At 40.9% G+C, this 72,089-nt stretch overlaps 3 protein-coding genes across 3 annotated transcripts; all 3 read right to left on the bottom strand.

Annotated features, from left to right (window-relative positions):
- Positions 1-149: 149 nt before the first annotated feature.
- On the bottom strand, positions 150-905 carry LOC307050775 (malignant T-cell-amplified sequence 1-like). Its single transcript, XM_079701028.1, has one exon. The coding sequence runs from the start codon at positions 837-839 to the stop codon at positions 294-296; it is 546 nt and encodes a 181-aa protein (XP_079557154.1). The 5' UTR covers positions 840-905; the 3' UTR covers positions 150-293.
- An 11,474-nt stretch (positions 906-12,379) lies between these two features.
- Positions 12,380-31,463, bottom strand: LOC307049483 (aldo-keto reductase family 1 member C15-like; the record flags this gene model as incomplete). Its single annotated transcript, XM_079699059.1, has 9 exons — positions 12,380-12,449; positions 18,397-18,479; positions 19,069-19,234; positions 20,177-20,286; positions 25,485-25,607; positions 26,598-26,675; positions 27,366-27,482; positions 29,545-29,712; positions 31,377-31,463. The coding sequence occupies 9 exons, from the start codon at positions 31,461-31,463 to the stop codon at positions 12,380-12,382; spliced, it is 1,002 nt and encodes a 333-aa protein (XP_079555185.1).
- Positions 31,464-40,691: 9,228 nt separating this feature from the next.
- On the bottom strand, positions 40,692-55,321 carry LOC307049482 (dihydrodiol dehydrogenase 3; the record flags this gene model as incomplete). Its single annotated transcript, XM_079699058.1, has 9 exons — positions 40,692-40,833; positions 43,033-43,115; positions 45,508-45,673; positions 46,598-46,707; positions 49,696-49,818; positions 50,544-50,621; positions 51,780-51,896; positions 52,746-52,913; positions 55,238-55,321. 9 exons carry the CDS (start codon positions 55,319-55,321, stop codon positions 40,791-40,793), a joined length of 972 nt encoding a protein of 323 aa, XP_079555184.1. The 3' UTR covers positions 40,692-40,790.
- Positions 55,322-72,089: the final 16,768 nt, after the last annotated feature.

The following is a 72,089-nucleotide window of genomic DNA, read 5'->3' as shown; positions in this document are numbered from 1 at the left end:
AACTGATATCTGCTTAAACAGACAAGACAGCAAATCTAATCACTCCCCCTGTAAACACACAAATGCACACACACACCCTCACATATCCACAGGCATACACACTCACACAGACACACACACATACAATGACACACGCACAGACACATGGATTCTTTCCAAAGCTTTACTTCGTCTATTTCCGGTTTTTAGCGTCTGTTGAATTGCTATCCACAGAGGTGCCGTCTTCATGCCGTCACACACAAACAGATACTGCACGAGGTCCATGTTTAGCCCAGGCGCATTTCTTCTGAGGCTTATTTATACGTCTTCATGTGCCACAGCCCGTCATTTAAATAATGGATATTTTCGATCCCGATTCCTTTGTTGACTTTCTCGATTTCCTCGGCAGACATCTTCATGACTCCCACACACAGGGCGTGCTGTTTTCCTTCTGCCATGATTGCAACCACCGTGTCCACCGCGGCGGGGTAGAGCTTAGCTCCGGGAGAGGTCAGGCCCGGACACATGATATTGGCTCCACTGAGCACAAACTTGATGGCTCCTTTATCAACCTGCTGGCGGGGCAGGATGAAAGGGTATTTGTGAAGCAGCCTTAGCGTTGGATAAAAAGGCCCTTCTCTTTGTCTAAAAAATAGTAACTCCCCGTTTACCGTGAGGATTTCTATGTGTTCGTGGCATCGCACTATTTTGACCGGATCCTTTTTAGGCATGATTTGATTCAGCCACGGATCGATACCAGGAAATTGCTCTATCAACTGGTTCTTAATACCCTTAATAACGGAGGTTTTCAACTGGATGCAGTTGGACACATTTTCTTTTTCATCAAATTTCTTGAACATGATCCAAGGTGAAGAGGGCGACGACAAGGAAGCGCCCGGAATCGAAGGGAAAATTGAATTACAGAGAGCCCGGCGGAGGCGCTTACCGGAGGACTGCCGGCGTGGACGGTTGGTACGGCTGTCGTTAACCGGAAGAGAGGCGCACTTTACGGGTTTCCGGGAAATCTACTTCCGCTCCTTGGACTGTGGCGTTGCACTTTCCGGCAGTATTTGGTCTTCCGATTACTCTCCGGGGCGGGCATGTAAAAGGGCGGGACTTGAAAAGGAAGGGTGGTAGAGCAATCATTTTTGTTACAGGAAAAGAAGATTGGAGGGGGCCTGTCTTCTATTTTTTTTATTGGGAAATGGCTCCCATCTGTACAATTACCCACGCCAGAAACCGGGGGACGAATCCTGAACGATAAGACCTCCTGTTCCGCACGGTCACGGCAAGGAGTCGAGTCCTGTGCGTTATTCCTCCTCCACAATCTCTCATGCTCTCACAATCTCTCGCCGGTTTAGCGCAGCTCCGAATACTTGCAAACAGTCGCTGTCTGTCACCTTCCCAGTTCTCTCTACTTGCACCCGGAGAGGAGAGGCTTTGCGGCCAGGAGGAAGGCGAATGTTGTACGATTTCAGTCCTTTTAAACACACCCAGACTCATTTTATGGGCCGGCATACGGTCTCTTTTGGTGAATGTAACGGTGCTTCTGAAAATAATGGGCTTTCTGCTTTGTTTGGGTGCAGCGCTTCTCTATTCTTACTGATCTTCTGTACTCATTCTGTCCGTTACTGAGCAGCATATTGAAATCTCCATGGTTGTGGAGCTCTTTCCCTTTTCAGTTCTATCAGCTTTGGATTTATAGATTTTGAAGCTGCGTTATTAGGTCCATACCCATTTCAGATTAATGTGGAAGTCACCCTGTTAATTAGGATTTTATCCGCTTAGGTTTTACTTGTCATCCAAAGAAGTGTGAGGCCCGTGAGGGCAGTAATTGTATATTTTATCTCTGTATTTTTTCACCCAGCACAAGATAGATCTGTTTCATACTACATACACAATAAGTGACTGATGAATAAATGAAAGAATGCTTCCTCTCCCCCAAGTTTTGGTCCCTTTGTTTCCCAGACAGTGTTTTGTGAAGAGAGTAAGAGCAAATCCTTGCTCTGTGGGCACTTCTCTCCAATAACACATGCTTAATTTGGGAAGCCTGCACTGCACCAGAATTGTAACAGGTGCTGAATGTATAGTGGAAAAATAACATACATTTCCTCATTTTTGGGAGCTTATAGCACATGAGGGTTTTATATATGTGTGTTTTATACATATACATATATAATCATTATTATAAGGAATTGGCTCGCACGATTATGGAGGCTGAGGAGTTCCAAAATCAACAGTCAACAAGCCAGACACTCAGGAGAGCCGATGGTGTAATTCAGTTTGAATCTAAAGGCCTGAGGACCAAGATGGTATAAATTCCAGTCTGAGTCCAAGTCTGAAGGTAGATGAAGACCATTGTCCCAGCTCAAAGGCCATCTGGCAGGAGGATGGCCTTTTCAGGGGAGAGTCAACCTTTTTGTTTTATTCAGGCTTCCAAACTGTTTGGATAAGGCCTGTCCACATTAGGGAGGACAATCTGCTTTACTCTACAATTAAAATGTTAATCTCATCCAGAAACACCCAGGATAATATTTGATCAAATATCTGTGCACCCTGTGGACCAGTCAAGTTGACACATAAATGAACCATCACAGGAGTAGACCATCTTAGATGAGGCAGTATAATGGGGTATTTATGTGTGCTGACCCTAGAGCCCAGAAATGACTCCTTCTCCATCAGTTACTAGATTGAAATCCTGGAAGTTACTTAACTTCATCTGTGCCTCAGTTTATTCATCATGAATGTGTGGTTAACAAGAATACCCATCTCCTGGGGGTTGGGGTGAGAATTGCTTGAATTAATACTTATAACAAATGGGTTTTTAATATTTGACATAGCTATTATTATTAAATTAACATCAAAACAGTTACATAAATATTTTAAACACTCTTCACACAGGACACAGTACAACTAGCCCCACATTTGCGCTTTCCTATTTATAGCTGAGTCTGTTCTGCTTCCCTAAAACTTCACTCCAGTCACTTTGATCCTGTGAAGCCACACACATCCAGATGCATCTCTGGTTATTTTATAAGCTGCTAACCTAATTCATTATATGTGGATTTTATGGGTTAACTCTTATTATAGGGTGATTGTCTTTCTTTTGTTCTTAAGGATTGTCCCATTTTTCCAATCTGTGAAGTCATATGTATGAGCAGCATTAACGAGATGTAGAAATTCAGGGGAGAGAAAGTCATTACTGGCTAGAATGACTAGGGTGACCTGTCTAGATGCCAAATGGCTTAATCAGAAATGATCTGATCTAGACCTGGCTATCAGAGGCATGCCCAAGGGATTTTGTAGTGAAGCTATCTTAAGCAAAGGCCTTAAAATTTTTTAGTCTGGAGTTCCACAGCAATGAAAAATCTTTTTGAAGTTAATTATCCTTCTTATCTGAAATCATACTCTTAATTCCGTACCACGTAACTCTTCCCCAGGGTGCACCTTCTTAGCCCACAAGCATCTGTTTGCTATCTACCACGAAAAGGGACACGAAGGTCTAGTTTTTGCTTCTAAATTCTTCAGTTAAAATGGAAAACCTCTTTTTAGACTTTCTAAAAACTCACCTTCTCTAAAATCATGGGGCCTGGTTCTTAAACTTTATAGAAGAACCTAGGTCTTTGAGGCTGGCATACATTAGCATATTAAAGAATGTGATACACAAATGTTGCTTTAAACATACTAATATGTTAAAACATGACCAACTTATTCTGGTTAAATAATTTTAAATCAATTCAAAATTAACTATATGGATTTTTAGAAGAAAGAAAGTCATGGCACAAAATTCAGTCTTTCAGGCCCAGGAGGTACCACTTCCTCAGTCTTATCAGCCCCCCTCAGTATCACTTTATTTCCTCATGAAATCAGAATAATATAGCGTGTACTTCACAAAGTGTATGGGGTAGTTATGAGGAATAAAAAATACAGTATATAACAGACTTACCTAATAGTAGGAAACAGTGTAAGTACATTTTAAAGTGTTTATTTACTTGCAAAACAACCTTTATGCAATAGCGATAAGATCTAAGATTATACCATATATGTAAAAAAATTACAGAAAATAACTGTAGCTTTGGATAATTTACTAAGTCAAATAGTCAAGAGATGCCAGAATTGAATTTTATATCAGTAATCTCAAGGGAATATGTAATAGACACATGGTGTTTATGTGGCAGAGATGAGGAAATCAAGTCAGAAAATTTCTCAGGTTCCTCTAATTTCCAAAATTCGGAACCTGATCCCCACACCTGGGTTGTATAATTTCAGGGGGTTCACCTAATACAAGTTTCTCTGCATTTTGATAAATGACCACTAGAGGGCAGGAGAACCAAACGAAGTCCTCATACCGTTCACCAAGATTGAAGTTCTGTATTAGAAGGAATACTAATAGGTAACTCAAATAATACGTAACTATACTAATACGTAACTATTCTCAATTAAAAGGTAACTATTTTTTTATCATACAGTTGTTTTTCCTCAGTTATATTTCCGAAATAAACCCATCTCTACAGAGTCACAAAATATTTCCCAAGCTCAAGTGAAGCACATTCTAAATAGTAATCTACTTAATTTACAGTTTGTGAATTTTTCTCTGCAACTATAGACAATCAGCAATAAAATAATTACTTCTAAAATGATGTCTTTTAAAACAAAAAATTAGCCCTACATTTTTTGCCTGTTGAAAGAAACATTAAAAGTGCCTTTTCTCACATTGCTTCAATGTATAAACTATTTTTGAAAATTAAAAAAGCTATGTGTATTATAAAAATAATCTCACAACATCCGGAATGTTTTAAATTATGTCATCTACCTCATTACTCCATTCCACAGGTAACACTGCTAAGTTTCTCATATACTGTACTACAAAAATGTACTCTGCATACCAAGCATAATAGATGGATGGGGAGAAAGCATGAGGTCGCGCATGCGCCACACCTGTGCCCAAGTGGGGATGCACAGAGGAAAGGGCCCCACGTGGGAGAGGTGTGCAGGGGGTCCCTCAGGATCCTAGGGGCTCTCATTCCCAAAGCAAACCCTGGCCTCGGGGTACTGAACCCTCCCTCCTCCTCTGGACTCGGCCCACCTCTCGGGCCCTGGACCAGTCCCCAACTCTCCTGGTCTCAGATTCCCCCGATTGTCCCAGGAGGACAAGTGTCCTCGCCACTTCCCGTAGCTTGTCCCACTGAGTCCTGGCAGTAACCCTATGAGTTTGGTCCTTGTCATACCCCAGCTGTCACATGAGCAAACCCAGGAACAGAGAGTTGAAGCGACATTCCCAAGACACACAGCTGTGCTGTAGAGGGGAGAAACACCCACCTTTTCACCAGCAGGCCGGGGACCTGCTGGGTGCCAGTGACGTTTCAGCAGGTGGAGGGGAGGTGGGACACAGGAGCTCTGCTCCAGTGGGCAGGCACCAGATTCTCCACGTTCAGGGCTGACTTGTTTTCATGCTGGGGTGGACAGAAGGGGGACACTTCAAACAATGTAGTAAACAGTAGGAAAATGCAAAAATACAGCCATAACAAGAAGCCAAAGCAACATATAAATAATTTTCTCAGATATTCCCCCAAATATATGAAAAGTAATTTTGCAGCTGACCAAGGAGGGGGCTGACTGGTGGAGGTAGAGGAAGGGAGGAGCCCAGACTCCTTGGGACCCTGGCCACTCAGGTGCAAAGCCCCTGGGCCTGTAACCCCCAACACACACACACACACACACACACACACACACACTGGGCCTTCCAGTGGGGATCATTTTAGCATCTCCTTCCGGAGGTCATCAGGCCTATAGGAGATAAGACCAATGAAGCCCCAGGGGTGATATCACACGAGGCTAATGCACAGACTCAGAGATGGATGATTACAGAAAGGGGTGGGATGTAGCTGGAATACAACTCAAAACTGGCGTGGGTTCTGATCCGCAGTCTTTCCCCCCTTTTGGCCTTATGCCCTAGTCTCTCCCATGGAGGGGTTAAAATGAAATTCAGATACTCCCCTTCTCTGGCATGAAACTTTCCAAGGACCTCCCACATTTAGAATCAGGCCCCCAAGTGCCTCATCTCGGCCTGTGTGTCCCTGTCCTCTGGTACACAGGCTTACGTGATCCCTGGTGTCCTTCCCTGCGCCAGTTGCTCCGTTAACCACAGTGGGCACAACTGCCCCCTGGTGGCCACCGGCAGCACTGCAGCGCCAGACAGGAAACCAGAAATTAAAACAGACCTTTGTTTGGGGTCATCAAGGCAAGCCCCGGGACTCCCAGGCCCCAGGGGGCAAAGAAGCAGGACCTGCGGGATCCAGGGGTGGATCAGAGGCACCTTGGATCCTCCATGTCTCCCAGTTTCCCTCCACTGTCCTGGGACATCCATGAGGACAGGAGGCCTCACCCCAGGCAATGACTCCGCCCCCTTGCACCTCAGGACTGGAGGCTCCTGCAGGGAGGGTCTGTTCCCTGGCTCCAGGAGGAGCGGTCCAGGGCTCTACCACGTTGTGCACTACCCAGGTCCCCAGGCTGTCCTCTGCTCCCAAGGGCCCCACGAGGTAGAAAACATTTACAGGACTCAGCACAGCGGGTCGCCAACAGAGAACCAAGGCCAACACACTCTTCTATGAAATCGTGGAACCCTCGGGGTCCCGCCCAAGCACATCAATTTGTAGAGGATGAAGCAGGTCTTCTCTCCCGTATCCTGGTGCCCCCTGGCACAGGAGTGGGAGTCTCGGGAGCCTACCCTCGTCCCACGCGCTCAGAGCGGTGGACACAAGGCCTCAGGCCCTGTCCTCTCCCCGCTGCCCTGGGGATGGCCCAACCCAGACGACCCTGGGAACCTCGGGATCCCCGCCCAGCAGCCCAGCATCTCTCCGCTCCGGATGCTGTGCGCCGCCAGCGTGTTGCTAGGAGACTGGGTGCTGGGCCTCTTCCCTCCTGGACCGCAAAGCCCACCCGGCGCATGCGCACATGCTCTCCCCAGTGCCCTACCTTCGGTCTCCGCCCATGTGGGCGTGTCCACTGCCCGCAAGCGCTTCTGGCTAACCGGCCGCGTCGCTAGCCAATCAGGGTGTCCACCACTGGCGCCTCCAGCCAATCAGGTGTCCACCACCTTGCCGCCAGCGAATCCGGGCACCCATTATGGTGGCGTCCCTCGGAGCCGCGCGGCAGCTGTAGAGGTGATCTGAAGCATGGAGAAGATACCTATCCTGGGCCTGGGCATCTGGAAGATGAGGCCGCCCCGTGGTCGGGGAGGGCGGCGCCTTTCCTCGGCGCTCCCTGACGTGGAGGGGCCACCTACCTGGACACTCGCGGGGACACCCCCGGGACACATGCCGCAGCCTCCGCAGGCCCAGCTGATCGCCCGCACCTGCCGTGGGGCTCCTCCTGTGTTTGAAAGATGGAATATTTAGATATCAGATTTTCTGAAAATAGAGGTTGTCCTTATTCATATTGAGTCCCAATCATAATTATTCAGAAATAACGTCTGGGAAAGCCCAGAAGAAAAGGTGGTCATGCTTGGATAAGGGCGGGAAGATTGGCAGTCACCTCACAGATCAGAGCAGCAGCCAACCGGAAGATGGGGAAATGTCTGTATCAAAGAGACAAGGAAATGCTGCCATTGCCAACTTGGTTTTAAAAAGAAACATTGAGGGCTTCCCTGGTGGCGCAGTGGTTGAGAGTCCGCCTGCCGATGCAGGGGACACGAGTTCATGCCCCGGTTTGGGAAGAACCCACATGCCGCGGAGCGGCTAGGCCCGTGAGCCATAGCCGCTGGGCCTGCGCGTCCGGAGCCTGTGCTCCGCAACGGGAGAGTCCACAACGGTAAGAGGCCCACGTACCGCAAAAAAAAAAAAAAAAAAAGAAAGAAACATTGAAACTTTGTCTTCTTCCCCGTGTAAAAACCTGGTAGTGGAAGTACTTTGGACCTTTCTCTACTTCGGACTTTCTAATTCCTGTCAGTGATTTAGACATAGCACTAACTAAAAAGCCTTTCAAATGTGCTTTCTTTTAACACTTAGTCTTTGGTAAAAAGATATTCATTTAAGAAGTCACATAGGAAGTTATTGGATGAGTAGGAATTCGAATGATCCACCCTTGCTCATCAAAATATTATTTAAATTATTTCTTCTATCCACTTAACTCGCAGAGGCCAGGGATGTAGTTTAATTCATTGTGGTTTGGTAGAATGAGTTGGAATTACTTCCTCTTTACCTCTTGTCAGAAAGATTTTGTTTTAAAGTGGGATGAATTCTGACTTGAAAATTTTGTAGAACTATGTGTGTGTTGTGTTTAATTGCTTCATTTTAAAAATAACTATGGGACAGTTGAGTTTTATTTCTTCTTGAGTTAAGTTTTTCTAGGAAATTTTCCATTTTATTTCATTTTTCCAAATTGTCGGCTTCTAGTCATTGATAATAGTCTCTTAGATTTTAAATCTCTATTTTTATCTATATGTACTGCTTTCCTTTCATGTCATTTTTTAAAAAATTGTTCTCCTCAGTCTTGTCAAAAGTTTGTCTACTTTAGGGAATTCCCTGGTGGCCCAGTGGTTAGGACTCCACGCTCCCACTGCTGGGGGCCTGGGTTCGATCCCTGGTTGGGGAACTAAGATCCCACATGCTGTGCAGCACAGCCGAAAAAAAAAAAAAAAAGGCCAACAACAAAAAAGTTTGTCTACTTTATTAAGATTTTTCAAAGAACTAACCACTGGCTTTGTTGATCTTCTTTATCAATTTTTGATATTCATTCTTATTTTCATAAGTGGTTCTTCTAACTTTGAGGTGGACACTTAGTTCATTAGCTCCCAGCCACTCTGAATGTGTTCTCGTTAAATGAAGATCATTATACTGATGCATCTCGTGGGGTGATGTCAAGTTCAAGTGAGAAAGCACCTTGTGAGCTGTGAAGCCCTTTGGGAACATTGGGTTTAATGATCCTGTGAGCCGTCCCGGGCCTCTTCCCCGGGTTCCCGGCCCCTTGCCTGCTAGAACAACCCCATTCACAGTGAGCGTTTTCTTTTCCGAACTTCCACATTCTGATAGAGTCCATCTCGTTCCTTTGGGTCTGGCAGATGCTCTGTGTGATGGATTATCTTTGTGTGCACATGTCTACCTTCACACTTGTGCTGATAGTCTTTGTGGGTAGAGGGTGAGCCTGTACCTCTTTGCAGCTCACCTATCATCTTTATTCATCCTAAATTTATTTATTCCTGTGTTCCATTCTGGAAGCACGGCCTCTAGCTCAGTTATTTGCAAGCACTAAAAATACCTAAAGTGTTTTCCCCAAATAAGTAAAGGAATTTGAACTTAGATTAACTATAAATCCTTTCTGACTCTGACATTCCCTAATTTTAGGACAAAGGGATAGGTGTACCAATTCAGTAACTTCCTTTTTTACGGATCATTGGCTGTGCATTCTAGAGTGCAAAGGGGGAATTAGGGTTGGCCTCTCCTGAATGTGGGTGGCTTACTTCTGTTCCTCGTTTTGCAGGCGGCCCCAGGGGAAGTGACGGAGACAGTAAAAGTGGCAGTAGACGCGGGCTTGTACCACAACAAGAATGAAGTTGGAGTGGGGATCCAGTGCAAAGTCAGGGAGGGCATGCTGAGGCGGAAGGACCTGTTTATTGTCAGCAAGGTGGGCCTTCCCTGCCAGAGAGAGCTGGGTGCAGACCGCTCAGGGCTGGGCCACGAGATGGGGGGAGCAGCACAGGGAGGGGTTTCCGGTCTCCTCACGGGAGCTGATGGCTCCACCTGTGCTTGAACAGACGGGACAGGACTTCTGCAGCTTCGTGCAGGTGCTGGGATTGGTGCGGTCAAGGGGTTGGGGACAGCGTGACAGGCAGAGGGGACCTCTTGAGCAAAGGCACGGGGTATGGGACAGCGCGGGGTACAGGGGCCTATAAGAAGCTTGACGTTCCTACATCGAAAAATGTTAGGCAGCAGAGAAACGTGAGGCTGGGGAAGCGGATGGGCCAGGCGGTGGAAGTCCAGATGCCAGTCTGGATGCCGTTTGAGGAGCTTATTCTTTTCCCCTTAGACAAAGGACCACCGCTGAAGGCTTTGAAGTAGGGAGCTTGTATTCTATGTAAGAGAGACTTGTGTTGTGTCGAGGTGACTGTAGCCACTGAAAGAAGCACGTGTTTGAACAGGAGGCAGGAGACAGGCAGCAGTAACAGCCATAGAGGCGGGGATGTTGATGGCCTGAACTAGGACGCAGGCCAGGATGGGACAGAGAAAGGCTTGTGAAGGACAGTTAGGAGGCAGGCCCTGTGGGAAGTGCTGGGGGTAGCCCTGGATGATGGAGAATTAAAGAACTCCCTTGCTTTTGACTTTGAAGCAGGACGTTAAGACCAGTAGGCCAGGAGTCAAGGGTTCAGGTCCAGCTGTAGTGCATGAACCATGAGGGACCGACTCAGTGTGGATGGCTCGGGACCACCGCTTCATCGTGTAAAGGTGAGTCTCTGGATTCGGTCATCTCCTGAGTGATTTCCAAGCCTCAGTTTCCATAATTGCAAGACGCAGCATTGCCTCTGTAGTGGATTTGCTTTTCTGTTTTACTCTAAGATAATCCCTGTTATTCTAAAGCTAGTGCAGAGGGCTGGTCAGGGAGAAGCGTAGGTGTGAACATGGCTGAGGAACAGACATCCCTTCTGATAATTAGTGGGGAGATGGGTGGCGGGTATTTCTGAAGTAGCCCCTAATTTGGCAACAAGTTGCTTCTGAGTAGATCATAGCCAGCGGTGGAAGTGTCATCACTGTTCTTGAAATTTGGAAGTCATGGGAATATAATTTAAGCAAATAAATTACTATATGCTCACCATCTAGAGAGTACTGTTGTTAACAGTGTGATATATTTACTGCTAGTCTTCTGTGGGTTTTTTGTTAATACACTATAGTTTATATAGTCTATGAACAAAAACATTTTAATCCTTCCTTTTACTTATGTATTTTTGTTTTTTCTCTTGCTGTGATGGAACCTTCAGATTAGCTTCTGTCAAAATTAATTCTAAATAGTATAATGAGGGAAATAATGTGAAGGAAAGCAAATTACAGATTTTCTACTTAGCAGAGGGTATGGATGGAAATATCTAAATAAGTACAAGGCAGTGTATATTAACTTACTTAGTTTAACCTGCATGTTTATGAGGTCCCAGTAACAGAGAACCTTTAATATGGAGTCTATTTAAGTGGAAAATACAATATAGAAATTCTTCTTATTCTTCCTCATATCCTTTCTGCCTGCGGGCAGGTTTTTTGTGTTTGTTTGTGGTCCCCATGCATCCAAATAACCAGACGGCCCTCCCATAAAATATTTCACGGTATCCCCAACTCCCCTTTAGCAGGAATCAGGCAGAAGCGGCCCAGCTCTGGAGTTCTCTCCTGGGGCGTCCTGGACCCGTCTGAGGATAACGTCACTGCCCTGTTGTATTTATTGCCATCCGATCTTGGACTTTGTGCCTCTTCCAGGTACTGGATTTGTGGGCCCAGGGGCAGATGTACATTAACACGGGCTCTGTGCTTCCTTCCTCTCCTTGTAGCTCTGGTGCACCTGCCATAAGAAGTCCCTGGTGAAAGTGGCCTGCACCAGGAGTCTGAAGGCCTTGAAGCTGGAGTACTTGGACCTGTACCTCATACACTGGCCCATGGGCTTCAAGGTACCATGTAAGATGGGGGAGATACCCATAGGCAGCACCTTCCTCCCTGGCCGTACCCCGTTAGGTGGTGGAAAGAGCCAGAGCATGAGGGTCCTGGTTCCCTCTGGGCTCAGCTCAAGGGAGGCGTGGGCTGGAGGACCTCTGAGACCCCCGTGACTCTAACGCCCTGTGGGTCCTGCTTCCAAGCCCATCATTTCTCCTCCAAACCAGAAGGGTATCCGTTCTTCCCGTAGGTCTTTCGGTGAAAGCAGGTATCAGACAGAGGAGACACTGCGGCTCAAAGCTGCTACTGGTATCACTTCCCAGTGCCCAGTGACCCCCTTGGCCCTGTTCTGTCCGGGTAGATGACTGCTGCTCTTCCACACGTTCTCCTGCAGCAGGTCCACTCGATTACGGCGGGAGATCGTGTCTCCACCCAGCTCCACTCTCTTCACTTGATTGCATCTCACCCCCCTACTTAAGCCCCACTCAGCAGCTTCCCAGCCTCAGTCTCATGTTAGCCACTGGCCAGGGCATCCCTGCACACCTGTCCCAGACCCAGATGACACTTCCTGACCAAGGACTCAGGTATACAGGTGGCCCCGGGAGTACAGACATCCTGGAAACGATTCCTCCTACATTAGGCTGGATGATCGCTGCTTGGGCGTCTCCCATGAGAGCACCTTTTCTGAGAATCTCATGGTGTAAGCTGAGCTGTCGGTCATCTTTTTAGACTAAACAACAAAAACTGCTTCATTCCTAGTGCAGCTCTACTTTAAGTCATTGTATTAGTTTCAGTAAAGGATGTAGCATCTGTGCATCAATCACAGTAACAGAGAACAGAAGATGCCTAGAAAGCGAAACGAGAGAATGATTCAGAAATGACTTATGTATGTTTGGAATCCAACGTTCAGAGAATAATACTTAAAATAACGATAGTAGCTGTCTTGCACTTACTGTCAGCTAATAGTATGATTTTAATGATGTACCAGGCACAGTTTTACACTTACTTTCTCATTTAATCCTCACAAGCCTGTGAGGTGGGTACTGTTGTTAACACTCCATTGTACAGGTGGTGAAACTGAGGCACAGAAAGTCTTAGTAAGATTATTGGTCCCAGAAGCAGGTACTCAGGTCAGACCCTCTTACCCTGCCTGGGGAACTGCCTCATTTTCTAGGGGTCCCTGCAGTTGGCTGCCTAGGTGGTAGAAAAGTAAAAGGTCTCAGATCACTCAACAAATTGCAGAGTAGAATTCTATTTATGAGTAATTAAGAGCCAACAAAATAAAACAGAGGGCTTCCCTGGTGGCGCAGTGGTTGAGAGTCCGCCTGCCAATGCAGGGGACACGGGTTCATGCCCCGGTCTGGGAAGATCCCACATGCCGCAGAGCGGCTGGGCCCATGAGCCGTGGCCTCTGAGCCTGCACGTCTGGAGCCTGTGCTTCGCAACGGGAGAGGCCACAACAGTGAGAGGCCCACGTACTGCAAAAAAAAAAAAAAAGAAAAAAGAAAGGAATCCAAAAGGGAGGAGCAGGTGTGGAGCTGGTGACAGTTTTCTAGTTGCTCTTTTTACAGTAAACTTTTATTTTGTGAGAACTGTAAATTCACATGCGATTGAAAGAAATAATACAGAGAAATCTCGTGTCCCCTCTGCTCAGCTGCCCACAACGTTACCATCTTGCAAGATGACAGCCCATGTCACGACCAGAATATCGACAATGGTACAACCCACTGAGCTTATTCAGATTTTCCCAAATTTGTGCTGGGCGTGCATTTAGTTTTGTGCAATTGTTTCACCTATGTGTTTCATGAATCGTGGCCACAGATAGGACACAGAACTCCTCCATCACCATGGGCATCGCTTTTCTAACTGTTCCCCCCTCTCTTCTGCCCCACTCCCTCCTTTAATTTTCCAGCTTTCTTGAGGCGTAATTGACAAATAAATTATGTGTTTTAAGTGTGCAGCGTGATGATCTGACACACGTGCACATTGTGAAATGATTCCCACAATCCAGTTAACTCCCATCACATCACATAGCTCCCTTTTTGGTGTGTGGTGAGAAGGCTTAAGATTTACTCTAACAGAGTAAGTAGTAGATACTAGTGCCATAAATATAAAAATCAACTTTTTAAATTAGAATAGTTATAAACTAAAAGTACTATCCTCATTGTCAATTCCACGAAAGGACATTGGATGAGATTCATCACCCTTTCTTTTTTTTTCCCCAGCTTTAATGTTGTATAATTGACAATTAAAATTATAGATAGTGATGATCTGATATGCATATATATGGTGAAATTATCCCTACATGCAATCAAGGTAATTAACACATCCATCAACTGTCAGATTCCTTTTTTTGTTTTTCTTTTGGTGGGAACCCTTAAGATCTATTCTCTAAGCAAATTCAATTATACACTACAGTATTATTAACTACAGTCAGCATTCTGTACATGAGAACCTCAGAACTTACTCATCTCATAACTGAAATTTGGTACCCTTTGACAAACATCTCCCTATTTTCCCCACTCCGATCACATGCATGTTAGATCTTTTGTTATTATTCCACAGGTCCCCAAGGCCCTGTTCCTATTTTTTTAAAAAACCTACTTTCTCTCTCTTGTTCCCACTGGGTAATTGATAATCGCTTTATCTTCCAGCACACTGATTATTTCCTCTGTTCCTTCAAATCTACTGAGGTTATCCACTGAGTTTTCCATTTTTATTATTGTATTTTTCAGTTCTAAAGTTACCATTTGGTTTTTCTTTATGTCTTCTATTTCTTTGCTAGGACACTCTATTTCCATGTTGAAACTTTTTACTTTTTCATTTGTCCCCAGTATGTTTGTAATGGCTTGTTGAAACATTTTCATGATGGCTGCTTTAAAATCTTGGTCAGATAATCCTAATATCTCAGTCATCTTGGTGTGGGTATCTGTAGCTTGTCTTTTTTAATTCAGTTTTATGCCTTCCTTGTTTTAGGTATAATGAGTAATTTTTAATTGAAATCTGGACATTTGGGGTATTGTGTATTCATTAAGTTTTAGATCCCTTTAAAAGGTCTTATAAAATTATATAGTGCGGCAAATTCACAGAACAAAAGGGGAAAAAACACACAAGAACTACAGACAGGTGAAAAGCCAGACTTCGAAAATTTGGAAAATATACTATGGTTAGCTTTTTCTGGGGGATCCATATCTCCTATGATCACTTCCAGAGATGACAGCATTTCAACCTCAGTTACACAGGGAAACAAAACAAAACAAAACAGATAAACCAAAAAAGCCAAAGCAGCAGTAGGTTGGATTGTTTGAAATGTATCTTTATTTACTTTGGGGGAAAAAGACTGGGTTTAGAGATTTTTATTTCCTGTTCCAGGGACTCCAGCCATATCGTGACTGATCAGGCTAAGTGACATGGAATGAAGCAGGTAAGTTCTCATCCTTGAGATGTCCTCCAATCATCAACCCAAAACCAAGAACTCTGGAGCAACCACAGACACTGCTGTTAATATTCATCATGAAATGGATAATTTGGATGATGAGACAGTCTAAAAGATAAAGGGAGAGTCTTAGTCAAGTAACTGTTTCTGGGCTGGGTAAAGAGAGGTTTCTTTTAAACTGGCTTAAGCATGAGAATTAATGTAGTTTTCTTTTTTGGACAAGTACAAACCCAACGAGTTTTATAACAACCATATACAATTGTATTACAGTGTAATGAACACACTGTAGAAAATAAATATGCTTACATGCACTTGGGCACACACACAAAAATAAACCAATATATTCCATTTTTTAGGTATATTATTCTACAACTTAAGGAGATAAACTCTTTGCGTTGATATTATAAACTCCCAAGAGGGCAGAAATAAGTTCTTCCTCTTTTAAAACAGTGCCAATCTGGTTTAATACCTAAAGTTAACAAATATTTCAAGGTGATGATGAGGAAGGTGACAAGAATATCACTGTTGTTCAATTTCTTTCAAGCACTCAGAAATAATTTACCTATGACTTTGCTGGGTGAAAAGTTATATATTAGATGTAGAGATAGAGTGATTATAATATAAGCCACTTCAACAGGGGTTTCCATTTTTAGCAAAGGAAGTGAACTGTCTTTGTATATATAAAGTACAGTAAGTCCCCTATATGCGAACCTTCAAGTTGCAAACTATCAAAGTTGTGAACGTGCGTTCCATCAACATCAGGCGTGAGTGAAATTATAGCTTGCCCGCCGTCTCCTACTGCTGACGATCCTTCAGCTGTAACATCTCCCATCTCCTCTCCCTCCTGCAGGCAGTAACTCTTCTTGCCCATTCACTCGATGCCAGCCCCTGGATGCCAGGTGTTGTACTGTACTACTGTACTTTTCAAGGTACTGTACTGTAAGACTAAAAATGTTTTCTATATTTTTTGTGTTTATTTGTTATGTATGTTTGTGTGAAAAGTATTATAAACCTATTACAGTGCAGTACTATATAGCCGATTGTGTTAATTGGGTACCTAGGCTAACCTTGTTGGACTTAACGAATGCGCTCTCGGGAGGGGACTCATTTGTATGTAGGGGACTTACTGTAATCATTTTCAAGGCAGGCAGTGCTAAACCACTGGATAATTGTTGATTCAAATGACTGATATTAATTGTTAAAAATTACTACCTGCTTCTTCACTGTCCCTTACTTTTCCCTGTCTATCATTTTCTTATATTCTTCATTCAACAAACATTTTCTAATTACTCAGAGAGAGGGCAGTTTTTAAAAAATCCTCCCCTACGAATCTAACATTCTGTGGTAAACAAAGTAAACAGAAAAGGTTAGCAAACCACACGGTATGTTAATTAGGGAGATGGGCCAAGAGAAAAAGGGAGCAGGATGGAGGGGAAAGAAGGGCTATACAGGGCTGCGTTTTTAGATAAAGTGACAGAGAAGGTGTCATAGAGGTGCCATCTGAGTTAAGACTGACAGTGGTGAAGGAGTGACCATCCAGATATTTGGAGGAAGAGCATTCTGGGCAGAGGGAACAGACAGTGCAAAGGCCCCAAGATGGGCCTGACGCATGTGGGGGACAGCAAGGAGGCCACTGGGCTGCACTGGAGCCAGAAGGGGCAGAACAGCAGGACTTGGAGGCAGAGGCGTGGGGAGACCATGTCCTGCTGGACTTTGTAGGTTTTGTGAGGACTCTGGCCTTTACTCCGAGTGAGAAGGCAGGCCACCAGATACCGAGAAGAGGATTTCCCCATCAGACCTACTATTTTTTTGGTCTGTTTTTTGTGGGGGGGGGGGGTTCAGAAAATAGTAGTGTTTTTATTTTCTTTATTTAGTTTAATTTTTATTTTATATTGTAATATAGTTTATTTACAATGTTGTGTTAGTTTCAGGTGCGCAGCAAAGTGAATTAGTTATACATATACATATATCCATTCTTTTCCCATATAGGTTATTACAGAATATTGAATAGAGTTCCCTGTACTATATATTTTATATGTAGTAGCGTGTATATGTCAAATAAGTCAGACAGAGAAAGATAAATATCATATGATATCACTTATATGTGGAATCTAAAAAGAATGATACAAATGAACTTATTTACAAAACAGAAACAGACTCACAGACATAGAAAACAAACTTACGGTTACCAAAGGGCAAAGGTGTTGGGGGAGGGATATTAGGAGTTTGGGATTAACATATACAGACCTACATTTTTACCTCATTCACTCTGGTGAGTACGGGCAGAGACGAAGTACAGAAGCAGAGAGAGCAAATAGCAGCCAGTTAGTTGATCAGGAAGATTCTGATACAAGCACGTGAGGTATGTGGGGTTTGGGGGAGTGGGGTGGCTGCAGGTACCATCATGAGCTCAAGTGTAGACTTGATACGTTTGAGTGGGGTAGAGCAAATGGATATACAAGTCTTGGTCCAGGGCCTAAGTCTGGGCTGGATATAACCTGGGGGAGCGTATATTTACCCAGTGTTTAGAGCACGGGACTAGATGGAGTACCAAGGATGAGGATGTGTATAGAAAAGAGAAGACGTCCAAGGATTGAGCCTTAGGTCACTCCAAAGTTAAGAGGTCAGGTTGATGAGGAGACACCTGCAAAGACCAGGAGAAGGAATGGCATGGGGGATAAGGGGAAACCAGATCTGCAGTGAAGAAAGCAAAGCTGAGAAAGTGTTTCTAGGAGGAGTGACCCACTAGGTAAAATAAGATGGATGAGAATCACTGCGGGGTTAAGCAAAGAGGAGGTCATGGCTGACCTTGACAAGAGGAGATTTTGCAGAGAGGAGGGCAAATGCCTGGTTTGTGTGGGTTCAGAAGAGAACGGGGAGAGAGACAGGAGAGGAAGAAAGCATGGACTTCTTCAAGAAGTTTTGCTGTAAAAGGAGAAACGGTGATGGTGGGGTGAGCTGCAGATGAAGTCAGTTTGAGAGAGAGCTTTTTTGAAGATGAGGGAATGTTCCAATGCCTCTAGGAGTAATCTCATGGGGAGGGGAAATCTGATGAAGTAGAGAGACAGAGAGCAGGATGTAACCAGGTTTTAGACCAATGAGTAAGACAAAGAAGAGAGAGGAGACTTGAAAATATGTGCAAAGGATGTCATCGTATTGATTGATCCTGGAATTTAAGCAGAGGAAGGACAGAGGGGCATGGAGTAACAGGGGTATGAAGGCTTGAAGGAAAAATGTTTTCCATCCACTTCCCTAAAAGAAGAGGCAAGAGAAGACCCTGCCCTTTGTGGGTTAGAATAAACGGAATTCCTTCATCACCCTGCTCCCCCAGCATCTACAATGGAACAGGGTACTTACGAATCTTCTTCAAAATAGCGCATGTTTCTGTTTAGGCCATCTAGACTTTGCATATCCTCTGGGGTCAACTGGAATTCAAAAGCCTATCAGAAATGTGAGAAGATCAATTCAATTTCCTGGAGGCAATTACTGCAGCCCCTACATGCCCCCCACATGCAGATACACACACACAAATTTATGTAGGAACTTATGTAGGTTTCATGAGACAGTTGTTATGAACTTGGGGTTCATCCCCTGACAAAAGTCATGGGCATTTGTCCATTCAAAGAGTTGGGATTAGCAACTCAGGTCACCCTCAGAGACTTGTATTGAATAGCTGTGTTGGTAGCCAAGGAATCCTTGAGATTTTTGAGCCCAGGTCTCACTTCAGCTAACTCTTTCATTTTTTCAGCTGAGGAAATCAAGGGATGATTTACTCAGGGCCATGCTGTTGAGTGAAAACCAGGACTGAGACTCAAACCTGACGCTCTGTCGACTGTTCTTTACAACCACCATGCCTCCTCCCTTGTAGGAAATGGAGGACAGGACAGTTAAATATAGCACATACACGCATAGAATATACAGGGAGATAAGCTTTGCCCAAATACACATTGGGAGCCTCCCAAATAACCCATCCCAGGGAAAACGATGTGCTTCTGTCAACCCCCTGCTGCCCCAAACCCTACCAGGTACCTGGAAGTTCTCCTTGAGCCTCTTCTCATTGAAGCTTTTGGCCAGAGCAGCCACCCCTCTCTGCAGCTGATAGCGCAGGGTGACCTGGGCTGGAGTTCGCCTGTGCTTTTCAGCAATGGTGTTGAGTACTGGATCCTGCAGGAGAACTGGATTGTCCTTTTTCACCCTGGGAGGGAGGCAGAGGTGCTATGTGTCTGAGGTTGTGTATCCGTTCTACTTGGGGATAGTTCATTCAGGCTAGGGGTGGTTGATCCTCTAGAATCTTCCTCATTACCTTCTGGCTGTCTCAATATTTCTTTGGCTTCTTTTGGTAAATCCAAAGAAGAAGGACAAGGGAAAGAAAGGGAAAATTGGGTATTTTTTTAATCTTTTAAACATTTCTGAGAAACTTCGTAAAAGATTGAATAAGTCAAGAAGACAAAATTGTTGTCCACAGTAAGACCCAATGACCACCATCATAACAAATAATCAAGAATTTTATAAGAATTTGCTATTTCAAAAAATGCTCTCAACTAATTATCTCCATTTTGTCCTCAAGTGTTAAAAGGTACACATCTATATTCCTCTTGAAGAGATAAAGAAACTAAAACTTACAGAAGTTGTAACTTGTCTCATATCCCTCAACTGCTAAGTGTCAGAATCATGGCTTGGAATTACCTTGTCACTTTTTTTTTTTTTTTTTTTTTTGCGGTACGCGGGCCTCTTACTATTGTGGCCTCGCCCGTTGCGGAGCATAGGCTCCGGATGCGCAGGCTCAGCGGCCATGGCTCACGGGCCCAGCCGCTCCGCGGCATATGGGATCTTCCCAGACCGGGGCACGAACCCGTGTCCCCTGCATCGGCAGGCGGACTTTCAACCACTGCGCCACCAGGGAACCCCCCTTGTCACTCTTTAAAGCCACAGCTTTTGAATTGGATGAACATTTTAATCAGTAATAATTACTTTATTATTCAATAATGTTTTATTGAGTCCTCACAATGTAGGCTAGGTAAAGGGTTTGCAAAGATGGATGATTCCTCTTGACTATACTTAATTTCCCCCAGACGTTGAGAGATGTCTCCAGAAGGCACAGCATCTAGGGTTGGAATACCTTTATAGAGATCATTACCATTTCTTCCTTAAGTCAGACCCCAAGGTAGCATATGCAACAAGGAGAATGTCCTTGGACTTGCAGAACTCCAGCAGTTTGCTCTGGTTGAGGTAAGGGTGACATTCCACCTGTAAATTGCCAAGCAGAAGTATTGGAGTGTAGGACCAGCAGGATTGCCAGCACCAAATTTACAAGGAACATACAGTGAATACAGATTCACAGTATCAGAAATACTTAGAAATACCAGCAACGTGGGCCAGCAAGTGACCGTCATCCACAGCTGTACCCATGGTGCACCAAACACAATAGTTTTACTGCCTAAAAATGTCTTGTGCTTTACCTGTTCATCCCTCCTCCCCTCCCCATGAGCCCTTTGCAACCACTGATCTTTTCTTTCTTTCTTTCTTCCCTTCTCTTCCTTCTCTTCCTTCCTTTCTCTTTCTCTCTTTCTTTCTTTTTTTTTTTTTTAGAACACATTTGGGTTTACAGAAAAAATCGAACAAAAAATACAGTTTCCATATTTCCCTTCATTCCCTCGACAATTTCCCCTATTATTAGCCTCTTACATTAGTATGGTACATTTATTAAAATTGATGAGTCAATATTGGCAGATTATTATTAAGTAAAGCCCATAGTTTACATTAAGGTGCATTCTTTGTGATGTAAATTCTATGGGTTTTGACAAATGGATGATCTGTATCTTTCATTACAATATCCAACAGAATAATAATTATACTGTCCTAAGATTTCCCCTGTGTACCACCCATTCATCCACCCTTCTGTTCCTTTGTACCCCTGGCAAGCACTGATCATTTTACTGTCTCCATAGTTGGGCCTTTTCCAGAATGTCATAGAGGTGGAATCATACAGTAGGCAGAATTTTCAGATTGGCTTCTTTCACTTAACAATATGCCTTTAGGTTTCCTCCATGTCTTTTTCTCGTTTGATAGCTCACTTTTAAATTGCTAAATAATATTACATTGTAAGGCTGTCCCAGAGTTTGTTTATCCTTTCACCTCTGGAGGGATGGAGGGACATCTTGGTTGCTTCCAAGTTTTGGCACTTATGAATAAAACTGCTATAAAACTCTGTGTTCAGGTTTGTGTGTTTTCAGCTCCTTAGGGTAAATACCAAGGACTACAATGCTGGATCATATGGTAAGAGTATGTTTAGTTTTGCAAGAAACTGCCAAACTGTCTTGCAAAGTGGCTGCACCATGTTGCACTCCCATCAGCCATGAATGAGAGTCCCTGTTGCTCCTCCTCCTCACCAGCATTTGGTGTTGTCAGTGTTCTGGATTTGGGTACTTTTAACAGGTGCATGGCAGGAGGGTGGCCCCACCCCATCTGTGGTTTTTCTCTCTGTGGTCTCAGCTACCCACAGTCAACCATGGTCTGAAAATATTAAATGGAAAATTCCAGAAATAAACAATTCATAAGTTTTACATTTCACACTGTTCTAAATGGTGTGATGAAGTCTTGTGCTGTCCTGCCCCATCCCACGCAAGACAGGAATCATGCCTTTGTTCAATGTACCCACACTCTATATGCTACCAGCCTGTTGGTCACTTAGTACCCATCAGATCATCTGTTGTGGTGTCGCAGTGCTGGTGTTCAAGTGACCCTTATTTTACTTAGTAATGTCCCCAAAACACAAAATTAGTGATGCTGGCAATTCAAATATTCTTTCTCTCTCTCTCTCTCTCTCTCTCTCTCTTTTTATTGGAGTATAGTTGCTTTACAATGTTGTGTTAGTTTCTACTGTACAACAAAGTGAATCAGCTATATGTATACATATATCTCCTCCCTCTTGGACCTCCCCGCCCCCCATCCCACCTATCTAGGTCATCACAGAGCACTGAGCTGAGCTCCCTGTACTATACAGCAGGTTCCCACTAGCTACCTATTTTACACATGGTAGTGTATCTATGTCAATCCTAATCTCCCAGTTCATCCCACCATCCCCTTCCCCACCCCACATGTCCACATGTCTGTTCTCTACATCTGTGTCTCTATTCTTGCCCTGCAAATAGGTTCATCTGTACCATTTTTCTAGATTCCACATATTTGCATTAACATACAATGTTTGTTTTTCTTTTTCTGACTTACTTCACTCTGTATGACAGACTCTAGGTCCATCCACATCTCTACAAATGACCCAGTTGTGTTCCTTTTTATGACTGAGTAATATTCCATTGTATATACGTACCACATCTTCTTTATTCATTCATCTGTCGATGGACATTTAGGTTGTTTCCATGTCCTGTCTATTGTAAATAGTGCTGCAATGAAAATTGGGGTGCATGTGTCTTTTTGAATTATGGTTTTATCAGGGTATATGCCCAGTAGTGGGATTACTAGTCATATGGTAGTTCTATTTTTAGTATTTTAAGAAACCTCCATACTGTTCTCCATAGTGGCTGTATCAATTTACATTCCCACCAACAGTGCAAGAGGGTTCCCTTTTCTCCACACCCTCTCTAGCATTTATTGTTTGTAGATTTTTTGAGGATGGCCATTCTGACGGGTGTGAGATGATACCTCATTGTAGCTTTGATTTGCATTTCTCTAATAATTAGTGATGTTGAACATTTTTCACGTGCCTCTTGGCCATCTGTATGTCTTCTCTGGAGAAATGTCTATTTAGGTCTCCAGCCCTTTTTTTTTTCCTGCCCATTTTTTGATTGGGTTGTTTGTTTTTTTGATATTGAGCTGCATGAGCTGTTTGTATATTTTGGAGATTAATCCTTTGTCAGTTGCTTTGTTTGCAAATATTTTCTCCCATTCTGAGGGATGTCTTTTCGTCTTGTTTATGGTTTCCTTTGCTGTGTAAAAGCTTTTAAGTTTCACTAGATGCCATTTGTTTATCTTTGCTTTTATTTTCATTACTCTAGGAAGTGGATCAAAAAAGATCTTGCTGTGATTTATATCAAACAGTATTTTCCCTATGTTTTCCTCTAAGAGTTTCATAGTGTCTGATCTTACATTTAGGTCTTTAAACCATTTTGAGTTTATTTTTTGTGTATGGTGTTAGGGAGTGTTCTGATTTCCTTCTTTTACATGTAGCTGTCCAGTTTTTCGAGCACCACTTATTGAAGAGACTGTCTTTTCTCCATTGTATACTCTTGCCTCCTTTGTCATAGATTAAGTGACCATAGGTGTGTGAGTTTATCTCTGTGCTTTCTATCCTGTTCCATTGATCTATATTTCTGTTTTTGTGCCAGTACCATACTGTCTTGATTACTGTAGCTTTGTAGTATAGTCTGAAGCCAGGGAGCCTGATTCCTCCAGCTCCATTTTTCTTTCTCAATATTGCTTTGGCTATTCAGGGTCTTCTGTATTTCCATACAAATTGTAAAATTTTTTGTTCTAATTCTGTGAATAACACCATTGGTAATCTGATAGGGATTGCATTGAATCTGTAGATTGCTTTGGATAATGTAGTCATTTTCACATTATTGATTCTTCCAGTGTTCCAAGAACATTGTATATCTCTCCATCTGTTTGTGTCATCTTTGATTTCTTTCATCAGTGTTTTGTACTTTTCTGAGTTCAGGTCTTCTGCCCCTTAGGTAAGTTTATTCCTAGGTATTTTATTCTTTTTGTTGTGATGGTAAATGGGATTGTTTCCTTAATTTCTCTTTCTAATCTTTCATTGTTAATGTATAGGAATGTAAGAGATTTCTGTGCATTAATTTTGTATCCTACTACTTTACCAAATTCATTGATTAGCTGTAGTAATTTTCTGGTAGCATCTTTAGGATTTTTTCTGTACAGTATATTGTCATCTGCAAACAGTGACAGTTTTACTTCTTCTTTTCCAATTTGTATTCCTTTTATTTCTTTTTCTTCTCTGATTGCCTTGGCTAGGACTTCCAAAACTATGTTGAATAATAGTGGCAAGAATGGACATCCTTGACTTGTTCCTGATCTTAGAGGAAATGCTTTCAGGTTTTCCACCATTGAGAATAATGTTTGCTGTGGGTTTGTTGCATATGGCCTTTATTATGTTGAGGTAGGTTCCCTCTATGCCCACTTTCTGGAGAGTTTTTATCATAAATCAGTGTTGAATTTTGTCAAAAGCTTTTTCTGCATCTACTGAGATGACCATATGGTTTGTACAAATTTCCAAGACTGAACCAAGAAGAATTAGAAAATATAAACAGACCAATCACAAGTAACGAAATTGAAACTGTAATTAGAAATCTTCCAGCAAACAAAAGTCCAGGACCAGATGGCTTCACAGGAGAATTATATCAAACATTTAGAGGAGAGCTAACACCTATCCTTCTCAAACTCTTCCAAAAAACTGCAGAGGAAAGAACACTCCCAGACTAGTTCTATGAGGCCACAATCGCCCTAATACCAAAACCAGACAAAGATATCACAAAAGAAGAAAATTACAGACCAATATCACTGACGAACATAAATGCGAAAATCCTCAGCAAAATTCTAACAAACGGAATCCAACAATACATTAAAAAGTTCATACACTATGATCAAGTGGGATTTATCCCAAGGATTCAAGGATTCTTCAATATATGCAAATCAATCACTGTGATACACCATAATTAACAAATCAAATATTCTCTTACTGTGCTTAATTGTATATATATATATTGGCCATACCACATGGCATGTGAGATCTTAGTTCCCTGACCAGGGATGGAACCTGCACCCCCTGCATTGGAAGCACAGAGTCAACCACTGGACTTCCAGGGAAGTCCCATTACTGTGCTTAATTAAAATTAAACTTTATCATAGGCATGTACGTATAGGAAAAAACATAGTCTATATAGTGTTCAGTAATATCCATGGTATGGTTTGGGTCATCCACTGTGGTGGTGGTAGGGGGGGAGGTGTCTTATCCCGCAGATTAGAGGGAACTATTGTATCTCACTTTTGTCTTAATTTGCAAATCTCTAATGATATGTGATGTTTAACAATTTTTCATATGCTTATTTGCTACCTGTTCAGGCAAACCTTGGAGATATTGCAGGTTCAGTTCCAAGCCATCACAATAAAGCAAATATTGCAATAAAGGAGCCACATATTTTTCAGTTTCCCAGTAAACATAAAAAGTGATGTTTACACTACACTGTGGTCTATTAAGTGTGCAATAGCATATGTCTAAAAACTACATACCTTAGTTTAAAACGACTCAATTGCTAAAAAGTGCCAAAACAGTTACAATAGTAACATCAGCAGCTAGTGTCCAAAGGTACAGTACATGAGAGGGGAGCGCCATTGGTGACTTTGTTGAAGTGAGGAAAGAGTAAGCTGATGGGGAGGGATAAGAGGTTGGGGGGCCAATTGGTGGGGCTCACCTGGTTGCAGACGGGCTTGTACTTGAGCCCTGGCTTGTTCAGGATCATCTCCAGCTGCTTACAGTTAAAGTTGGACACCCCAATGGACTTGGCCAGTCCTGCGTCCTTACACTTCTCCAGGGCCTGGGGAGGAAGAGGTGGTGAGGAGTAACTGGCTAGAGAAGCATAACAAATGGTAGCATGCTGTGGATGAGAGACAATACGTGATGCAGATGTCAGTAAATAAGACAAGAATTGGCCAATAGGAGGAGAATGAGAAATAAAATAGTTTTTGAAATGGGTAAGGAGACAGAGTAAGAATGCAAGCAGCCAAGGCAGGGCTAAGAGATCCCGTGCGATCTTTAGCTAGCACCTAAAATAATATGATAGAACAATATCAGAACAAGCGTCAGGAGAATGGAGGTTGAGTCAGGTGCAGCCTGGGAAACAGGAAGTGGCCATGCCATCTCCCAGACCACCAGCTCCCTGTTTTCTCTTTGACCTCATTTCCTATTATTGTCCACCAAATTCACTCTGTTCCAGCCACACATGCCCCTTTGCTGGTTTTTCAACATGGTAAGCTCTCTCCTACCTTAAAATCTTTGCCTTGATTTTCTTTATGCCTGCATCACTCTTCCTCCAGATACCCACTTAATCTACTTAATCCATTAGTCAATTAATCAATTTCGTTATCCATTTAATCAATTTCCTCATTTCCTGCAAGTCTTTGGTCAAATGCCACCTTCTCAAAGAGGCCTGCCCTATCCATCTGTTTTTAATTGCCTATCTGTGCCCCAAACCCAGCCTGGCACACTCAGTTCCCTTACTCTTTCTTATACCACTGCATCCTTCCCCCCCACCAGTAGCGCCTACCACTCTGTGGGGTCAGAGACCTTGATTTTGTTCATGGATGTAGCTTGAGTACTTAGAAGTACTCAGTAATCATAAGCACTCAATAACCACTTATTGAATTACTAAATAGAAGAAATGTGAAACTGAGGCAGAGGGACATCCAGGGACTTGCCCAAGTCTACACAGGGGGCAGAATTGGACTACATCCTCCTCTCCTCAATTCCTTTTCTGTCCTCTCCGCCCCAAGGTGCAGAGACATGGCCTCTTTGGAGCTGCACTCACCTCCCATGTGGTACAGAGATCCACTGTGTCAAAAATGATGTTTCCATGTGTGTCCTTTGGGAAAAAGTCCTCCCCAGGCTGGAACATAGGAAAGAAAAAGAGATTGGATCAAGCTATGTCTGGCCTCAGCCAATATGTTTGGAGCCTTTAGACCTTGAGGCTAATGGGACCATCTGTCCTTATTCTTGAAAGGAATGGTAGTACATTGAGAAAGTACACTTCCTAGAAATGTTTTTAACCCCTAAAGGTTTAATAAATACTGTTTGTGTCAAGGACAACTTGAGATACCCAAGACCCCATCCTAGTGAGAGCCCAGAGTGGTGCCATAGCTGAATGGGCTCCTTTGTCCCAGATCCTTGTGGGATAAGGCTCTTCCATCCCTGCTTTCCACCTGGAGGTGGTCTTTTGAGAGAGGGACTTGTCACCATCTCAAGGGCTGAGTCTCATCCTCATTAAATTTTCTGTGCCTTCACAGGTCTCCACACTGGCACATTCCCCAGACACCAGTGGGCATGCGGTTGAAATTCAAGAGTACAGGGACTTGAAAATATAGATAGTTGTCCACAAGATCAAGGCAAATACATTGAAAACAGTAAACCCACCAGTCTGGGGCTGGAATAGTGAACTGGGATAGTGATAGTTGCAGAAAAAAGAAAAAAAGAGAATATTAAAGTATTATATATGATTCTTGTCATTTTCACGAACTATATCCTCTTTTTATTTAGCTACTAATGATGTTGATAACCAAAGTAAAATAACTTCGCTAACCTTCATAGCTATTGGGAAATGAGTAAGATAAAGATCCACATAGCTCAGTTGAAGTTTCCTCAGTGAGCTTTCCAAGCAAGTTTGGACCAATTCTGGACGGAAAAAGGTGCTCCACAACTGCAGTGGTGGAAAGAGAAGCGGAGTGGGATTATTTAAGAATATTTAGGAGAGATTAATACAATGGCAAATAAACAACAACAACCAAAAACCCGCTCGTGGTCGTTGGGAAGTGACAAGTCATCCTGTGAAGCTCAGGATTCTTTATCATCATAGCTTATTTTCACATTGAATTAAGAAAACATGGTAGAAAGTTAAAATATGGTCTTACACAGATGCTCTCAAAACTGAAAATACAAAAAAGAATTATTTGGTTTGTTTGTGCAAAATATATCCCTGGGTTCTCCCTCAAACATCATAAATTATAATATCTGGAGACTGGGCTGGGAAACTGCATTTTATTTTTCATTTTTTAAAGAATTTTTGATGTGGACCATATTTAAAGTCTTTATCAATTTTGTTACAATATTGCTTCTGTTTTTTTTTTTTTTTTTTTTTTTTTTTTTTTTTGTTGCTGTACGTGGGCCTCTCACTGTTGTGGCATCTCCCGTTGCGGAGCACAGGCTCCGGACGCGCAGGCTCAGCGGCCATGGCTTACGGGCCCAGCCGCTCCGCGGCATGTGGGATCTTCCCAGACCGGGGCACGAACGCACGTCCCCTGCATCGGCAGGCGGACTCTCAACCACTGCGCCACCAGGGAAGCCCTGCTTCTGTTTTATGTTTTGATTTTTTGGCCCCAAGGCATGTGGGATCTTAGCTCCCTGACCAGGGATTGAACCCACAACCCCTGCATTGGAAGGGGAAGTCTTAATCACCTGACCACCAGGGAGGTCCCTGGGAAACTGCATTTTAAACAAGCACATCAAGTGATTGTGATTCAGGAAATTCTATCTTGGCTGCATTCAATTGTTAGGTTTGCCAAAGACAGCTAGGCCCTTTAGGAATTTTGGGGGGGAGGGCATTTTAGTTACTTCATTTTAAGAAGTAATAATCTAAGGAAAATCCATCAAGATTACTAAAGGTAAGGAAACAAACGGATCCTATGTAAAGAAGATTAAAGCTGAGAGTTAAGAGGGTAGTGCTCTAGCAATACCTCATCTAAACACAGTCGTGTGGAGAGATTCACATTCTGGAGCTAGAAGGAAGAAATATCCATTCATAGACCAGTATAGGGTTCACTATCATGGACACCAACTCCCTCCTCTTGGGCTACTTTACCTCAAATTCAAATGCTTTTTTTCTAGCAGTAGTCAGTTCAATGAACACGATGGGGAAAATTCCTCTTGTGTTCCATTTCCAATCCAACTTAAATACTAAGTTCTTTTATTTGTTTCAGATGTGATATCAGTGGATCTAAATTATATTAGTAAAAATGGCTTGAAAGTTTTAAAAATGCATTAGAAATACTTTTATAAACATGAATGTTATCCTCATATCGGTTCCGTGGTATTATATTATTTTTCCTACCTCATAGGAAAGAGAAATAAATGTCTATTGACAGCGCAATAGATTGAGATATAAAGACTAAGACTTAAAGAGGTTAAAAGACTTTTTTTGGCTAAGAAATTTCACAAAGTCAAATATATAGAATATTAAAAAACTAAAATTTGATTGTAGTTTCCAAAAGCCTACACTTTCTGACTAAATTGCTTTACCTCACACTATAGCTAAGAAAGATTGTCACTTCATCAAAACTTGAGTATAACAGAGTTGGAAAAGCCAAATCCATCCCTGAGTTTGAAAACATATGGTAATAATAACAGCTAGTATTTTTGAACATTTAAAATACATTAAATATTTTTAAAGATTTACATGTATTTTTTGAAGTAATACTCATAAAAATCCTGTGAGGCAAATATTGTTATCTTCATTTACAGCTTGGGAAACTAAGGGACAGACTTTAAGTAGTTTGTCCAAGGTAAGTAAGTGGCAGAACCTGGATTCAAATATAGGAAGTCTGACCACAGAACACACATTCCTATCCAGCTGTTCCAAACCAGCCTTCTCATATTTCAAGGTCTGAGAGTGAATGAGAATTAAACCAATGACAAAAGAAATATGCCAAGAAATGATTCAGCTAAGAGTGAGCTTCCACAGATACATATGCAACTATACACAACACCTTTGTAGTGTAGAATAAGTCACCCCTCTTCACAGTGCCATCTGCAATCTTCATCTGGATGGCCCTCCCAATTTCTTCTTCATTTTGGTACATATAAGCTGAATCAATATGGCGGTAGCCTATGTCGATTGCTCTCTTGATGGCCTTTTCTACCTCACTCTTAGCAACCTAGAAGAGCATGAAAAGATAAAGACCTACTTAATTCAGGAACAGATGACCAATTCCATAAGCAGAGCTAGTCAGCAGAACCCATTGTTTTTCTAAGGGTTAAGAGCTAGTGGTGACAAAGCTTAATGTTGACCTATGATCGGCAGTAAATATTTAACAACTGACTCTGAAGGAGTCCTGATTTGTAGTATTAGCCAGTTTCTATGGTGGAACTATTCCCACCATTGCTAATTTCATGCAACCGATGCTGGGAATACTCTTACAGTTGAATCTTTGAGCTCATGAGCTGGTCCCAGCACATCACATCATGAACTCTCTATTTCTGGACTTACACTATATACATGTATAGATTTACACAATATATAGATTTACCTTTCTAAATTAATTCACTCTGTAAGAGATCATTAAACTGGTTTCAACCCAGAAATCCAGTGCAAAAAAATGATCAATGCGATGAAGATGTAACTTCGGAGAGAATAAATTTGTGATTTACCTTTGTAAACTTGGAGAAACACTTCAAACAACATTTGAGGAAGAACTAAAATGTAAAAAACAAAAACAAAAAAAACCCTCTTTTTTTCACTTAAAAATATCTTATAACTAATTCCTTCTATGGTTACTAAATTAATCCTTAGCTAATATTCTCCTTCACAATTTTGTTATTCTTCTTAGCTGCCTACTGTTCTGCTGGACCACCAGGCTGGACTTCTGAAGTTACCTATCATTTTCACAGCTCCATTATCCCCTCTACTTCACTCAGTAATTAAAAGGTCTTTTGGGTATATTTTTTTAATTTGCAACTCCTGATGAATTGACCAGTCCCATGGGGATGAACTGACTGTCCACAGATGAAAGAGCCAAGTAAAGTAAAAGCAACAGTTCGTGCTAGTGTCCTTGCTACAGACCTCAACATCACACTCCATGTGGCTCTCCTGCTGGGAATCAAGCATGAAGTTCAGTCTTCCAAACAGAGAGAACTTCCAAGTGTCACATGCCTCTCCCCACAGCACAGTATTCACAGCCTGACCTGTAAGAGACTATTTTCACCTCAGACCACCAAAACTCCCTCTAAGATGAATCTTGTCTCTCTTTCTCCAGGTCCTTTTGCCCCTGAGATTTCTCTGGATGCTCTACGATTGGAGGTGGATGGGGACAACTTGGACATTAGAAATTACAGAGAAACTTCATCACAAGAAATTTGCAGCAACATCTCTGATACATGGTAATCAAGACAACTGGGTTTCACTGATTCTAATCTACTGTGGAATGGCTACAACTGGACAGCAAATGAGAATAAAGGGAAAAGATGGACCCACCCCTGAATTGCTGAAAGATGAAGAACTTCCGTATCTCTTGCTATGGCATCAGAATCCCTTGCCAGCTGGTTAGAAATGTGGATTTTTGAGCCTTGTCCCAGATCGAATGAATTAGAACCTTTGTGGGCAGAACCCCAAAGTCTGCATTTTAAACAAGATCCTCAGGTATTTTCATGCCTATTAAAATTTGAAAAGCACTGACAATGCACAAAATAACCTAACCTGGAGAGAAGCATACTACACATTAAGAAAGTGTGGTCCATCTGAATTTCCCAAATTCACACAGCGACTGGTTCTGATCAGGACCCAAGTCTGCTACTCCTCCATCTCCAATACCATTCTGATTACCTGAGGAGGGGCAGAAGTGCCCAAGCCCAGCATAGGCATGAAGCATCCATCATTCATCTTTAAAGAAAAAAGTCTCATTTGACTCATCTTCTCTCACTCTCTGGCTAAACAAACACTGATTTTCCTCTTTATTAGAGAAATCTGCAGAGGGAAGAAAATAGTATTCAATACAATTGTTATTTTTTAACAGCTTTAATGAGATAAAATTCACATATCATAACATCCCCCCCTTTAAGGAACTCTGCTCAATATTATGTAACAACTTAGATGGGAAAAGAATTTGAAAAAGAATAGATACATGTATATGTATAACTGAATCGCTTTGCTGGACACCTAAAACTAACACAACATTGTTAATCAACTATACTCCAATGTAAAATAAAAAGCTTTAAAAAATCACCCCCTTTTAAGTATACAATTCAGTGGTTTTTAGTATATTCATAGAGTTGTTACCACTACACAACTTTAGAACATTTTCATTATCCCCAAAGAAACCCACAATCATTAGAAACAAGTCCCCACACCTGCTTCCCTTCAACTCCTGGCAATTGCTTTCTGTCTATATAGATTTGCCTATTCTAGACATCTGATATTAATGCTCTCATACAATATGTGGCATTTTCTGACTGCCTTCTTTCACTTAGCATAATGTTTTCAAGGCTTGTCCATGTTGAAACATGTATCAGTACTTCAGTCCATTTTATGGCTAAATAACACCCCACTGTATGGATATGCCACATTTTATTTATATATTCATCAGTTGATAAACATTTTGCTTTTTCTACCTTTTGGCTATTATGAGTAGTTCTTTTATAAACATTCATATACAAGTTTTTGTGTAGACTTGCACTTTTAATTCTGTTGGGTATATATCTAAGAGTGGAATTGCTGGGTCATATAGCAAATCCATATTTAACATTCCGAGGAACTGCCAAATGTCTTCCAAATTGGCTGCACCATTTACATTCCTAACAGCAATTTATGAAGGTTCCAACTTCTCCACAACCTCCCAACACTGGTTATTATCTTTTTTTTTATTATAGCCATCTTATGCAGTGTGAACAGTTCTACAATGAACGTAGGAGAACTAATATCTCTACAAGATCCTGATTTCAATTCTATTGGAATAGTACACAGAAGTGAGATTGTTGAATCATATGGTAGATCTATTTTCAGTTTTTTGAGGAACAGTTATTCAAAGTAGTTGCATTTTTTTGCATTCCCACTAACAGTGTACAAGCTTTCCAATTTCTCCACATCCTCTCCAACACTTATTATCTGTCAGGTTGTTTTTTGGGTTTTTTTTTATAATAGCCATTCTGACAGGTATGAAGTCATGTCTCATAGTTTCAGTTTGCATTTTCCTGATGACTAGTGATGCTGACCATTTTTTTATATACCTATTGGCCGTTTGTATGTCTTCTTTGGAGAAATGTCTATTGAAGTCCTTTGCCCAATTTTTAAATTGGATTATTAGTTTTGGTATTTTTTACTATTGAGTTGTAGGAGTTCCTTATGTATTTTGGAGATTAATTTTTTAATCAAATATATGATTTGCAAATACTTTCTCCCATTCTGAATGATGCCTTTTCACTCTTGATAGTTTTCTTTTCTGTGCAGAAGATTTTTAGTTTGATGTCGTTTTACTTGTTTATTTTGGGTTTTGTTGCCTGTACTTTTTGTGTCTTGTACAAGAAATGATTTCTAAGACCAATGTCAATAAAGTTTTTCCTATGTTTTCTTTAGGTGTTTTAAAGTTTCAGGTCTTATATTTAAGTCTTTAATCCAGTCTGATTTTATTTTTGTGTGTGATGTAAGACAAGGGTCTAATTTTATTCTTTTGGATATGGATATCCAGTTTTCCAAGCACCATTTGTTGAAGAGGTTGTCTCTTCCACATTGTGTATTCTTGGCACCTTTGCCAAAGATCTTTGGATCGTATATGTGCGTATTTATTTCTGGTCCCTCTGTTCCATTTCACAGTCTATACTATTTTGATTACTATACCTTTGTAATATATTTGAAATCAGGAAGTGTGATGTCTCTAGCTATGTTCTTTTTCAAGATTGATTTGGGTAGTTGGGGTCTTGAGGCATCATACGAATTTTTGAATTGTTTATTCCTATTTGTGTAAAAAATTCCTTTTTTTTTGATATTTTGAAAGGGATTGCATTGAATCTATAGATTGGTTTGGGTAGTATAAACATTTTAACAATACCAATTCTTCCAATCCATGAACATAGGATATCTCTCCATTTATTTGTGTCTTCAATTTCTTTCATCATTTTGTAATTTTCAGTATACAAAATGTTCACCTCCTTAGTTAAGCTTATTTTTAAGTATTATTTTATTCTTTTTGGTGCTATTTTAAATGGGATTGTTTTTCTACTTCTTTTTCAGAAATTATCACCGAACTAGGAATTTTGTCCCAGTTGGCTCAGTTCTACAAGCACAAAACTATTCTTTCAGTCTGCCTTGGGCATGGGTGCCATTCATAAGCCATGCCATCTTAGGCTTTATCTTGAAACTTCCTATAGGCCCAGGGAATATCTGTTCTTTATCTTTGTGGTACTGCAAGTCAGCATGGAATGAAATAGTTACTTTGCTGTGCAGGTTATGAAAGAATTTTGACATCTCTAAATGCTGTGCAGGCAGGAAATGTCTGGACAAAGAGAGCTGCCACAAAAGAGCAGAGATAAGCAAGTCAATTCACAGAAATGGAAAGTTCCTTGAGGTCTGATTCCACTTTCCTTAGGAGGAAAATGCCCCTTTGAAAATGAGTTTCTCCAAAACTACTCCACACAGTCTCATGTGAATAAGCCTGGAAACCTAACCTACTTTGCTAAGATGTAGATGATGACCAAAGAATGGCCTATTTCCCATTCCAGTTCACCTCCATAGACCTGAGAACTATTAGAAACACTGACAATTTGACTACAGGTGTATCAAATCCTTTAACGGTGTTGTCATGAGATAATCACAAAATCTGACTCTTAGACTCTCAAAAAAGTTTTTTTTTAAATTAAAGGTAATAAACTGTTAGAAAGAATAAAAATTGGACAATACATTGTTTATTTTTAATAAGAGACTATTTTTAGAGTAGTTTTAGAGTGACAGGGAAATTGTATACAAAGTACCGCAAGTTCTCATACCCCCTCCCCCGCCCCCAACTTTGCCCTGTTATTAGCATTTTGCATTACTGTGGGACATTTGTTACAACGGATGAGCCAATATTGATACATTACTATTAACTAGGGCGCATAGATTACATTACGGTTCACACTTTTTGTTGTACAACAGCTCTATGCATGCTGAAAAATGTGTATTGACATGTATCCACCATTACTGTATACATAATACAGAATAGTTTCACCACCCTAAAAACCCTACATGCTCCACTATCCATCCTTCCCTTTCTCTCTTCCTCCAAACCCCTGGCAACATTGATCTTTTTACTGTCTCTATGTTTTGCATTTTCCAGAATGTCATACGGTTGGAAGCATAGAGTATGTAGCCTTTTAAGTCACTCTTTTTTCACATAGCAATATGCATTTAAGTTTCCTCTGTGTCTTTTTATGTCTTGATAGTTTATTTCTTATCACTGAATAATATTCTACTGATGGATAAAATTATGTATCCATACCCAAAGAACCTCTATATATAACTTGGCAATTATTAAAAGCTAGTATAATCATCCATGTGCAAGGTTTTTTGTGGATATAAGCTTTCAACTTATTTAGGTAAATACCCAAAAATACAGTGGCTGGATCACATAGTAAGAGTATGTTTAGTATTGTAAGAAACCCCAAACTTTCCTCCAAAGTAGTGGTACCATTTTGCATTCCTAGCAGCAATGAATGAAAGGTCCTGTTGCTCCACATCCTTGTCGGCATTTGGTGCTGTCACTGTTTTGAATTTGGTCATTGTAATAGGTGTGTAGGAGAATCTTTTTTTTTTTTAGTTTCCTATTCCAAATGACAAATGACGTTGGGCAAATTTTTATATGCATATTTGCCATCTGAATATCTTCTTTTGTAAAGAGTCTCTGAATATTTCTGTATTTCCAGAGGAGAAAAGTGAGACTCAAAGTTTAAGGACGAGTCTTTTGTCATACAACTACATACTCTAAAGACAAGATGGACAGCAAACTTTCTGACTTCCAGTCTAGAGACTTGTCCACTAGCCTCTCTTATGTCCAAGCACTTAAATTATGTTTCAATCAAAATACAGTAACGAGGACCAAGAACTGAGACCTTGCCCTATAAGATTGTGGCTTATTCCTACAAATGATAATATATTTTCTATTCAAGATAAGTTTCCAAGCAGTAACAACAGTACAAGGCAAAACACAGGTGGAGTATTTCTCACCTGGCACTCAGCAGGCTACCCCATAGATGCCCAGCAATTCTCTCCTATCATTTTCCCAGCACCTCATCTTCAGGACCTTTTACATCAACTGTTTCTCTGGGTTATGTCTTCCTGGAAGGAGGAAAGGAATCTTGAGCTGATGAAATATACAGAGAAACCACTCCCATTATAATCAATCTCTAAGCAAAGCAACTGACAGTGTCCTTGACAGCTGAGTCTCACCTCTTCTGCCAAGCTGGGAAAGAGATGCAAACTGGAGGGAAACCCAGAATAATCGGTAGGTGACTGTATGATCAGGCCCTGATGTGGAGTGAAGACTGAATACTTTCTCCCCTTTCATAGGGGATGGTTCTAGCCTGGTTAGTAGAACAAATTGGGCCTCCCAGAGTCACACAGGAACTCAATGACTTGACAACCCACATTGGTTTCCACTCATATTAAGTCTATTTTCTTTTGTATCCTCAACCCCAAACTACTATTGTTACCTCCTCAGGTGCATAGGTGTGATATTCCATACAGGAATGACATGACCATCATTAAGTTCCAAACACTGGCATTTGGATCCATTACCTGTTGCTCCTCTGACTAAGCAGACACTGATTTTTTCTTCTGCCCTCACAGGTTATGAATAACAGGAAGGTAACACCCCAACTGTACTGACCAGCTATTAGGAAATATGTTGGAGGAGAAGAAAAGTTAAAGCAGTACCCATGGAGCAAGAAGAGAATTGAAGCCAGTTAACTTGGTTGTACTTCTATCAGAGTGGTCTTAAGTAAAGTGTTATAAAATAATAAAGACATCATTAATTTTTTGCAAAATTTTAACTCATATTTTTAAGGAGTAAATTTTAAATTCCAGATACACTTACATTATTATAAATTATTATAAGAGAATGTTGAACAATTATTAAACATATGCTGGACTAGAAACCTCCACATACCAATATCTTTCTTGCTTTTCCAATGATGAAGCCCCTTCTTGACCAAACATCGTTTGAAACACTTAGCTATCTTACACTACACTACACCACACACACACACACATACACACACAATTTAAAGGAATGATTAATGAGCGTTTTTCAAAATGTTAACCTTTAGTAAAGAAATAAAACTTCAAAATGAAAGAAAATTTGCTTTTTTACCTTTTCAATCAGAAAAAATTATTTCATTTCTTCTTCTTTGATTTATAATAAGAATATCCAGTCCTGACAAGGGTGCAATCCTGAAAAGGGTAACAAAAAAAGACATGCTGGCAAGGTGCTTAGTGGAGGTTAATTATTGATAGTTTTTGCAGTATGCAAACAGACTGTTGGAGGGGTTATATCTTTCACCCAGTGTATAACTTTTAAAGAACTATTACAGTGTAACTCCTCCCAAATGATAAATATTTTATATAACTTATTATCTTGCTCAACATTATCCATAAAGGAAAAACCTCTAAACAAGTTAAATTTGGGAGGAGTTAGGGAAATCATGAAACACTGATACAATGGAATGTTAAGAAGCCAAATAAAACTTAACATGTACAGTGATATCAGCAAAATGCTAAGCTGTGATTTTGGAAATTTTCATTTGTCTCAAGGGATTTTTTTATTTCCTCTTTGATTTCTTCAATGACCATTGGTTTTTCAGTAGCATATTTCTTAGTCTCCACTTACTGTTTGTTTAATTTTACTTTCTATAATTGATTTCTAATTTCATGTTGCAATCAGAAAAGCCTCTTGATACAATTTCCATCATCTTACATTTACTGAGACTTCTTTTGTGGCCTAGAATGTGATCTATCTTGGAGAATGTTCCATGTGCACTTGCAAAGAATATGTTTCCTGCTGTTTTTGGATGGAATGTCCTTTAAATATCTGTTAAGTCCAACTGGTCTAATGTATCATTTAAGTCCAGTTTTTCCTTATTGATATTCTGTCTGGATAATCTAACCTTCGATGTAAGTGGAGTGTTAAAGTCCCCTACTATTATTGTATTCCTGTCAATTTCTCTATTTAGGTCTGTGAATATTTGCTTCATATATGTAGGTACTTCAAAATTAAATGCATATTTGTTCACAAATGTTATAGACTCTTCTTCGATTGATGCCTTTATCATTATATAATGCCCTTATTTATTCTTTATTATGGACTTTGTTTTAAAGTCTACTTTGTCTGATATGGGTATTGCTAGAACAGGTTTTTGTTTTGTTTTTCCTCCATTTGCATGGAGGATATTTTCCATCCCCTGACTTTCATTCTGTGCATGTCTTTAGCTCTGGAGTGCGGCTCTTGAAGGCAGCATGTATACTGTTCTTATTTCTTTATCCAATCAGCCACTCTATGTCTTTTGATTGGAGGATTGATTCCTTTGACATTTAAAGTGACTGATAGTACTGTACTTATTGCCATTTTGTTACTTGTTTTCTGGTTGTTTTTGTAGTTTTTCTTGTCTTTTTATTCTTCTTTTAGCCTGTTATCTTTTGATTTGATAACTTTGTGTTATATTTGGGTTACTTTCTCTTTAATTTTTGTGTATCTACTATAGGGTTTGTTTTTTTGTTTGGTTTTTTTTTTGCGGTACGCAGGCCTCTCACTGTCGTGGCCTCTCCCGTTGCGGAGCACAGGCTCCGGATGCGCAGGCTCAGTGGCCATGGCTCACGGGCCCAGCCACTCCACGGCATGTGGGATCTTCCTGGATTGTGGCACGATCCTGTGTCCCCTGCATCAGCAGGCGGACTCTCAACCACTGTGCCACCAGGGAAGCCCTCTACTGTAGGTTTTTGATGTATGCTTACCATGAAGTTTATATATGTCAACCTATACGTATATCTACTTGCTTTATACTGATATCATTTAAGCTCAACACATTCTAAAAGATCTACATTTTACCCCCTTCGTCCTGACATTTTGTGTTTTTGATGTCATATTTTACATCTTCATGTCTATCCCTTAACTATTTAATTTAGTCTTTTACATTTGTACTAGTTTATTTAAGTGGTTGATACACCACCTTTACTATGCATTTGGCTTTACTAGTGGGATTTTTCCCTTTTTATATTTTCTTATTTCTTGTTATAGCTTTTTCTTTTTCACTTAAGGGAGACACTAATATTTCTTGTAGGGTCAGTTTAGTGGTGATAAACTCAGTTGTTGCTTGTCTGGGAAACTCTTTAGCTCTCCTTCAATTCTGAATGATAATCTTGCTGAGTAGACTGTCCTTGATCATAGGGGTTTTTTTCCTTTCAGCACTTTAAATATATCATGCCACTCCCTTCTGGCCTGTAATATTTCTACTGAGACATCAGCTGATAGCCTGATGTGGTTTTCCTGGTATGTGACTCATTGTTTTTCTCTTGCTGCCTTTAGAATTCTCTATTTTTAACTTTTGCCATTTTAATTATGATATGTCTGGGTGTGGGTCTCTTTGGTTTCATCTTGTTTGGGACTCTCTGTGATTCCTGCACCTGGATATCTTTTCCCTTCTCAGATTTGGGAACTTTGCTGCCATAATTTCATCCAATATATTTTCTGCCTCTTTCTCTCTTTTCTTCTCTTTCTAGGACCCCTATAATGCAAGTGTTAGTGCACTTGATGTTATCCTAGAAGTCCCTTAAACTGTTCTTATGAAAAATAATTTATTCTTTATTGCTGTTCTGATTGAGTGATTTCCACTATTCTGTCTTCCAGGTTGTGAAAACATTCTTCTGTGTCACCTAACCTGTTGTTAATTCCTTCTGGTGTATTTTGTATTTCAGTTACTGTATCCCTCAGCTCTGATTGGATCTTTTTCATATTTTCTAGTTCTTTGAGGTTCTCATTGTGTTCCTCTACTATCTTCCCACATTCAGTGAGCATTCTTATTACTATTGCTTCGAGTTCTTTTATCAGGTAAATTATTTATCTCTCTTTCGATAGGGTTTTTTTCCCTGAGGTTTTATCTTGTTATTTCAGTTGGAACGTGTGTGTTTTTCTTCTAATTTGTTTGGTCTTTTCTGTTTGTCTCTATGAGATTAGGCAAACATTTACCTATTCCAGAGTCTAAATGTGTGTCCTTGTGTGGGAGCATCTCTATGTGGTCTGCCTGTGACCAGTGGCATTGGTGGGAGAGCTGGATCTAAAGTGAGCACAGGCCATGTCTTCTCCCTAGGTGAGCTGGCAGCTGCTGTTTTGGTGGGAGATCGGGCTGGAGTCAGAGGGACTAGAGCCAGAGTTAGGTGTGAGCTGAGGCTTCTTCTAGGCTCAATGGCAATTGGTGACCTGTTGGGGGTCGGGCTAAGGCCCAAGGGGCTGGAGACACACTTCTGAGTTGCCATCACTTTCTCCCTATGCATGTGATGGCTGTCTCTGCCTTAGCAGGGACCAGTGCCAGAGCAGGAGGGGATGGAGCAGGAGGCTTTTGGCATGCACTGAGGTAGTCCTGGTAGACCGGCCAGAGCATCAAGCAGAATCCAATCTGCTGTCTCTGTTGAGACTGAAAGCAATCAAATCAAATGTGTACACGCTCTTGAAGAATGGAGTCTTGGTTTCTTACAGCCCTCTGGTAAGTCCCACTGGTTTTCAAACTAGCCAAGGGGGCTCGTCTTCCCAGTGCCAGTCCTCAGACCTGGGGTGCCTAATATGGGTCTTGTACCCCTCGCTCTTTAAGGAGGATCCCTGAGCCTGTTTATACTACTCTGGGTCACCTGCTAGGGGTGTGGGTCCTGAATGGATTGCTTCTCCTGCCCACCTACTAGGCTCTGTGAGGTTCTTTCTTGATAGCTTGGGTTGTAGAGAGCCATTCTGCTACTCTTCAAGTTGTTTGCAGTGAGAGTTACTCTATATGTAGTGGTAGTTTTGATGTCTTCATGGAAGAAGGTGAGTTCAAGGTCCTCCGACTCTGGCTTTTGATCCCCCTCCCGAGTATCCTTACTTTGAAATCTTTATTATTTCACACACACCAAAATATGCAAGAAGCCTTAAACTAGAGACACAGATTTTAATTAGCTCCAATGATTATAGCAATTCTCTCCACACCCCTAGAATCAATAAATTCTGATACAACCATGGCGGATCACTCATAATCAATATTCTTCAGAATATGGATAGTCAGGGTGATCAGCAATGCTGAAAGAGAAGGAGGGAGATTAATTTTATTAACTCTGTCTCACATTTGTCAAGGAGAATGTTCCTCTGTGGATGCAGTTAGGATGCACTAAAGCTCTAAATTTACAACCAACTCATTTACAGCATACATACATGCAGGCTCCCGGTCCATATGTCAACTGCATCTTCATATCCAGTTCCCACATTCACATGCAACATAAAAGCCACAGTGATATCTACCTTGGTTGGAATTACAATTTCTAAGAAGGTCTAAGAACTATAGATGAAATGCTAAGGTCACTTCAGCCCCAGGTAGAACATTTGGCCCTGGATGATGACAATAATCACAGTAAGAATTTTGCTGATCTTTTTCACACATCCATCCAGCACATAAACATGGTGCACCCCCCAAAATAGAGGGTGCTCTGTTAAGAAACTTCTAATCTTTTGAGATATCATGTACACATAAGTAACTATACCAATAAACAGGGATTACTATTTTCTTAATTTATAGTGTATTAAAACACTGGTTAACAAGGAATTAGTGTTACTGCTGTTTTCCTTGTTTTCCATGTTTCTACTTCTCTTTCTAAGTTTGTCTTTTTCAATTCAATTCATTAAACAGTGCATTCTGAGCAATTTCATGTGCCGGGAGCCATGCTGTTTTCCTAAGTCCACAAATATGAGTAAGTCTAAGCATTCACAGCCTAATAAGGAGAACACAGGATACTTCAAAGATTTGAGTACAGAAAAGTAACTTTCCACCTTTTTTTCATTTATAATATCCTTTCTCAGAATCATGATATAGCTTTACAAACAAGAGAAAGAGTTTTGACATCTTTCATTTGAAACTAGATCTTTATCAATAATTTGTATTCCCTTCTCTCTAAATTCCCTTCCAAATTTCTCTGTTTGATTAGTCTTCTTTCTCTTCAGTCCTGATATCCTCCTGCAGTAACTGAACATGGAATTCTATGTTTGTGAATTAAGTCAAAGTCGAAGAGGTACGGGCTCCCCAGGGGGTGGACTCCTGATGCACAAAGGCAACACTGAGGTAAGTCTTAAATCAAGACACCAGAGAGACCCACACGATCTTATCTGGATGTATCCTGCTAAGCACACAGCAGTCACTCACTGGAGGGCCAGTTAAATTCATGATCTAATTGTAATTCAGTTTGGTGAGATTACAAGGATGAGGAAATGGAGTTATAACAGGGAAAAAGGTCCAGTGAAGAGATAAATTTGGAAGAAATGGATGATGTCTTGGGAAAGAAATGCACATTAGGGAGAAAAGCCACCAGACATTTAGGGGAGGGGATGGAAGCATGCCCCACTGTGCCTTCACAACACGGACGCACATTGGCCTTTATGGGCTCCTCCTCCATTAAAATATTAACATGATATTTTACAATTGTGTTAGGATAAAAATGAATGTATCCAGGCTGGATTCACTGTTACATAGTCATTACTAATACAAATCATTTCCCCCTGATTTAAAAAAAAATAAAGGTGAAACATTTTCCTAGGTCCCTAAAAGAATAGTGGGCTGTAGGCACTGTGCCTTCTGTATCTAATGGGTACGTCAGCTCTGAGAGGAAGTACACCAGGCACAGAGATGAGGGGCATAAAGTAGTGAATTCACCACAATGTGAACTTTGGTGATTTTACTTATGAGTTGTCCTGGGCCCTGCTCACATTTCTGTTAGGTCAGAGACTGAGCCCTGGAAGAAACCTCTGGTCTGAGGTCTACAGGAAGCCCTGGTTTACTCCTACACTGGAAACCAGGCCTGCCTTCCTGGTTAGGGAAGCTCAGTTTCTCTGCTGACCTACATGCTACAGAAAACAATGTGTCTGGACCTCCCTCCCACCCTCCCCATCCCACCCATCTAGGTCATCACAGAACACTGAAGTGAGCTCCCTGTGCTATACAGCGTGTTCCCACTAGCTGTCTAGTTTACACATGGTAGTGTATATATGTCAATCGAAATCTCCCAATTCACCCCACCCCTCCACCCCCCACCCCCATGTCCACAAGTCTGTTCTCTACATCTGCGTCTCTATTCCTACCCTGCAAATAGGTTCATCTGTAAGGGGATATATGTATACATATAGCTGATTCACTTCTTTGTACAGCAGAAACTAATGCAATGTTGTGAAGCAATTATACTCCAATAAAAAAAAAAGAAAACAATGTGTGTGAAATATATACAAGTCACTTACAAGAGTAAATCATAATACCGTACATTACTGTTGAGGCCATCAATTGCTTTCATGTCTTCTGGAGTTAATTCAAAATCGAGAACCTGGAAGGAAGGGAAGAATCACATTAACCTCTCCCCCAAGGAGTTGGCCTCCCCCTGGGAACTGGAGGACTTTCCAGCTGGATGGAGGCAAGAAGAGAGTACAGGGAAGACTTGCCTGTCCTCAGCTTTCAAGTGAACCAGCCTGGGAACACTTCTGCGGGATCCTCCACCTCTCTTTCCCACTCCCTCTCCTTTTCTGCTCCGTTTCACACACACACACACACACACACACACACACACACACACACACACAGCTTGCAAGGCAACAATCCCAAATCTTTCTAAGTGAATGACTTGTGACAGAAAACAAACATACAAAAATCTTTTTCCAAACAAAGGGGCAGTTGGACAACCTGGACAAAATACTCGTACTTGACCAAACATTACACTGATTTTTCCTTCCCAGCACCCCTAAGTATGACACAGCTTTGAGCTTAAGCAAATATTGGAAGGAGAACCCCCTGCAGTGAAAACCTATCCGAGAAGCCCATATCAAACTTACTCATTCTCTATGAATAAATTGAACAAAAAAGATTATGTAAATGCCTTTGTAGAGAAAGTTATGAAATGTATTTAAAATATTAAAGAACACCTAAATAATTAGAAATTCATATCATAGTCATGGAATGGAGATCTCAATCTTGAAAAGAAATCAGTGTTCTCTAAAGTGATCTAGTGTTTCAATGCAACATGAACCAAAGATATAAAGATTTTTTCTTTTGTAGAAGTTGGTAAAGTGATACTAAATTTTGTATAAAAGAACAGCTAGTCAAGAGCAGCCAAGACATCCTTAAAGAAGAAAAATGTACCATTCTTTAAAGCAAGACTTATTTTCCACTACAATAAGACAGTGCAGCAAAGTAAATAGCTAACTAGAAGAAAGAGGCCAGAAATGTACTTATGGACACTTGATACATGACAGAGTTGACAATGAAAATCTGTGGGAAAATATGGACATTTAGGTTTCTATTTAAGTATATATATGTATATATATATATATATATATATATATATATATATATATATATATGTATCCATTTTCATGTCATATTAGAAAATCCGTTCCAGGTGTATTACAGGGCTAAATTTAAATGGAAGACAAAAACAAATTTTCAGGGTAATATTTCCTTGCCCCTTGAATTGGCCTGACCTCTAACTTGCACTGGACAATGAAATTTGCCAGAAGAAGTGGTGAGTCAGTTCTGAGCCTAGACATGACAAGGATTTTTTTTCCCACTCATTGCTTTGGTATTATACCACTGTGCTGAGATGAAGACCAGGTTAGTGGCCACAGTCTAGCCGACTCTACATGAAAAACCGTATGGAGAAGAGGGCTGGCTCCTCTGACAACAGCCAAATCCACCTGCTAAAGCGGCACTGCCTAGCTGCTCTGCATTTGACTGCCAAGACGTGAGACGGCCCAGCCAAGGAGAGAATAGCTTAGATGAGTGCAGGCTAATTGTCATACCACAGAATCATGAGATGCATAAATGATTTCTGCATTAAACCCCTTAATGGGGGCGAGTTTGCTGTACAGTTATGGATAACAGTATAATAATCATCTCATACATATAAATCAAGAGACAACCTAATAAAAATGGACAAAGTCTTGCACAGGAACTCCACAAAGGCAGAAACTCAGGGAGATTAGAAGTATGAAAATGAAACTATGTTACTATTCAGAGGAATGCAAAATAAAACCATGATGACATGGAGGTTGAAGATCACTGCTGTAATCTGTGTGCTCCCCAAATTCGTATGTTGGAAAACTCACTTCTACTGTAATGATATTAGAAAGTGGGACCTTGGAGTGGTGGTTAGGTCATGATGGTGAAAGCTTCATGAATGAGATTTAAATAATATCATATATCATATAAGAGACTCTGAGAGCTCCGTTGCCCCCCACTACATTAAGACACAAGGAGAAGCCTGTGACCTGGAAGAGGGCCCTCACGTGACCACACAGGCATCCTGATCTCAGACCTCCAGCTTTCAGAACAGTGAGAAACAAATTTCAGTTGTTTCTAAAACACCCAATATCTGTGGTATTTTGTTATAGCAGCCCAACTGTCTAAGAAAATCACAATTCAATTTTGTCAACTGAGAATAAAGAAAATAAGATATCACTTGCAGGGTGACAGAATAAATTGCAGATGTAATGCTGGAACTAAAATCTCCATTTTCTGTCCAATCTTAATCCTATCCAGCCATGCCACCTCTCCTGTTGCCACAGTAGGAGGAGAAAACCATTAGGAATATACATAAGTCATACATGCACGATAAATAACAGGTAAATTATCTTGGCCCAAAGATAGTCTTGAGAGCTGGACAAAGAATGACCCTTGTGAAGGATATTATTTAGACCCCCTGTGCCCACAGCCCCACTCATCACCTGTATGTTCTCTTTGATCCGCTTCTTATTGTAACTCTTGGCCAGGACCACAACCCCACGTTGCATCTGGTAGCGAAGGGCAATCAGTGCTGGGGTTTGCTTGTGCTTTTTTGCAATGGCACAAAGAACTGGGTCCTCCAAGAGAACTGGGTAGCTCGGGTTCACCCTGGAAGGAAATTCAGAAATGCTGAAGATCTGAGACTGAGTATTCAGTTTGTTAAGAGTCTTCCCAAACAGACCAAGTAGGTCCACTCTAGACCACTGCTTCTCAAAATGTGGTCCATGGACCAACAGCATCAGTATCACCTGGGACCTTGTTAGAAATGCAAATTCCATGGCTTAACTGCAGACAAACTGAATCAGAAACTCAATTGTGGCACCTGGCAATCTGTGTTTACAAAGCTCTCCAGATCATTTGGATGCATGATTGAGTTGAGATCAATGCTTCCACAATCATGGATTTTTTCTATTTTACATCTCAGTGGCTGTTTTATTCTCCAATCACAGCCCCAAAGTAAGTACAAGACATGAAAGGAGAAAGAGAAGGAAAAGACTGGGATATTTTTTAGTTTAATTTTCTCAGGTATTGATAAAAATTGAGTAGTCTCAAAATGAGAACTATTCATTTCATCATTACTTACAGTGTGCAATACTTCTACAGATGTTTACAAAAATGGTTCAAATTGTAATTTTTTGGATCATGATAGACCTGGGAGTTATATGTTATTATCCTGATTTTATACATAAGGTAAGTGAAGCCTGGAGAGTCTATTACTAGTAATGTGTTCCTTAGGTAATAAATAAGTAAATCATGACTTAAGCTTATGTCTTAGGTCTTAACTGGGGGATTATATATAGATTTTAATACAGACACGTGTTATTGATCAATCTACAACAAGATACATATAATATAAGAAAATTGGCTGGGTTATGGGAAGACAAAAGAGAAGGATTCCTTCCATTCCTCCCTTCTCTCCCTCAAGCAAGTTGAGAGTTATCTCCAGAGCACTGAGTACGGTATGACTAAAAATATTTCATCAAAAACGGAATTTTAGGTAAACTCTCCATTGTCTTCATTAGGGTTCATTACCAATCTTTTAATCGTTGGGATCCCAGAGCACCATAGGCAACAAGAACAATATCATTTGACTTGCAGAAGTCCAACAGTTTGCTCTGATTGAGATAAGGATGACATTCCACCTGTAGAAGACCAACAAAGAAGAGTTTCAGATTATATGAAATGGTAATGTAAATATAACAGAGAAATGTTAGAAGTTAAAAAAATCTAGGGCTTCCCTGGTGGTGCAGTGGTTGAGAGTCCGCCTGCTGATGCAGGGGACACGGGTTCGTGCCCCGGTCCGGGTTGATCCCACATGCCACGGAGCAGCTGGGCCCGTGAGCCATGGCTGCTGGACCTGCGCGTCCGGAGCCTGTGCTCCGCAACGGGAGAGGCCACAACAGTGAGAGGTCCGCGTACCACACACACAAAAAAAAAACTAAAGAAAAAGACTGTGTAATATTAAATTTAAACTGGAAGCATCAACATCAAGTAATGATTTTTTTAAAATACATTTTATATCTCTGTCCCTAAAAAGGTAAAAAATAATGACATTCCTGAGAACAAGCAACTCTAGGGACCAGATCTCAATTACTAAATACACTACCAGGAGACACGCCTAATTCCAGATCTGAGACAGAAAAACAACTGTTTGAGTCTTGGACATCAAATTTTGCAAAGAATTTGCTCCAAGACTCATGAAGAAATGTCTGAAGCACTAAAAGAACCAATTTGATGGGGATCCCACTGGTGACATTTGGTTAGATTTGAGCCTCAAAAGGAATAATGAATAAAAGCAAATGTAACACTGGGAGTAAATAAAAATCCCTGAGTCCCAAGTGATGAGAGAGAGAGAAAGAACAAAAATATTTGCCTCCACTGATGGTGATTATTACAATAAATCTTTCTCAGAAACTGAGAACTAAGGGGAAGGAGTAAAGTTTGTATCCTGTCTTATAGGAATAAGGTATTTTATGCTGACTTAATGACAGAATTTTATTTTTGCAATAAAATGTCAGGTAAGAAGATCAAAAAGAGTATTTAAGTTGAAAATATTGAAAAACATCCCAATGAAATAACTAATTCAGGTGAAAGTCGTTGATGGATTCTCAGCCATTATGTGAAAATCTGGGGAGAATCTAACTTCCCCAGATGACTAGGTAATTTCAATAGGGAAAATACACATTTCCAAACAAAAAATCTAGCTACCACTAGCTTTACCAGGAGAACAAAAGTGCCATCATTCACAGTGGGACAACCTGTCATCACGTGCTTCCTACTGGGATGCATTTGAAGGTCACAGCATGCAAAGGACGTGTTCTTGTCAAAATGTTTAACCTTAAGGTAGTAAGGAGTTCAGATCTATCTACTCATTTACAGGGACTGAGAATAGAGAAACAAATTAACTAACATCACAAGATGATAGTCTGATAAATCTATTATATTTGTCAAAAACCTGTCTGGATATCATGGTTACAAAAATGATTGAGTGACCACCATGCTAAGTTAAAAGAGCTTGAAAAACATGTCTCAAAGTGACATGTGAATTACAATGAGATTCAAGTCAACAAAATATTACATACATAAATATATATACATATATATATATATATATATATATATATATATATATATACATCTGGCAATGTGGCAAAATGTGAAAAATTTTGCCTACAAGAGGGAAAATGGATGTTCTCTATCATACCCTTAACTTTGCTAATATCTGAAAATTTTCACAATGAAAACTTGGAGGCAAAATTAATGCTAAAATCACATTAATTTTTAAACTTTTTTTTTTTTTTTTTTTTTTGTGGTACGCGGGCCTCTCACTGTTGTGGCCTCTCCTGTTGTGGAGCACAGGCTCCAGACGCGCAGGCTCAGCGGCCACGGCTCACGGGTCCAGCCGCTCTGCAGCATGTGGGATCTTCCTGGACTGGGGCACGAACCCGTGTCCCCTGCATCGGCAGGAGGACTCTCAACCACTGCGCCACCAGGGAAGCCCCAATTTTTAAACTTTTATAATTGAAAATGTTGATGCTGTATATAGATATATATAAATCTTGAATTTTACAAGCTACTTTTTCTGTAGAAGACTCTTACTCCTTGACTTCAGGTTGTACTTGTGGACATTACATTATATGAAATACAACAGTCACAGAAAAACAAATATTAATATCTAAAATGGTCAGACGGGAGCAAGGAGAAATCGGAAGTTTCTAAACATGGGTGTGAAGTCTATTACTCAAGATGAATAAATTCTAGAGATATGCTGTACGGCGTTGTCCCTGCAGTTAACAATATTGTATTACATTGTATTGTATAGTATTGTATACTTAAAATTTAAGAGGACGAATCTCTTATTAAGTTTCCTCACCACAAAAAAGTAAAAATACAACAAAAAATATACGAGCACAGGATCAAACAGAGAAAAAATGTGTTTAAACATTTAATTTTAAGGTAGAAATCAATGGGAGAACCATACCAAGACCGAGTAAATCACAAGGTCTGCTCTAATTCCTGAGTGACTATTTCATCTACTGTTAGTATCACCATAAGACGTTAACTTCACCCTCTAACCTGGATGAATTTCATAGTCTCCAGCAAATTTTTCTGTACTATGTTTCCTGTTGAAGATCTCTAAAAGCAGAGACACTAAGACTAAGGACTCAGGCATCTGAGCCCCACACAAACTCTTAAAACCTCAAAGAGATCTCATTTTCACTCTTTATTTGCTTCTCATTCCATGTTTTCATGGCCTTCCTACCTGTACACAGTTCCCTCCAAGGCACTTTCACCATCCAATTTCTGGTCATCCTTTACAGCTCAGGGAAATGCCACCTTTCTCTAAGTTCTGGGTAACTATTCTAACTCTCTTTTATCTCCTTTACCTTCCCTAAATTCCTACCCACAATTTAGCAGGAAGCCCTCCCCATCTTTTCCACCAAGACTTAATCACACAGAGATACCATTCTGGGTTCTATTCATGCCCTTCCAGACAGAGGCTCTGCTCTCTAGAATCTTCTGTCCCACAAAGGTAGGATGAATAGGAGCGGAAGACAAATAGACATCTGGCTCTACTGCAGGAAGGAGGTTATGAAGAGCAGAAAGGAGAGGAGATGGAGGCTGCTCACCTGGTTGCAGACTGGCTTGTACTTGAGCCCCGGCTTGTTCAGGATCTTCTCCAGCTGTTTGCGGTTAAAGTTGGACACCCCGATGGACTTGGCCAGTCCTGCGTCCTTACACTTCTCCAGGGCCTGGGGGGGAAGGGGTAGTGAACATGATTTGCAATGGGCTATAGAGCAAGAATAAATGCTGAAAAAATGCTAACAGGGTCAACTGTCAAGAATTAGCATGGATTATCAAGAAGAAAAAAGGGGAAGAAGGTTGTGACACAAGAATAAGAATTACGGGACTTCCTGGTGGCGCAGTGGTTAAGAATCCGCCTGCCAATGCAGGGGACACGGGTTTAAGCCCTGGTCGGGGAAAATCCCACATGCTGCGGAGCAACTAAGCCTGTGCACCACAACTACTGAGCCTGCGCTCTACTGCGAGAGGCACAGAGCCTGCGAGCCACAACTACTGAAGCCCACGTGCCTACAGCCCATGCTCTGCAACAAGAGAAGCCACCACAATGAGAAGCCTGTGCACCGCAGTGAAGACCAAACGCAGCCATAAATAAATAAATAAATTTATAAAAAATAAAATAAGAATTACTGTCTCTTCCTTAGAAAAACTCAGAAGAAGATATATCACACTGAAGGAAAGAGATGCTTATCTTCATTGTCCCAAATTCTTCTCCGTTTCTCTCTGTGAACATTTCAGCAATGATTTCGTCCACACCACCCCAGCATAACAGCCCTTTAAAGTTCATGAACTGCTGAATCTGATGGTCCACAGCCCATTCTCACAGGTGGAAGAAATGAAGGGGGTTCCCCCTCTCCTGACTTCCTCCCCTGGGCTCTCTCCTCCACAGACTCACCTCCCACGTGCGACAGAGATCCACTGTGTCAAATATCATTTTTCCATTTTCATCTTTGGGAAAAAGTTCCTCCCCTGGCTGGAATAAAATAGAAGCAGTCATTTTAAAGATGTCACTAAATAATTTCCCCACACTTAACCAGGCTGCCAGGCACATCTAGGACCAGGACACTAAACATCCATGAGGTAAGTGTAGTAACATTCTAGATCTCTTACACTTACTATATGTTTTAATAAATAGAATTTTCCTAGGTCCCAAAGGGGGCTTAGAGTGACTTATGTAAAGAATGGCAATAAGTTACATGGCTTTATTTCCAGAAAAAAAGTGCAATCTTGACTTAAGCCTGACAATCCGATTTCCTTTTCCCTCTGAACATCTGATAGCCCTAGGGCAGGCACATGAATCAGCAAGGCTCTTTTTAGGTTAATATGGAATATGGAAGATCCAGACATGCTCTCAAATGTTAATGACCATGAGCCTTGAACTGATCAAGGTTAATTTGCCACCAAAGGAAAATGTTGAGGTAAAAATAAAGCAAACCAAGAGTACTACAAAGTTACGGGATAGAAAAAAAGGAGACATTTCTGAAGAGTACTGCAAATCCTTAAATCTATCCATGGCTGGGACTTCCCATCTACATAGTCCAATAAACTCTTTCGCATACGGTAGTTTGAGTAGGTTTCTGTAACTTCAGATCAAGAGTTCTACATAATGCAGTTCTTAATGGCTAAGTGCAGTCTACAAAACTCATTGTGAAGACAGCCAATGGTGTAGGCAAGGTCTCCCTAGTCCCTGTAAAGGATGCTAGGTTTAGACCCACCCAGAGAGAGCACCACCAACTCCGGTCAATTTGAAAGGGTGAAAGAGGAGATAAACTTATCATGTTCAAGTGTAAGGCAGCTTCATTGCTCACCACTGCTGCACCAAACTGTGTGTTCATGAAATCCCCAAGAGGCTCGGGACACTGTGTTGAACGCGTCTATTTTTATTTCCTCAAGTTTTTGAGGCAGAGGATGTGAGATTGTTGAACTCTTTTCTCTTGGAGGCATGGAAAGGAAATTAAGGATTCAAAGAAACCCAGTAAAAAGATAATCAGAAATTATGATTTTGGGAATTCTACTCTAGTGTAATCATCCCTACATCTTACTAAGAAAAATCTGAATTCAACCATCCATGCAAGTTGATAGATATTCTCACACAAGAAATAAAATTGATGTGATCACACAAATTGCAAACCTTCAGAGCCGCTGGAAAATGAATAATATAGAGATCAACATAATCCAGTTGAAGATTTTTCAGTGACTTTTCCAAGGATGGTTGAACGAACTCTGGTCGAAGGAAAGTGGACCAAAGCTGCAGAGGTTAAAGAATGGGAGCTATGTTAAATTAATGCCTTAGGTAATTTTGGTTTTCTTCTTTCACCTAAAAATTAGACAGTTTTCCTGATTAGAAACAGATGACCACAGAGGAAAATCACTCTGATTCTTTTTCAGTTCCATTTTTTATCTAACCAACCCAAGTAAACTTTATTATTTGATTGATTTTGTCATCAGTACATCATTCACAATAAAAAGAAATGATCCAAGAAATAAAAAGTATTATCAAACAATTACCGTACTCATCATCTGAATTATGTTTGATAGAGTTTAAAAGCAGTTCACAAACTTAATCTAATTCTATCAAAGAATCAGTCCTCTCAGGAATTAGTATCTGTTTGTTTACATAACTGTAGGAAAAGTGCTTTGAACATGTTAATATGAGCAGAACATAATTCAAGACACTTTTGCTAGATCTTGTGTAATATACAAACTGCCTCTCCTATTGCTCTCTCTCATTGATGGACGTAAGAACGGAGATTTAGAATTTGAAGAAATTTTAGAAAGTCCCCTAGATAAGAAAGGCTATAATCTGATCACAGTTCTGTCTGATTCATTAGCCCATATGAAATCACACAGCTCTGGTCTAGGATCAGAGAAGTAAAGTGACTTTACTTTAAAATTAAAATTTGAACACAGCAATTATGAGAATGCCATCATCACTCTCATTTTCTTTTTGGATACCAGATTTAATATACAGATATGTGTGAAAAAAGTTATACCAATAAGCACAGTTCACCAAACAACTACTCATCCTATTATATAATTGTCACCTGTGCACAATCATGTTGCACACATGTGCACACTCACACAACACACACAGCACCTTTGAAGTGTAGAATATGTCTTCTCTCTTCACAGTGCCATCTGCAATCTTGCTGCGAATGGCCTGTCCAACCTGCTCTTCATTTTGGTACAAATGAGCACAGTCAATATGGCGGAACCCAACATCAATAGCAAATTTGGTGACCTCCAGAGCTTCACTCTTAGGAACCTACATAAGCAACAAAGGTAGTAGTTGGATAGCCACAGGATTAAGAGATTGCTAAAACACAAGATTTGATCTTCCCAAGAATCAACTTTTCTTCATGCACTTGGTTAGTTCTGCAGGTGTGGTGAAGAACGTGTAACAGTTTCTCTCAATGTTCCTGGTAAGTAATCAAAGTTGGACATCCAGGAAGTCCTTCAATCCCAGGCAATCACTGGTTTATCACTGGCATTAGAGGTCCCCAAGACCACCTCCAGTTTCAGTGATTTTCTGGAGGAACTCATAAGACTGAGCATAAAGTTGTAGTCACGGATATGATTTATACAGTGAGATATTTTAAGCAAAGTCAACAAAGGTATAAGGTTCATGGTACAAAGCATCAAGAAACAAGATGAACGCTTCTAAGAGTCCTCTGTCTACCAGTGTAGCCACACAGAATACACCAAATAAAAACCGTATCTATTCACGGTGTACAAAGTGATGTTTTCATATAAGTATCTATTGTGATATGATTTACCACAATCAAGCTAGTTAACAGATTAATCACCTCACATAGCTAACTTTTGGGTGTGGTGAGAACACTTAAGATCTACTCTCTTAGCAAATCTCAAGAATATAACCCATTATTATTAACTATAATCACCATGTTGTACATTAGGTCTCAAGAACTTATTCATCTTATAACTGAAAGTTTGTACCCTTTGACCAATATCTTTACATTTTTCCCAGCCATGGCCCTAGCTTCTGGTCACCATGCCTCTATGCTTCTATGAGTTTGATTCTTCTGCTTCTATGAGTTTGATTTTTTAAGATTCTACCCATAAAGAGATCATGCAGTATTTGTCTTTCTATGTCTGGCTTATCTCACTTAGCTTAATGTTCTCTGGGTTCATCCATGTTGTTGCAAATGGCGGGATAACTTCTTTTATAAGGCTGAATAATATTCTGTTTCTTTTTATGTGATTCAGAATCTTTTCTTTTTCAAGGAGGTAGATACTTGGTCTAACTGCCCTTTGTTGGGTCTAGTCCTGGTTTTCCTTAAATGTACGGGCATTCGGAGATGTACCCAGGAATGAACCAGTGAGCTTCAGGAATAACCTGGACCCTTACCTCCCCTCATCCCACTTTATGCTGCAAATTAAACATGTGCAGGGGCTTCCCTCATGGCACAATGGTTAAGAACCCGCCTGCCAACACAGGGGGACACGGGTTGGAGCCCTGATCTGGGAAGTTCCCACATGCTGCAGAGCAACTAAGCCTATGTACCACAACTACTGAACCTGCACTCTAGAGCCCGTGGGCCACAACTACTGAAGCCCACATGCCACAACTACTGAAGCCGGCATGCCACAACTACTGAAGCCAGCGCACCTAGAGCCCGTGCTCTGCAACAAGAGAAGCCACCACTCGCCACAACTAGAGAAAGCCCACGCAAAGCAAAGAAGACCCAATGCAGCCCAAAATTAATTAATTAATTAATTAAAAATAAATGAATAAACATGTCCTGTCTTCAATCTCCAAAGTGTCTCTGAATATTTCCTTCTGTTTTATAGATGAAAAAGGTGAGGCTCAAAGTTTAAGGACCAGTTCTTTGTCATACAACTATGTACTCCAAAGACAAGATGGACAGCAAACTTTCTGGCTTCCAGTCTAGCAAATTGTCCATTTTGCCCCTCTTATACCCAAGCACTGAAGATTATAGTTTAATAAAAAATATATTAAAAAAAAACAAGAATTGAAACCTTGCCCTATAAGACTGTAGCTTATCCTCTCAAGTGATATTATATATTCCATTAGAATAACTTTCCAAGCAGAAACAGAAAAACAAGGCAAAACACAGACGGAGCATTTCTCGTCTGGCACCTAGCAGGCACAACACAGTAGAAGAGCAGTTCTCTCCCATTATTTTTCATTCACCTCATCTTCAGGACCTTTTACCTCAAATACTTCTTTTTGGAAAGAGGAAAGAGTTCTTGAATGAATGAAACATACAGAGAAACCACACCATTGCAATCACCCTCAAAGCAAAGCAGCTGACAGTCAGTGTTCTCGATGGCTGAGTTTCACCTCTTCTGCCAAGCTGGGAAAGAGACAGACACTGGAGGGAAACCCAGAATAATCGGTAGGTGACCACAGCTTCAGACGCTGACGCTGAGGGAAGCCTGAATGTTTTCTCCCCTTTCATAGGGGTTGGTTCTAGCCTGGTTAGTAGAACCAAGTGACCCTCCCAGAGTCGCACAGTAACTCAATAATTTGACAACCTAAGTCCACTTCTACTCATGTTACATCCATTTTCTTTTCTAACCCTAACCCCAGCCCACAACTGTTACCTCCTCAGGGGCATAGGTTCCAAATCCCAGAATGGGAATGAAGTGGCCATCATTAAGTTCCAGACACTGGCATTTGGGGTCCATTGCCTGTTGCTCCTCTGACTAAGCAGACTCTGACTTTTTCTTCTGCCCTCACAGGCTATGAATAACAGGAAGGTAACACCCCACTGTACTGTCCAATGTTAGCAGAAATATTGCGGGAGGAGCATGATTAAATCAGTAGCCATGGAGTAAGGAATATTTGAAGGCAATTAACTTGTTTGGGTTTTTTAACAGAATAATATTAAGTATTGTATAATGATAAATCACTAATTGCTTGGAAATATTTTACCTCATATTTTTAATAAGTAAATTTATAATTCTGGATCCACTTACATTACTGTAAATTATTGCATGGGATTTGCTGAACAATTATTGACCATATGTTAAGACTAGAAACCTCCACATACCAATCTTTTTTGTTTTTCTAATTATGAAGCACAACCTTGACCAAACATCAATTGAAACAATTAACTATATTACAGCACACACACAATCACACAACTTAAAGGAGTGACTAATAAGCATTTTTCAAAATGTTAGCCCTTAATAAAGAATGAAAACTTCAAATGACAATAAATTTGCCTTTTGACATTTCCCACCAGGAAAATTATTTTGCTTACAGATGGGGGTGAAATCCTGAAAAAGATACCAAAATCAGACATTCTAGCAGAGTGCTTACGGGAGGTTAATTATTAATAGTTTTTACTGTGTGCTGTATGCAAGCAGAATCTTTGTTCATACCTTTTACCTAGTTAGAGAACTTCTGAAAATTGTCATGATGTAAATGATACTTCATATAATTTATTATCTTGCTCAACATTATTCATAAAAGAAAAACCTGTAAACAAGTTAAATTATAATAAAATTGGGAGGAGCTAGGGAAATTGTGAAACATTGATACAAGGGAATGTTGTGAAGCCAATTAAAATTTAACATGTAGATTAATGGCAGCTAAATGGTGAGGTAGGGAGTGCTGAATTCTCCCATGGAAACATACGGAAAAAAACAGAATCTTGCTATAAAACTTCATAGTCGTTCTGGAAAACAGTCAAACAAAAACCTAGAGCAACAAAGTGAACACCCAATTAGGAAAAATCCAGAACAGAGTGGTAGGACATTTCATGGTGTTTTTACTCACCTGTACCCTCCTCCTGCCTGGTGCATTGCAGTCTTGATCTGTAAAGAACAGCAGCTCAGCTCCCAGTCACATCCCTCAGACCAGAATGATCACAGAAAACCTTATTTGCAATGTCACAACCTATTTGGGGCTGTCTAAACACTGGTGTCTGTTTCACCTAACCCTAAGCTTAAACTGAAAAGCAGCTGGAATGGTTCATTACAGCTGCAGGGGGATTATATATGCACAGACGCCAGGGAAAAGGGATTAAGGGAGGAGACATAGCACAGACCACATAAAACCCTAAGTAGAACTGGGGTGTGGATTTGGGGGATAGTAAGGCATTCATGTATTCAGGAGAATCAAAAAGCCACACAGATACCAGGCAAGATGCAGAGTCAGAAAAGAACTGAGTAGCCCTTTAACTTTCCTGTTGGGCTGATCCCAGGACTAGGAGCATGCCAAGCTAATTAGTGAAGGACAGTCATGGCATGGAACATATCTGCAATGAGTGGGTATTTGCTTGTTGTTTCAGGTGCCCAATCGTAAACACACACACAGAGACACATACACACACACACACACACACACACACACACACACATGGCATACGAGAGAGGAAGGAAGGAAGGAAAGAAAGAAAGAAAGAAAGGAAGAAAGAAAGAAAGAAAAGAAGAAAGAAAGAAAGGAGGGGAAACATGGTCCATGAAAGGAAGAAAATAAATTGGCAGAAACTGTTCCTGAACAATCACAGGTATTAAACTTAGTACACAATGAGTTTTAAAACCACTGTCTTGGGGAGGAGATCCAGATGGCAGAGCAAGAGGATGCTGAGCTCACCTCCCCCATGAGCACATCAAGCATACACCTACATATGGAGTGATTATCACTGAAAACACACTGGGGACCAGAAGGAAGGTTCTTACACAGCCAAGGCTGTAAAGAAACATCTACATAGAGTTGGGTGCAAAGGGAAGAGAAGCAATCAGATCAGGACTTTTGCCCCAAGGAGGGACACAGAAGAGGAGGGGATTACAGGGATTCAGTCTCGGAGATCCTCCCTGGAGGGTGAGCCATTCAAACCACATACTGTGCACCACAGCCCTGGGGCCCACGACCAGGAAGTGGAGTCCCGGTAGCCGGTGTGAAAACCAGTGGGACTAACAGGAGAGCTGTAAGAAACCTAGACTCTCCTCTTGAAAAAGGTGCACACTCTTGCTTGCTCCTGGGAACTAGGCAGAGGAAGCAGATTGAAACTGCCCAAGACTCTGGCCAGTTTACTCTGACAGCCCCAGGGTACACCCTGGCCCAGGCCAATGCCCAGCCAATGCCCACTTCAGCACCTCTGGCTCCAGGTCAGCTCCTACTAAGGCAAGGGCTGCCAGTGCTGGGGACAGTGTGCAGTTGTGGAGGACAGAGCTGGCTCAGGCCAGCATGACATCTGAACAGGGCAAGGGTGGCCATTACTGCCATTGGTAAAGGTGGCAGATCAGAAGTGTTCTGGAGCTCTGACAGGTGTGCCAGGATTGTACCAGCATGCACAGCAGCCCACACCAGGTGCCTGCTCCAACCTGTCTTCCTCCAGCACTGCTCCCCTCTTGGGCAAAGGTACCAGTGCTGGTGGGGCAGGCAGGGAGAGGGTGCGTACTTAAAGGGAATGTAACCAGTTTGGGCCCAACCCTCAGGGCTTCTGCTCCAGCACCTTGGGACCTAGCCTGGCCCAATACGATGGTGCCAGCCACTGAGCATAGAAAAAAGCTCAGCTCAGACTTGTTTCTGGCTCTAGCCTCCCCCGTCCCACCTCCCACCAAGGTGATAGCTGCCAGCACAACCTGGGGAAAGGTGTGACCCGTGCTCACTTCAGCTCCAGCTCTCCCACCAAAGCCTCGAGGGTTGGGGCTTCCCTGGTGGCTCAGTGGTTAAGAGTCCTCCTGTCAATGCAAGAGACACAAGTTCGAGCCCTGGTCCGGGAAGATCCCACATGCCATGGAGCAACTAAGCCTGTGTGCCACAACTACTGAGCCTGTGCTCTAGAGCCCACAAGCCACAACTACTGAGCCTACATGCCACAACTACTGAAGCCCATGCACCTAGAGCCCCTGCTCCGCAAAAAGAAAAGCCACCACCATGAGAAGCACGCACATGCAAGGAAAAGTAGCCCCCTCTTGCCACAACTAGAGAAAGCCCACGTGCAGCAAAGAAGACTCAACACAGCCAAAAATAAATTAATTAATTAATTTATTTATTTTGAAAAAAAAGCCTCTAGGGTTGCTTCCACACAAGCACACCCTTTCAAGACAGGGATAGGTAACTGTTTCACCTAATTTCATAGAGATGGAGAAAGTTAAGAAAAATGAGAAGACAAAGGAATTTGTTTCAAATGAAAGAATAAGAAAAAAACACCTGAAAAAAATAGCTAATGAAACAGATAAGTAACTTACCAAAATAATTTACCACAGTTCAAAGCATTAGTAATAAGAATGCTAACTGAACTAGGGAAAAGAGTAGATTAACACAGTGAGAATGTTAACAAGTAACTAGAAAATATTTTAAAAAATAACCAGTCAGACCCGAAGAATACAATAACTAAGGTGAAATACACACTAGAAGGAATTAATAGCAGGTTACGTGATATGGAGGAACTCATAAGTGATCTGGAAGGTAGAATTATGGAAATCATGCAATAAAAACAGCAAAAGGAAAAACAAAATTTAAAAAAGAGATCAGTTTAAAGGACCTCTGGGACAACATCAGATATACTAACATTCACATTATAGGGGTCCCAAAAGTAGGAGAGAGAAAAGGGCAGAAAGTGTATTTGATGAAATTATGGCAAAAAATTTCCTGAACCTGAAAACGGGAAAAGCTACCCAGGTGCAGGAAGCACAGAGAGTCCCAAACAAAATAAAACCAACGTGGTCCACACCAAGAAATATCATAATTAAAACAGCAAAATTTAAAGAGAGAATTCGAAAGGCAGCAAGAGAAAAACGAGTCACATACAAGGAAAACCCTATCGGGCTATCAGCTGATTTTTCTATAGAAACTATGTAGGCAGAAGGGTACGGCATGATGTATTTAAAGTGCTGAAAGGGAAAACCCTACAACCTAGAATAATGGGGAATATACCCAATATTTTATAGTAACTTTAGATGGAGTATAATCTATAAAAATAACAAATCACTCTGTTGTACATCTGAAATAATATAATATTATAAGTCATCTATATTTCAATGAAAAAGATAAGGATGTTTGCTTTTCCTGACCATTAAAGTCATACATGCAAATTACAGAAATTTGGGGGGAAAAAGGAAAGGATAGAGAATAAAGATAACCTGTAACTAGCCCATTACATTTAACGTTTGGTACATTTTCCTTCATGATTTTCCTTTACAAATGTGTGAGTTTGTATTTTATTTACAAATCAAAATAATCTTCAACATACAAATTGTATACTTTCCTTTGACCTAACAGAAGTATTTTCTGAAGCTATCAAATATTATTTTAAAAATCCAGTATTATATTTTGTTTGTTTTAAGTAGTGTATCATATTCATTAATCTAATTTCTTCATCATTTGTCTATGCTTTAGTATTTTGATTAGTTCTTGCATATTTTGCCATTCATTCATTGATTCATTCAGCAAAACTTTATTGAAAATTTTTATGTGCCAGACATTGTTTTATCAATAAATAATGTAGACAGAAATAAATTATTGTTAAATGCCTTGAGTTTATATTCTAGTGGAGGATAAAGGCTACTAATGAAATCAGGAGTCAGCTGTTAGAAGTGGGTAAGTGCCCCTTGGAAGATAAGGTTGCACAGTTTTTCGCATTTCTGTACACCCAATAAGCAGAGGCACTGACTACCCTTCATCCCACATTAATTTTTTCAAAACATTTGTACAGTGAACAGTCTTGCAATATAGAGATCGTGGCTCCATCCAGAGAAATGGAAGGTGTGTTTACTGTCCAGTAATATAAAGAAAATATCTCCCTCCAGAGACAGGGCAGGGATGCTGAGTGCCCACTGTAATTGATCCAGGGGCCCTAGACTCAAGGCTTTTCTCCTATAACTCAACTCACTGCATGTTCAGGTATCACCTGGCCCCTTCACTTCAACCTTTAGAAATAAGGGCTCAAGGAACTAGCACAACAAACTTTGTTGTAGTGAACATTTTAGCAATATATACGTACACCAAATCATCACATTGTAAACCTTAAGACTATACAATGTTATATGTCAATTATGTCTCAACAAAGCTGGAAAACGATACTCTTATTTTGGTTACAGCAATTGTTGTGAGTAATAAACAGTCTTTCCTCTACCAGCATCGTGAAACCAGGGCAAACTGATTTGTTAGCTCACAAATTAGGTTGATATCTTATATTCTTCATGAGTCTTGACAGAATGCAATATGAATGAGCCAAAGATTAGAACAGGTTAGAAAATAGCCCACTACATCAAAGATGTTAATCTCCTTATAAAGAGGGAATTGGTATTGCTATTAAATTGCTATCAGCAACACTGTAATTGCTTTTGAGTGTGTCTGGATATTAAAATTCCACAACATTCTGACCAGACACCTGCCATTTGAATGAGTGTCTTCAGTGGTGCAGAAGGCAGGGGAGCTGAATACTCAGAGGGCTGACCAAAGAAGAAAAATCATCAGCTGAAATCCAAGTAACATCCACAATCAGAGAGCACACAAGGGAAGGTCAGGCTGTGGAATACCAACTAGTGTATTCTTGAGCCCAGTTACAACCATGTGTGGTCTCTATAATTGATCTCATGGGCAAATTCTGACTGTCCTCAATGTGAGGTAGTCACTGGGGCCACCCAATTTTGGATAACTTCCTCACCAGACATGGAATGATCCTTAGAACATCTAACCTGGTGGCTCTCAATGGCATCATTAAATGTTGGTGCAGGTGACCCATTGGGAGAAGAATGGAACTACACCTGGCATGGCAGGATATGTGTGAAATACCAAGCATATCTTGCTCACCTGCAGTGTGAATCCAGGTGTGCTACTGGAGCAGGTGGGCATACCTTAACCATGGGGTGCCCTTGGGAAAAGTTGGAAAATCAGCTCTAGCAGTCTCCCTTCTTGCAATTAATTACCCATTTTCCATAAAGTACAAATGTAATGCAAGAAGATTTCTGCCAACGTTCCCCTTCCCCCAAAAAAATTATCCACCTTACCCACCCTATTGTCAGATTAAGGGTGGAAGCAGGAAGTAGGAAAGGAGGGATAAATGTGCAAACATCTATATAAGACAGTGTCTCTTGAGGTTTACAAAAATGACAAAAATAGGGCTCCCCTGGTGGCGCAGTGGTTGAGAGTCCGCCTGCCGTTGTAGGGGACACGAGTTTGTGCCCCGGTCCGCGAAGATCCCACATGACGCGGAGCGGCTGGGCTCTTGAGCTTACTTCATAGGATGTTTGATTCATTGAGAGTGCTTCCTGGTAAATAGTAATCACTCAAAATGTTGGGTAGTATAATTGATGCTGTTGCTCCTATCAATGCTACATTTCCCCTTGAGTATGTCAGTGATTAAAATTATTTTTATTTCTATTTTTTTCTCTACTTCACAGAACTAAGCCATGATTATTTTTCCATGCTTTGGGTTATTATTTGGTTGTAATTTTAATTAATTTCTGAAACAATAGGAAATGAACATTTCTTTTTCTCCTTATTTCCTATAGAACATACAGTTTCTGTGGCAAATAAATTCTGGGGTACATAAAAATGGCATCTCTTTTTTATTATGTTGCATACATGTGACAGTAAATCTGGTGTTTGCTAGACAGTGAGTAACGAAAGAGCTGTCTCACTTGGATCCCACTAGCATTGTTGTGTACATTAGACCATATCCATGAGGTCAGGATTCTTCCCCATGAGGGACAACAAAAGATGTTTTAATGATGAGGAACACAGACTTGATTGGAAACAACTTCAAGAGTTTGTGACCAAATAATAGGATAAATGGCATTGAATTTCTGTATTTTTGAGCAATAATCCTTGATATCTATCTGTTTCTGTTGTGAATGCCAGAATTATTGTGTCATGTGAAACAAGCTTTCAGACAATGTCTGAAAGAAAATCTCTGTGGTCTGGAGAATAAGAAAAGAATCTTCTGATGTAGCGTCTTTTCTCCCAGCACAGTTCCAAGCAAGTTCACCCACACACTCGTATGGGCAATTATGTTAAGACTTTTTCACTTCTTTCTCTCTTTTTTTTTTTTAATAAGGGTTTTTTGTTTTGTTTTGTTTTTTGGTTGCATTAGGTCTTCGTTGCGGCTAGTGGGGGCTACTCTTTGCTGCGGTGTGTGGGCTTCTCACTGCAGTGGCTTCTTTTGTTGCGGAGCATGGACTCTAGGCACGTGGGCTTCCATAGTTGTGGCACGCGGGCTCAGTAGTTGTGGAGCACGGGCTTAGTTGCTCCACGGCATGTGGGATCTTCCCGGACCAGGGCTCAAACCTGTGTCCTCTGCATTGGCAGTCAGATTCTTAACCACTGTGCCACCAGGGAAATCCTCCCTTCTTTCTCTTTTATATCAACATTTAGACGTTGAGACCTCAAAGCAGTAACCATCTCTTTTCCCTCTGGAGCTGGATTGACCATCATGCATAGCAGCCAGACCTAAATGGACCAAAGGACCTGGGACAATAAGTGTCTTTGTGGATCCAGTCCCTGATGATCAGGGGGACCCCCAAGACTTGGTTCTGTATCTAAAATACAGTATACAGAAGTTTTTCAGCTTCCATTTTCCAAGAAAGATCACTTCCAAGAAAAAGAAAGAACTGTGTTTTCTTCTTACTCATCTGAATTTGTGGCCAGAAATCATGAACACGATTATGCAAGACTTTTCTAGTTATCAGATCAAAAACAATAGATGTACTTGCTCCAGGACATGAAGAAATTGTTCTCATTGAGGACAGATTGGATGAACATCCAGCAGATGTTGAAATGCATGTTACCTAACAAGAGTTCTTTGAATGCTTTTTTGAGAATCTGAGCATTTTCTTATACAAGAGTATCAACTCTGTCTGTAATAAAGTTGTTTATTGATGTAACACTTTACTTTCACTTATTCTGTGACTGTGATTGGCCTTCAAGTTCCCTCAAACTCTGAGATTCTGTAAGTGCAAAAATACAAAGATGAAGAAGAATAGGTAGTGCCTTTGAAATATAGCGGGGAGGGAACAGAAGAAGGAGCTGGGGGAAGTGACCAAAACAGCTTGGCCACCTTCAGATGGAACTAAGGGTCACCCTGTCCACACATTTACTTTGGTTTTGGATGCACTGTATAGAAAATTGGAGTCAAATAAAAAAACAGAAGAGTAACAGAGGTCACTTCTGAAGGATGTGGAGAGAATACACAAACCTGCTCAGTGTGATGTTTGTGAAACAATGTATTTCCATTCCTATGTGTAGGCTGTTCACATACAGATTGTGAAAAATTCAACCATGTCCAAGTCAACCAGCTGGAAGACACTAGGACTACCTCAAGGTGTAGGTCCAAATGCTCTTAGAAAACTCTTTGAATTCAGTAGGAACGAGAAACGGTGGTAGTCAAGACAAACTCTGAAGGAAAAGGATATAAAAACCTTAAATTTTGCATCAGTAGGAAGGGATAATCAAAAGATTAATTATGGAAGTATTAAGTATGAAAGAGTAAAGGTCACCAAATAATGTCTGGGACAGTTGAGAAAAGGCGATTTGAGATAAAGTTTTATGGTATTTCCAGGAAGTTCCATTCTATTCAACTTTATCAGACACATGATTTGCAAAGATCTTTTTTCCCATTCTGTGGATTGACTTTTCACTCTCTTGGTAGTTTACTTTGACGCAAAAAAATATTTTGAATTTTGATGAATACTAATTTATGTATTTTTTCTTTTGTTGCCTGTACTTCTGGTGACATATCCAAATCCAATGTCATCAAGCTTTCCCTCTAGTTTTTCTTCTAAGGGTTTCATATATGTACCTTGTATGTTTACATCTTTGATGCATTTTGAGATTTGTGCATGTGTGTTCCTGTGTGTGTGCGTGTGCGTGTACGTGTGTGTGTGTAAGGCAGAGGTCTAACTTCCTTCTTTTGCACGTTGATATGTAGTTTCCTCAGCATTGTTTGTTGAAAGGACTGCACTTTTCCCGTAAATGATCTTGGCAACCTTGTCAAACAACATTAGCTATATTTGAGTTTATTTTTGTATTCTGTTCTATTTCACTGGTCTTTATATCTGTCTTTACACCATTACCCACACTATTTTGATGATAGTAGCTTTGTAGTAAGTTATGAAATCTGGAATTGTGAGAAACCCAAATCTGTTCACTCTTTTTACTTTACTTTTTCTTTTCCAAGACTTGTTTCTTTCTTTTCAAGATTGGTTTGTCTATTCAGGGTCCCTCGAGATTCCGTATGAATTTTAGGGTGAGATTTTCTACTTCTGCAAAAAAATGATGCTGGGATACATATAAAGTTCAGTGGAATGTGCAGATCCCTTTGGTTCATATTGTCATCCTAATATTGTCTTTCATTCACAAACATGGTTGTCTTTCCAATATCTGTGACTTTACTTTCTTCAAACAAATTTTTTAGTTATACATTTGTCAACTAAAAAATTATTCACAACCTAAAAGTTGAGAGTTATGTTTTATTCAGCAGAAATTTTTAGGACTTCAAGCCCAGGAGACAGCATCTCAAGTAACCCTGAGAGAACTGTTCCAAGGAAGCTGGGGGAAGCCAGGTTATATAGAAGTTTTGCAACAAAGGTCAGGTAGTCTGAATATCAAAGATAATTGTTAATTAACAAAAACCAGATTATCTCAAGTTAAGGAATTTAGCACTTTTCTATGTATGGGAAGATGCAAGAGTCTGGGCTCACTGAAATCACTCCTTTGCTATGCACCTCAGCTTCTGGGACCAGTATCCTGTGTTTTCACATCCTGAGTTTCCTCAGGGCTCACCTTATGGAGTGGCTGCAGTCTTATGGCTGCTAGATGGCAGGTATTCTGTTTCCTCCCTGAGTTCCCTCAGAGCTCACCAGCTCACCATAGGCTGTGGCTGCAATCACTGATGACTGTGACTTCCTTTGTTTACTGATATGGCAGGAAATATTCCATTTATCACATTTCTTTTGCCTTTTTGGTTAAGTTATTTCTAAGTAGTTTTTTCATAATATTTTAAATGGAATTGCTTTTTAAATTTTCTTCTCAGACAGTTCATCGTTAAGGTATAGAAATGTAACTGATTTTTCTGTGTTGATATTGTATCCTACACCTTTGCTGAAATTGTTTTATTAGTCTAACATTTTTTGTTTTATCTCTACGGATTTCTACACACACGATCATGTCATCTCAGAACAGAAGTGATTTTACTTATTTTGATGTAGAGTATTTCTGTTTTGTTTGTTTTCTTATTTTAGCTGGAACTGCCAATTCTATGTTGACTAAGAGTGGCAAAAGCAGGTAAATTTTCGTATTATTTACCTTAACAAGAAATTCTTTCCAGAATGAAGAAGGGGACAAGAGGAAGGGAGGGAGAGAAGAGGACATCTTGAGTTAAAAACAAGCATTCTCTTGTGCCACAAGTAAATAATTGCTTTTACTTCTCCTCACCCATTTGTAAAAGAGACGTGCCCCTGTAGAGAGAACAGCAAATATTTGCCCATCAAAGGTCTACCCTTTCTGACCCTCAGTTATCTAAATACATCTTTATAGGCGGTGCACCCTTTCCCCATGCCATTTTTGGGGTAATGTTTGCTACTTCTAGGACCGCCTTTTATTATTTGCCTTTATCTCATCTGGTTTCCATGCCAAATGCAGACACACCTTATGATAAGCCTTAAAAACATAAGTGTACCAAGAGACCCTTGGTCTGTGGCCTCACCTCCGCCTCCTGTGAAGCTGGACACTGGCCATGGAAACACTGGAAGAGAGCTGTAAGAAATAGAATGATTTTTAAAAATAAAAGCCCTCATTTCGTGAGCTTCCTTCCATCCGGTGGTACCAAAAGAGAGAAACCGCGAGGCTCAGAACCTGTGCAGGCAAAGCAGGGGATGTATTCTTAGCAGTCCTATTGTGCTATATCAAACAGCTTTGTTCACTGTGAGTCAGCAACATTTTTGAAAGAGAGAGGTTGGAGTTAATGGTATAGAAACATTTTTGGATGATCACGTTTGGTGAACATGAATGCTCTAATGAGGATTAGTGTAGAAGAAAAACATCCTCGGGGAGGACATTTAACATTTTATGAAAACATTACCTGTTGGTCAGATATAGTCTTCTTGTGCACTCCATGCAAATGGGACAGAACACTGGATTATGTAAGCGTAAGAATGTCCACTGAATGTGTAACTAGTGATGTTAAAACTTGCACCTGGGGAAATGCAAAAATTCTGTAGCACTAACACGATTTGGGCCACTTTTACTAAACGTTGGGATTGGTAAAGGTGGGGCTGCAGAAAGTGTTGTAACTAGAATTCAGTTCAGCAAATATTTACAGTCTCTCCTACATGCAAAACAGTGTTCCTAATTTTTTTTTTTTTTTTTTTTTTTTTTTTAGGTCATGCACGTAAGAACAAGCTTAAGAGTTTTGAAATTTGCTTTTGCAGGACTATATCCTCAAATCTTGCCCTGGTTCTAAACTGACAACCTTCTTTGAAACAGGGACACAGGAGTAATTATTGCTGGATCTTGAAGCCCCTTGTCCAGAGGTAAACGTCCCAAGTCATGACCTAGAAGACCAAGGATTACACATGGATTATGCCATGGAAAAATATCAGGAATTTGAGTGCAGTTGACTCTGTTATCTGTTGGTTATAACACACTTGGCCAAGGGAGCCCAACAGATTGAAAATCTGGCTTTTCTAACGTGCAGACTTTGGGCTGGTCTAGGAGCCCGCCTTCTTAACCCAGTTCGTCCTAAGAATCCACATCAGGGAATTTGTACTAGTTGCTGGGGGATCAGCCCCAAATAAAGACATTCCAACTTCAGACAATGGAACTGCCCCTTTGACACCAAAAATCTAGCTGATTTCAGCATCCTGAGTTTGCTCCGCCCCCAGACCTTATACAATCCATGAACTGTGGAAAGAGCAGAGGCGCCCAGAGTCCAAAAAGCATAATCGGGAGACACACTCAAGACTTGAGGAGACCCTGGTCTTTGCTTCACCCCAAGAGCACCTATCCAAACTAAGAGCAGAGCCTGCAGGGCAGCTGCTTGCACCTATGGCCATCACTGTTCCTGGTTTTCAGGCCCAGGAAGGTTAGACCAATCGTGGAATGAGAGAAATAGTAATAGCAATAGCTATATTTATTGATATTTTCATCAGTTTTATTGAGGTATACTTTACATATCATGAAATTCATTCATTCTAAATGTACAGTCCAATGATTTTTAGTAAATTTATAGAGTTTTGCAATCATCGCCACAATCCCATTTCAGAACATTTCCAACACCCCCCAAAAGTTCCCCTGTGCCCATTGGAAGGCAATTATTGCTCCCAAACCCCAGTTCTAAGCAACCTCTAACCTCCTTTCTGTCTAAAGAGTTTTGCCTCTTCCACAAATTTCATATAAATGGAATCATACAATGTGTAGTCTTTTATCTTCTTTTTTCATTTACCAAAATATTTTTGAGACTCATCCATGTTGCTGCATGTACCAATATCTTCCTTTTTATTGTTGAAAAGTCTTAGTCCAAAGTTTGAATATTTGGAACTAAAAAGCATCAATCTGATCCCGTATTCCTCCAAGAGTGGTTCCTAGATAACCTCTTTCAGAATCTCAGGGTTGCCTGTTAAAAATGCAGATTTGGGAGTTCTATCCCAAACTTCCTGCATCAGCATTATGCAGTGATGTATAGTATATTACTTGGGTAACTGTATTATATACAATGTATCAGTGGAGGTAAGACCAGGAATCCATATACTTAATAAGCACCTCCAGGTAATTGGTACAGACCGCAAAGCTTGACAAAACCACCATCTAACTAGGCTTTTACAGGAAATCTACTAAGATATTTGAATATACCTACTCTGAGAAGTTTCTTCTCCTGGCAAAACAGCCACTGTTACTTTAGACATTCTTTATCCTAATGTTTAAAACTTTCATGATTCACATTGACTCTTTATAGGTTATGCTGCATTTCATTAGTTTCACATTCTTTCACATAAAATGAAATCAAGGTGCAACTTAAACTTGACAGTAGGTCATCATTTAATGGGCAGAGTTTTTTCTTTCTTAGGTAGCACATAAAGTAATAGTGCATCTTACAACTGTCAACATCTTAGATTTGAATAATGATGGTACTTGAGGCTGAGAACCACTAAAGTCTGCAACATCCAGGTTTGCAGGGCACATATGGAAGTATTATCGGTCGTGACTGTAAATCCATCCTCATACATAAAAACACATATAAAAGTCTTCAGAGAAGACATAACACAAGAGTTTGCTGCTGAAAAGTGAAGAGGTCTTAGGATGGATTGAATGGTGGCTCCCAAAAGGTATGTTCACCCTATAAATGAGATATTTGGGTAAAGGGTCTCTGCGGGTGCAATTACACTAAGGATCTTGAGATGAGATCATCCTTCATTATCCAGGTGGGCCCCAAATCCAAGGATAAGTGTCCTTATAAGAGACAGAAAAGGGGAAAACATAGAAGAGGAGGCGGGGTGAAGATGGGGGCAGAGATGGGAGGGATGCAGCCCCAAGCTCAGGAACCCCTGGAACCAGCAGAAGCTGTAAGAGGCAGGAAGGAGTCTCCCCTGGAGCCTGCAGAGGGAACGTGCCCTTCGTTCTCCACAGGTAAAGAGAGCAGGTATTTCCAAAACGTTGAGTTCCTCCAAGGATGTGAGTGGCTCTAAGTATTCCTCAGTGAGACACTGATCTATCTGTGTTCTACCTTGGATTCATGGTCAGAATCCTTATTAGCAAATTCTTATGCCACAGCCAAAGGCAGAACTCAGAGCATCCTGTAAGGAAGAAAGAGTTTGAACAAATTGAAAATTTTCATCCTGAAATAAACCAAGATGTGATATTGGCAATGAATCATTTTAAATATTTGAAGTTTTCTTATACGGTCCCCCAATCTGTTATTCATCCCCACTTTGGACGGGATCAGAAGAGCTTATTTCAGTCAGAAGGATTTCAGTTGGACTCCAGGAAAGTAATCCTGGCCCACTTTGCAAAGAGAACTTCGGTGTCATCCCTCATAGGGTTGAAGGGTTGGTGGACACCACACCCTCTGACTCATGTGCCCCTCTGGGAAGGTTAAGGGAGCCTCCTGTCTAGACAAATAATGACATTATGCAACCCTCATGCTCTGAGAGATAAACTGCATTCACTCTACCGTGATCTTCATCACCATTATTTGCTGAAACAAAGCAAAATCAACTTCCAAGGTAGAGTCAAGCTGACGTGGGCTTCTCAACACAGTTTAGCCAATGCTTCCCTCTCGTGCGTGGCCGTGACATTGCACGAGCCCAGGATTGTGACCACAGGCAGACAAGGGTTTGAGGAAAACCTAGAGATGAAACTCCCATCAACAAGCTTATTTCACAGACAAGGAAACCCAAAAGACCTGGGTTTCACGGCAGGTCCCTCAGCCATGCCTGGCAGAGGTGATGGGCCTGCAGGGTGTCCGTCTCCCAACTTTGCTGCCTCGTCAGGGCAAACCGTGCAACAAAGGGCTCCATGCAGGCAGCCCCGCTCCCCGTGAGGCTTTTGGAAATTTCACAAACCGTAAAGCACAGTGCTCGCCCCCTAGGAATTTGTCATCAGAAACAGAGGAGAAGGTGATGACAAATCCCAAATAAAAAACAATCCGAATCCATGCAAGTCCTTGTGCGAGAGAATTTGCCTATTAAACCAACAAAACTGGAGAGTTAGCAGAGACCAAGTTACCACCAAGTAAACTAAGGATTTCTAACTTCATCCTGGCAAGATGGGTGGCTATTGAAGGATCTTCAGCAGGGGAGAATTATGAGCTCTTGTCCAATTTAGAAAGGCCACTGTGGCTAAGCTGAAGGATGCTTGGAGACAAAAAGACCAGAAAGCCTTTGTTTGTGCGATACGGGGTATGCATGGTGAGGATTTAAAGACCCTCATTTTCTAGCTTAAAGAACTAAAGGGTCAACAGTACTATCAAGCGATATGGAGGACACAGGAGAGGAGCAAGAAGGCTTGTGAGGTCAAGGAATAATCATTTCCATTTTGGACATACTGAGTTTAAAGGCCCTTTAGCATATCCAGATGGAAGTATCTACTAGGTTAATAAAGAAGCAAGCCTGGAGCTCAATGTCAAAATGTAGATTTAGTTACAGATTTTGCACCAAGATCATAGCTGAGCCTTGGGGACAAGTGGGGCTGCCCAGGGGATCGTGATGGGAGAGCACCATCTTATAGGGTTGGAAAAATCCACAGGGGTCATGAAGTAAAATCCGAGCTGTCAGGATAACAGCAGGGCCTCACATCACAGAAGAGAGGAAAACAGTTCCAAGACATGTTGTAAATACTGTCAAATGCTGACCCCCAAAAAGTAACTCCAGACTGCCCACAATACATCAAGGGGCTACTGGTGAAAGCCATCAATGATCTTAGAACAACACAGGTTGCTCAAAGAAGAGAGGGAGGCCAAGACATGAAGAGAGGAAGAAGGAAGATAGGATGGTATCCCAATATGATAGGATCATCCTATGTCCTTGTGGTCACTGTCACATTCTTCATGGAGGGAAAAAGTAATTTTTCATCATATGAAATATTAGAGGTTCCAGTGCCCTAAGTGGAAATTCAGATTAATAGTAGGGTCTGAATCACAAGCTGGCTCTCAGATTTGGTGGGGGGCGGGGGTGACGTGTTTGGGAAAGAAGATCTCGGTGTCCCGTGTTAAATGATGAGCACGTGACACAAATGAGCAAATGAGCATCATGCTGATGAGGACAGGGTAAAACAGGCCTCCGCTGTAAGAATGTAAATTAACATTTATCATTTTCTAGAACAATTTTGCATTGCATTGGCATGTTTACATCATTCAATATAGTAATTCCAATTCTAGGATTTTTAATTAAAGGAGTCTTCTATAATACGGAGAAAGCTTGATGTTTAGCTCAGGGCCATTTATATTAGGAAAAACAGAAATCAAACTACATTTTTCATAGTAGAAGAATCATTAAGTAAGTTATGTTACATACGTAACTGGAATATTAGGCAACTATTAAGAATAATATCAATGAAGGTTTTTCATAACTCAGAGACAATATGGACACAAAACTGACATTTGAGTCTGAACCCCTGTCTCAGCCTGGTGCACTCAGGTGACCCTGTCATCGTGCACTCACCCCTACTCCTTCATCATTGTCATAAGGTGACAATGACAAGGACAACAGCCCCACCTCTATCTTTGGCTCTGGATGGTGCTCACAGGACAGGAAGTGGGGGAGACAGTGAGCCACAGGAAAGCACCAAAATCAGTGCACTAGGGCAAAGCTGCAGCCACCTCTGAGATCGGAGGCCGTGCCAGGGCCAGCCCTGGCTTAGTGTCGGTGTGGTGATGACTGTCTTCTTCATTTTTTCTCCTTCTCCCCTGTCGCTCCTGACCTTGCAACTCAGTCTAGAAAGAAAAACAGGTGCAATCAATTGAAAGCTTCCGATGTGTCAGGTGACAAGGGATATTTTGACAAAGGC

The sequence above is a fragment of the Hyperoodon ampullatus genome (genome assembly GCF_949752795.1).
Source record: "Hyperoodon ampullatus genome assembly, chromosome: 3".
NCBI classification, from domain to species: domain Eukaryota; kingdom Metazoa; phylum Chordata; class Mammalia; order Artiodactyla; family Ziphiidae; genus Hyperoodon; species Hyperoodon ampullatus.
The sequence above is the reverse complement of the archived record's forward strand: the minus strand, read 5'-3'. Positions and strand labels throughout refer to the sequence as shown.

Bases quoted from the DNA above. Each gene is read 5' to 3' on its own strand.
- LOC307050775 (XM_079701028.1), bottom strand. From the start codon at position 839: ATGTTCAAGAAATTTGATGAAAAAGAAAATGTGTCCAACTGCATCCAG.